The sequence below is a fragment of the Dermochelys coriacea genome, chromosome 7, assembly GCF_009764565.3.
Source record: "Dermochelys coriacea isolate rDerCor1 chromosome 7, rDerCor1.pri.v4, whole genome shotgun sequence".
Classification (NCBI taxonomy): domain Eukaryota; kingdom Metazoa; phylum Chordata; order Testudines; family Dermochelyidae; genus Dermochelys; species Dermochelys coriacea.
In genome coordinates this window covers 80,031,636-80,103,724 of record NC_050074.1, presented here as the reverse complement: position 1 = coordinate 80,103,724, position 72,089 = coordinate 80,031,636, and the positions used below count along the sequence as shown (strand labels likewise).

At 39.8% G+C, this 72,089-nt stretch overlaps 1 pseudogene; it reads right to left on the bottom strand.

Moving 5' to 3' along the window:
* Window positions 1-16,598: 16,598 nt before the first annotated feature.
* Window positions 16,599-33,783, bottom strand: LOC119859005 (annotated as a pseudogene).
* Window positions 33,784-72,089: the final 38,306 nt, after the last annotated feature.

Sequence of the window (72,089 nt, the reverse complement as noted above, 5' to 3'; positions counted from 1 at the left end):
CTGTTGACAGCATGGAATTTATTGTAAAACAATATCAGATGGGAACATCACAAAACAAAACCCTGAGGTTCCACAGCATTCTAAATAAGACAGAAGATAGAAACAATTAACCTTTTGAATATAAGTAGAAACTCAGGTATTACATTTCAGAAATGTTGCTGAAAACCCAGAATGTTTGGTTATCTTAAGAAATGAATAAGCACAGCTTCATTCAATTGATCATTTATGTTCAGAAAAGAAGTAGGATTCAGCTTGCTGGGAATCTGAATTGCTTTTCAACAACATGGTGCATTTCAGCTCAGCCAGAAAAAATTCTCACAATTGTCTCCTCATGGATTTCTCCTCCCCAAGGGCAACCTCAATAACCCTTGTCTGATTCTCTCAGATCGAGAAACTTACTGTAATTAGTACTTGTGCTATGTGCGACTTTTTCAGAGGCTGTAGAAAATAACCTGCACTACGTTGACACTGTGAAGCACAACGTATACACTATGTAACTAACATGCTTAAAATTTTTGCAGCATATGAATCTTCTCTTAAGCCATAAATCCATTCTGAAACTATAAGGAATTTAATTTCTATTTCTCATCAAAACTGGTGTATTTAATATTCTGAAGTTTTATCTGATGAGGCTAACAAACTAAGTTAGCAGGTTTGATATGTTGCATATACCTGATATCAAGCTACTTAATATTTTCTTTCCAACAATATTGTCATTAAACAACATAAAATACCCAGTTATTAGAAAACTTGTACCCAAGAATGATGTACACAAAGCCTTATGTCCACCCAAACAGTATTTATGGGCCAGTTTCCTCACTTAATTAAATGAATTTCAGCTGAGTTACTCAGAATTTACACCAATGCTATGGAGAGTAAAATGTCTCCAGTAAGTTAGGGCTACTTCTCTGAGTTCTTAGTATGTTTAAATACCACAGGATATCAATTTGTTACATTGATTGTTCCCTAAAAAGTGTATTATGCATGAGATTGACTTTAGCAAGAAGGGTTCACATATAAAATAAGTGACTATTCACGTAGATGGCTTATCCTTGAATAATTGTTTAATAATTTAACTCACTTAACTTTTGTAATCATGCAACTCATAATTTACTTCAGAATTAATGCATTTAGAATTTCTTCTTGCCTCTGGCATGCTTCAGAAGTGATGCCCTTGCATGATAGAAGAGGGTGTTTTACTATCACATCAGTTTGGGGACACATTTACAACCAAGGGAAATCAGTCTTCAGTTATAGAGAATATATCATTGTAACCATTCTGCCTAGGGATGTTCTCGTAAGGGTAGATTTTAAAATGCATTGACTAAGAAATTATCCTGGCCTGATTGTGCCAAGCATTAATTCTCCTCAAACATGAAAAACTAGAATTCATATTTTAAACCTGTGCAATTGCATCTATAACTGCTCAGTAGTTCATGCAGATAATGGTTACCTCCTTTAGTATATTAGTAATACAAATAATTACACTGAAACTGTTGACAAAAGAAATGGAAATAAGATTAAGAAACTAGAATGGTTTTTAATGAAATACAAAACTGGTTTAGAAACATGGAGATAATTATATTAAACTAATTGAACTAAAAACTATTTTTTCACAGAGTTTGGTATACAATTATCTTAAAATACAAGCATGTACACTGGTAAATGAGCAAGAGTCAGAAAATACAAAATGTGAAAGTAAAAGCTGAACATGTAACCTTAACTCCGCCCTCTTGTTTCTTTATGTTATGTCATTTATTGATGTGCTATTCTCAATAATTATTTATTGCATTGCACAGTTTATTATTTTATTTATAATTTGTTTTGAGTTAGTACTCAGAGCCCTAAGTGGAATCTGGACTCCGTTGTTCTGGTCTCTCTACTAGAGCACACGATGGCACAGTTCCTCTCCCAAAGACTTTACAAAAGAATACAAGAGGAGTACTTGTGGCACCTTAGAGACTAACAAATTTATTTGAGCATAAGCTTTCATGAGCTACAGCTCACTTCATCGGAATGCATCCGATGAAGTGAGCTGTAGCTCATGAAAGCTTATGCTCAAATAAATTTGTTAGTCTCTAAGGTGCCACAAGTACTCCTTTTCTTTTTGCGAATGCAGACTAACATGGCTGCTACTCTGAAACCAAAAGAATACAATACAAAATACAAGAAGTGGGTATAATAAATAATAGGACAGAAGTGGATCAGAGGATGAGCATAACCAAAATAATCTGCATTTAGAGTGAAATTCACATGTAATGTGGGAGGGACACTGTAAGACCTTTCACTACACTTACAACTCATACGAGCGCTGCACGGGAACAGGACAGTGTGAAAGGGCATTTTGGGAGAAAATCCATGTTTAAACAGACAGCCCCTCCAGCAGCCACTGCAACTGCTATGGAGGGGCTGACAGTAGAAACCTCTATCCCTGAGCTATGGAGGTGTGTTTCATTTCCCTCAGTTGCTCCACAGTCTTTCTGCATAAAGCCCAAATATTCTGGCACTGTTCATTATGCAGATGGAGTGCATTTCAGCCCTATGGCCCCAATACAGCATAGCACTTAATCACATGCTCAACTTTCATTGAAACTTCTCATATACTTAAAGTTAGACACATGCTTAAGTGCTCTGCTGACTAATGATGGATTGTTGAATTGGGGCCTGTGTGTATGGAAATGTGTAACTGAATTAGAATACAATTTATTATTTCTCAAATAATATATTATTGTACCTTTTCTATAAACTTAGATTCATATATTAATTTGCTTTATAGAAATCTCATCTCCCATTCCTTGCTCTGGATGGTCACCCCATAAATTGAGACAATATAAAATAACTACTCCCCAAAAGTTTGGGAAAGGAGATGGGTATTGGACTGTGCACAGAAGGCACGCAAATCCAGGTTTTGCCTAACTAAAGGGGAGCAAGTACCCAATGTAGTACACCAGTGCACTAGCTGCCTCTCGCTTATATTGAAAGAGTTCCCGTTCAAGGCTCATCATTAACCTCAGCTGCAGCAGTACTATATGGGGAAATAGGACAGAGGCACTCTGGTACCCAGGTCCCAGACCACATAGAGCTTTATGGGCCAATATTAACAACTTCAATTCCAAAGAAGGCCATCAAGTAACTTATAAGATTTGCAGATGGCACCATACTGGAAGGGGTTGCTACTGATTTGGAGGACAGCAGTAGAATTCAAAATGACCTTGATAATTGGAGAATTGGTCTGAAATCAACATCATGAAATTCAAGACAGGCAAGTGCAATGCACTACACTTAAGACGGTAAAATCAAATGCACAACTATAAATTAGGGAATAATTGGCTAGACATTAGTACTGCAGAAGAGAATCTAGGTGTTACAGTGGATCACAAACTGAATACAGGGCAACAATGTGATGCAGTTGTGAAAATGGCTGATATCATTCTGGGATGCATTATGGAATGTCATATGTAGGGCACGAGAAGTAATTGTCCCTCTACTCAGTACTGGGGAGGCCTCAGCTGGAATATTCTGTCCAGTTTGGGATGGCACAATCTAGGAAAGAGGTGGACAGATTGGAGAGTCTCCAGAGGAGAGCAACAACGATAGAAGGTTTAGAAAACAATACCTATGAGAAAAGGTTAAAAAAACTGGGAATGTTTAGTCTTGAGAAAAGAAGACTGGGGGGGGGGATCTGATAATAGTCTTCAAATATGTTAAAATCTGTAACAAAGAGGATGTTGATCAACTGTTCTGTTATGTCTGCTGAAGGGAGGACAAGTAGTATTCTGCAGCAAGGGAGATTTAGGTTGTTTATCAGGAAAATTCTATGGGGATGATGGATGCCACTGATGTAGGTGCCTTCAATAGATTTAAGAACCTCACTTTGAGCAGCCATTTTGGAAAACTTTGTCCAAGTTTTTAAATGGCTACCGATAGTCATATTTACTCATTTGTTACAAGCAGATGATGTTTTCTTCAGAATAAGAGAAATAGTATTATATCTTGAATTTCAGAGAAATAGCCTAATGCAGATTACTTGCATTATCAGAACTTTCAACAAAACAGGAGAATTGGGCCTTGATTCAGCAATACACTTAAACACATATATAACAGCTTTGCTGAGTAAAGATTTAAATTTCCAAGCATATGCTTTCCCAAGAATTCTGACAGGTTATTCATTGTGAACAAGCCTTAAAAAAATCAGAGCTGGTGGAAGATTATTAAAATTCACAATTTTGACAAAAAAATTCAACCACATTTTAATGAAAATGTTATCCCAGTTTTGGACCAGATGTAATTCAAAGGTTCAATCCAATTCACATAACCACCCAGAAATGCAGCCATTATTCTGAGGAGTTGCATATTTTGTTGTAGACTGTTCAAATGTGGTAAAAAAATTGGAAACTTAATTTGACACAACCAACTTCAGAATCCATTGATTTTATCGATTCCCATATGACCACAACTTACAAAACAGTTGTCAGACTAAAGCAAACAGAGATAAAATCATTAGTCTTGCCCATCTTATTTGTTCTCACATGTTCAGCTTTCTGTTTTAAAAATCTCTCAAGTACTGTACCAAGTAATTGGAATTTAAATGATTTGCAAGTTCCTTCCCCATTTCACATTTAGGCAAGTTATTGACCAGCTGTCACTTCATGTTCTTAGTCTTGACAGATTTGCTGAATTGGTCACAGATTTTCAAAGACAACTATTTTTAGGCTGTGTTTCTCACACAGAAAGATAATAAGCTGAAACACAGCAGTCATTTTGAAAGAACCAGAAAGATAAGCAACGAGCAGCTTCAATGGGAATCACAGCAGACTATCCCTATCTATCTCACTATTCTTAGTACATAACATTTCAAACTCTAGCATATTACAGATATAGTGGAAAAGGGTCTTTAAATGGTTTAAAACTTTGAATATTTTGTGAGGGGAAAAAATCAGAGAACATTGTGTTCTAATTTGTGTAACATGTTTAAATGATATTTTCTTCCACAGCATCTCGGTTTAAAAAAAAGGTAAGACCCTGCAGGAGAGGGTGGTATCAGCCGAACATCTGTATGTCACACTCCTGGTTCCCTGTAAAATAATAACTGAAAGATCCCCATTTTTATGTATGGATTTCTCCAAAATGTTCATATTATATGTACGAGAAAACTGATCAATAGAAAATAGGAAAGCAAGAGGAGAGAGAGCTATTCAAATAGTGGCTAAGGAACAATTTTTTGAAAAATCCATATCAGTATTAAAATCCCCTTGTGCCTGGAAGATGACTAACTTGGCTTCTTTTAAAACTTCTTGGTTTCATCATTTGTATAAAACAAAATCTCAGGCACAGATCATCTACAACTTCATGGAATTAAAAAAACACACACAAAAGAATCTCTCTCCTATATTATATATAAATTCTCATTCAAGCAGTTCAGATCTACATCTTCTAGGTAGCATCCCTTTTCTGACATTAGAGAAGATAGGAATTCTGTTCTCTAAATAATCCTTTTTTTCCTTGCTTCATCAGCTTTAATATATTACTCTTACCAGAGCCAAGATCAGAGGAGATTTGATGTACACTCAACTAGGCTCCTGTTTCAAACTGGAGCATTTAATTAAAACTTTTGTCTGAATCCAACAGAAACAGCTTGCATAAGCCTCACTGGTGGAAAGTCTTCCAGGAGCACCAAACTCTTCTGACCACACTTTACTCCCCAAAGCAGTATCCTGTTTGACGTCTTTAGCACCATTCCAAACCTTAAGGGGACAGAGCCCAGGAATATATAGCTCTGGCATTCCATCCAGTTCTTACCCAACAAATAAAAAGGTCACATTGACATTAATACTTTAGCATACATATTCTAACTTATGAGTGCTACAAAGACAATATATTCCCTTTCATTTCATTTATTAGAAACATAAAAGGGTTTTCTACTCATTTGGATTGGGGATAAAATATTTTCGTAAATTAAGCAGGGATCCTTACTCATGGGATCATTACTATCTATACACTTGATGGAAAAGTCCTATACAATCTAACAGGGAAGAAACATATAAGATTCCAAGGAAAGATACTCTAAAAATATAAAGCATTTAATGGAGAATATCTGTTCTATAGGATGTCTCAAAGCCTATAAAATTCTTTGATAGGAATATAGTTATCTTTTAATTTTGTAAAACACACAGTAAGGTTACCTTTTCCCATTAAATTCTATAGGATTTTCCCCATAAGTGAGTCCTTTCAAACAAATCTCAAATAAATAGATTTTAGTTAAATAAATTATTTCCTAGAGTATCACCTTTTCTAGGCGATTCATTATTATAATTTCCTCAGAGAACTATGGAGAACTACGTTTTTTCATATCAGATTTCATCTTTATTTTAATAATTGCAATTGTACCTGAAAATTATCCAGAGGTTCTTCAATGTTAATTATAGCACTAAAGACAGCTAGAGTAAAATTTTCTGGTGTTCCTAAATGACTTAAGAGCCTAAGTCCCATTTTCAAAAGGGACTTAGGCTCCCAGGCGCTTTTGAACATTTACCCCTAATCTAAAGTGCTGCCATTAATTGTGATGGCCTCCACAAAAGATTCTATAAATTCTTGGCACATTTTAACAATATTCTTATTTAGATGATAGCATAACAAAATGGAGAAAATTTATTTTTAGTCCATCAATACTCCCAGCTGCTGTCTCCCTTATCCAATCAAGCCATGAAGAATGCATGACAAAGTGGTTGACAGAGACTGGGATATGAAGAACTGGTTTACTGAAGCTCAGAGAGTGATTTCAGCCTGGCTCCCTATGAGGTCAGGCTGCTAGCATGGATCAGCTTGCAAGCCTTAGGCCTTGATTCAGGAAATCACTTAAGCATGTGCTTGAGTGCCCTCCCTGAAAGAGATGCTGTCCTTAATTGAGGCCATCTTCACATTCTGAGGCCATCTAACTGTTTGTGCCAACTGAATGCTCACTAAACATTGCAGTGGGGTCTTCTAAGTCTAGGTCTTTGTGTTCAGAAGGATTTGCTGGTCTTAATATGAATCTTTTCTCTGCATTAGAGAGGAGAAGTTAATGGTTATTGATAACAATTTTTCCTTTCATGTATTTCATGCACACCTATCAGAGTCTTTTTAAAAATAATATTTATGCATGTCTGTTTAAAACAATATTTCAACAAGCTATTTCCAAATCAATAAGAGTTTGAATACATAGGAAGGTTTCTGTTTGGTATTTTGTAGAATAATGGATACTCCACATCATGAAAACCCAAGATGTTTTTACCTATTTGCAATACTTCTGGATAGCTAAGGACAGTGTTCTGAAGGATATTTTGATCTTACATTATTGTGGTGTGAAGGCTTTAGGACTTGATGCTAACACTTGTGTTATGGAATGGCCAGAAATGCTATAAATATGGATTGTAGCTTAATGCATTTATCTTCAGGATTCACCTTTTTCACCATCTTCGTTTCAAACTCCTCCGGCATGTTTATTTTTAGACGGATTTCCAATTATCACCAGCCATGGCAGCTTCTTCTCTTCAGCATTTTTTTGGTAAAGCTCAGAAAAAATTATGTCTGGCCATTCAGTTTGATAAACTGCTAATCTGTTTGGATTGGTAAACACCGTGTGGGAGGGGGGAACTGCAGCTACTCTGGATTGAAGAGTGGATCTGGTTGATTCGTTATCAAAGCTTAAACCTCTGACTGGCAATCAACTAATGAGAGATTTTTGTGTCTAGGTTTCATATCCCTAAAGATCTTTATTTTCAATTTATCTCCATTGCCAAGAAAAAGGAACTTCTTGTGCAGTGCCAAGGAGACCATAGCTGTTAGGATTACCCCACAAGGTAAAAGCTGCCGGACTGCAAAAACCCAGTGTAAGCTGGGGTTCCCAGCCTCAGATCAACTTTAAGGAGCCAATAAAGTATACTAGAGCATATATACTCTAGCTTTATGATGTAAAATGATCAGTTATTCAGGTTACATTGTAAGTTAAAAGGGCAGCAGCTTAAGATGTTCAATAAAGGTTAGAGAAAAGTGATTTTAGAATTGTTTTTTCTAATACAGTAGGAAAAGCCCAGACAAGAGGCTTGAAAACTTTAACAACAGACTTTTAAAAAGGCAGTCTGAGTTTTTACAAGGGCTTACCTTGTCTACAACTGAAAGGAATAGTGACTCCCACTCTCAGGGCTGAATTGCCTTGCTGTATTGTAACTTGCAATAAAAGAAAAAGGAGTGCTTCAAATATGAGAATGTTACTCATTCAAATGGATATTGATTTGTAATCATTTTCCTTTCATGTATTTTCTTATTTGAGTAAACTTGGACTTTAGGCAGAAGTTATTATATATCATTCAGCATTCAATCATATTACTTCACATATAGAATAATGGATAGACATTCTTGACTATGAATATTGGTCAACTGGTCCATCTAAAAATAATTATTTTGTTCCGTGGTATATAATCAATAGGTCTGATAAAGAGAAGATTTCCTTGAGAAATGCTAAAGTCACAAGAGTCTCAGGAAACATCCCAGTGTAGGGGAATGAGTCAGCAAATCATTAATTTAAAGAAGAACGGATACTGCAGGGTTTTGTTTTGTTTGTTTTGTTTTTTGTTTCCCAAATGTCAAATATATCTGGCCTAAATTCATATTCTTTAAATGTACTTTGGATCACTATCTTGCACCAATATCTCAAAATAATCAGCTCAGCATAGACCATGTTTGAGATAACTGTGTAAATCCTCCTGAGTATTTTCTAGCTTCTTCCAAATATAACTAGAGTTATTTGCACAACAAGACCATGTTCCATATAACTAGTACTAAAAGGCAGAAATATTATTGATACTAGGTTTTAATATAGTTACTATAGTAATAACTTTGTGAAGGCTTGCAATTTCATGCTTCCCAGATGGTATTTGCACAATGTCTCAGCAGCCAGGAAAAGCTACAACTACAGCCTGCCACTAGCAGATGTCTTCTTTATACAATTATGGTACATGGCAGGAAGCACAGGTTTCTGAGCCAGTACACTTTTCAATATATAGGTTTAACTTTTGTACAGTTTCAATAGTTTGTATTAGATATTTTTGAGAGGCTAAGATCTTATCTTTATAATGCAAGATTTCTTTGGTATGTGTCATACTGACTAATACATACTTTCAAGATGGTTCAGAGGGTATCTTTCCTTCATCCTTCTCATAGTTCCTTTGTGAACATAGTTAATCATTTGTCTCTGTATGAGAAGAAACTAATAATGATGCAGGAAATGCCACTGCTTATAGGTAGGGCTTCTCTTTTTCAGGGGTTAATTTCATTTTTATGAGTTTATTTTATAGCAATTTTTGAGTTATATGTAGATGTCCAAAAATTGGTGTTTTTCCCGACTCTTTGCATATACTGTAATGAGTAATATATGTTATATATATATACTGTAATAAGTAACCTGTTTATAATTTTCCCTAGTGTGCTTTAAGGTGGTACTGTTTTAAATAGCACTATGTTAAAGCTCAGTAGGGAACCTTTGGTGTACACCAGCAGAGTCTACCTGGACTAATTAATGAACAACATGGTTTAGAAATCACATCCCCATAGTCCACATTACTGGTCTGTATAGACAAGTCCTTAGATACACTTAACTTTTTCTGGTGTTTTTCCCAGTGTTTATAAACATGTGTTTCTAAACTGTCTCGTGGTCCACCAGCGGATTACCCTGATGGGTCACCTGCAACCGGCGGAACAGGTGGCCCACCACTGGTTTAGAGCGTCTTCTTTAAAGCACTACAGCATCACAGCATTTTCAGTATTCATCTTCCCTTGGGCACCCAAATAAAATGGCCTGATTATCAGAGATGTTAAGTGCCTTCATTTAGACTGTACATAGAAATGGAGATCTATACAGAACAGGGTAAATTTAAAAGGCTTTATATTAACAAGGGTTTTCCACTACACACACTGCTCTCAGCAGCACACTCACAGAAAGAGAGAGAAACCATGTAACAGAGTCCCTTACTGTGTCTCAAAAGGGACAGTGTGCCAGTTATCTAAGTGTGTGTAAATACAACACACTGAGCACCCACAATTCCCACTCTTCAAATAAAGCCAGTTAGGTTCATAAAAATGGATTTAGCATCTTAACTTCAGTTTCCTAGGTTTGGAAATGTTGATCCATAGAAATAACTATATATAGCAAATATAAACTGTGTTTTCCTCAAGCCATAAACATGAACTAGTTATCAATAAACACCTCACCCCAAATAAAGGATCAGGTACAAAGAAGGGTTATTTTGATAGTTCACTGAAAAACTGTTGTCGGCCCAGACCCTCAACTGTGCATCTTGGTGCCCCTTCCCTTGTGCAAAACTGTTCTACAGCTTCCTAATTCAACCCACTGTTGGATTTCCCACATATGGGTCTTCAGTTGGTGTTGAAGCACCATCGTGGCCCTTACAACATCCTCCCCTTCCTTGCAGGCAGTGCATTGGGCGTGATTACTTCAGTAATCCCAGGCTGTTGTAACAGGCCCTTGGAGCCATAGCCAGCCAGCACAACATAAGCAGCCCTCATGCATCTAGGACCAGCCCGGCACTCGGTGGAAAAGGATCGGGGGTGGACTGCAAAGATGATATTAAGGCCATATCATTCAAGCATCCAGGCCACGTTATTCAAGTTCACCATTCTCTTTCAATGAGAAATCAGATATTGCAAAGGGACCTTGATCAAGCCAAACCACAAACGTTACTCATTGTCCAGGTTTTCTGATAGGAGCACTGACTAGTCTGCATGTCAACCAAGTTTTCACTTCCTTTGAAGCCAGAAAGAGGCAGCTTTACCCAAAGAAAGAAAGAAAATGAATGTTTGCTCCCTCCTTCACATGCTCAACACGTACAGAAAAGTACAGCATAATCCTATCTTGCTGAGCTTTGCTTGTACTGGACCAAAGCTTTTCCTTTTGTTCAGTAGGAAAACACCACATACTGATGTTCATACTCTGAAAAGAAAGCTAATCTCGATCATGTGGATTTCAAAATAAGATTGATTTTGCAAGAATGTAATCGTGCACGTAATCAGGGGTACTCTTGGGGAAGAAGATGAAGCTTTGCTCGTGGAAATCAAATTTAACAGTTCTTCAGAGGTCACCTACTAATTATAATTCCTAAAACTCAGTTTATTTTCATAAGAACATCACAGCTGCCCCAACCTGCCACTGCCTCAAGCCCCTGTGCTGAGATCCTGCATTCTGTGGTGCTTCTCTGAGTAGGTCCGGCTCTAGGCACCAGAAAAACAAGCAGGTGCTTGGGGCAGCACATTTCTACGGGCGACATTCCGGCGTCGGCCATGCCGCCCCAGAAATGTTTCCCCGCCGCCCCAGCTCGCCTCCGTCTGCTCCCCTGAGCACTCTGCTGCTGCTCCGCTTCTCCCCCCTCCCTCCCAGGCTTGCCGCACATGAAACAGCTGTTTTGTGCAGCAAGCCTGGGAGGGAGGAGAAGCCGAGCGACGGCGCACTCAGGGGAGGTGGTGGTGGTGCAGTGTAGGTGAGCTGGGGCGGGGAACGGTTCCTCTACCCCCCCAGCTCACCTCCGCTCCGCCTGCTCCCCTGAACATGCTGCCTTTCCCTCGCCTGAGAGGAGGGGGGGAGAAGCGGAGCGACGGCATGTTCAGGGGAGCAGGCGGAGTGGAGGTAAGCTAGGGCAGAGGGTTGTGGGGGGAGCCACAGAAAGCAATGGTGGGGGGAATGTGGCACGCCTGGGGGAGGAGGCGGGGCTGGGGATTTGGGGAAAGAGTGGAGTTGGGGCTGGAAGAGGGCCAAATTTTTTTTTGCTTGGGGCGGCAAAAATCCTAGAGCTGGCCCTGTCCCTGAGGCATCACAGGAGGAGCAGAAAAGATTTAAGGCAGCACCGATTAATCTAAAGCTATTTTTTTTGGTAGATAAATATATTTTGTATGTGCCCCAGGCATCTGGATTTGACATTTGTCTTCTGCTGATCAGTTCAAACAATGAAAAGAAACTGTCCCAGAATGGGCTGGGAGGGGAAAAAGTCATTTTAAGCTACTATTTTCCCCTTCCATTCTCCCTTCCTCTTTAATCAACAACTTGCATCAAAAGTGGCTCATAGGAACACATTAAATGAGGTACACATTTTTATATCCCCCCTTCCATCAGTCCAGTACTAAGTGCTTCAGTGCCATTAGGGCTTGATCCAGCTCTCATTAAAGTCAATGGAAAGACTTGAATTTCAATGGGAGTTGGATAACACTGTCCCTATTGGATAACACTGTCCCTCAGCAGAAGGTTTTCACTTCATTACTGGGGCAACCTTTCAGCTGAAGATTGCAAAGCATTACATAATTTTCTCTCTTCCTGTTCCTTTTTAAGACTGATTCTAATGCTTGACTCATATTGCCATTTAAGATACTGTGGCTGAAGCTGATGAACTGTGCCTCACAGAAGTCTGCTACCAGGATATGAACCCTGTGGAGGAGATTCTGTACTGCGCCACTAAGCACAGAATTCACAGCCCCAGTGAAGCAGGGACTAATGGTAGTTTTACGCCACCTTTGTGCCTTCCTGATCCTCAGCTGTTCCAAACATTGGAGAAACCCCAGTGTAACTTAGATTTCCTCCCAAGACTGTCTAAGTTACGGCAACCTCCCCAGGATGCTCTGTGGGCTTCAGGGCTGTCCAGAATCTCTGCAATACTGAATGCTGTAACCCCACCCTGACATGCCCCTCTCACCCCCAGCCCCACCCCCTATGCCTGGGCTTGCAAGGGAATTCTCAGGAGGCAGCCTTGTGGCTACCTTCCACTGTGTTTGCACCAGGGAAATGCTGGATATAGAGCTTTTAGAGACCCTTTACGTTACTCCAGCAGTTTTACACACCATAAAGGGACTGAAGCAGGGGTGAGAATCTCACCCTAAATCTCTGGCTGAAGCAGGGGTGAGGATCTCGCCCTAGATCTCCAACTTCTATTTGATTATTTTTAATCACTTATGATTTTTTAAAAATTATAAAGCACAGTGCAACAAGCCAAATGCAATATAATTTTCTTTTGGGATTTTATAATCTAAGGCAACACTACGAATCCTTTCATAGCTCAGAGATAATGCATTACGTTACATTCAGCCAAACAGTAAAGTGCCTCATGAAATATGACAGCACTGCATAGATGCAAACAAGTCTTCGCTGCACTGAGCCTTTCTATTGATGAAGTTTCTTTGGGGGGGGAAAAGAGTTCTCCCAATTAATGACATTCTTCATCTATACAATTTATACCCAGATAGTAATTCAATGTATACTCTTTAATTTCCTGATGCTACTACTGCATCTGCATGGGAGGACTGTGTATGGAGCCCCATTGCCTTCAGTGCAGATCCTGTTCCAGGACTCTGGACTAAGCTCCTACTGTAACTGGGTGTTCTGTACTGGCCTCATTTGCCATCTTGTGTGTTATTTATTTGCAGCTATTTTTATTTTACTATTGTATTTAGGTGACCATGCCTTACATTTCTCTGTATTTACAATATTACAACAGCACCATTCCATATCAGACATATTTCAAATGGGACAGAATATACTCTACCTTGAATTTTGACCCTATTTATACCACATTATTACAGAAATTTTATTTTCTCCTTTCACATAGAACCATCTGAGGTTTTCGAGATCAGTGTTCCCATTTGGGTAACATGTTGGTTGGAATGGCCTGTTCTAGAAGAGCAGCCTTTTGGGATCTGCACATCTTTGATAAGGGATTTATTGTATTATTGTTTTACTCTACTTAGGGCTGCAGCTGCTCATAGTATTTGAACTTGAATATTTCTTCTCTATTTCTTTTAACAGTTACTCACATTCACATGTGGAAGCTTTTCTTCAGATATCTTCAGAGGCTGATGGATTAACAAAATATTACACAATCTGTACTAGATTCATAATTATGGGTACAGATGTTCTAAGTCATACTCCATGGCAACTAGGGGGGCAGCTATTACCAGAAAAGGTCTTCAATCTCAGGGAAGGTCATTGAGGTACTTTTATCCATCCTCTTCTGGAGGTCTACTAGAACAAAGCTGCTTTACATTTATTTAGGTATTCACAAGGAGCCATTGACAAGTGAAAACTACCTCAGAGAGATTAATATCCACATCTCATCTTGCCCAAAGCCACTTTTGGAACTGCCTCGGGTCACTCTAGGCCCACTGGTGGAACAGAGACTGTGGGCCTAGAGTCACCCTAGAGTTAAGGCAATCCAGGTCTTAGACATGATTCAAGGCTTCTGTAGTTTCACTTCCATAGCTCCACCGCTATACTGTGGCCACACACTCCACTTGGAGTATTGGTTGTCACAGCTTGTCCCAGTCCCCTTCTACAAGGACACCAGTCTGTTCTGAGTGGACCCAACCACTGGATCCCATGTGGTTCTAAGATTCATAAGTCAGGATGGAACTGGACCACTGTTCCTAGCTCTGGATCTTTAAGGCACACTCCCACATCTACTGCCTTTCCCTTGGAACATGAGGTTCTATAGCTCAGCTGCCTTGAACTCTGAAACCTGTGCCTCAGTGCCCCTGAGGCCCCATTTCCTTATACTTTCTCCCTCAGAGTACCACCTCTCCGTGGGTGAAAGGAACACAGGCTTAGAAAAGGAACTTCTTAACTATAGTCAGAAGGGAAGAGATTGACTAGGGCTGTGACAGGTTACAATACAGCATGGAGCCCCTGAAACAAAATGGCATTCAAGATTGCACTCACAATTCAGTACAGATATATCCCTCTTTGTTAGAGTGGTGACACACCCATTTTCTCCCCCAGGAACAGGATAACAGGAGAAGCATCTCTCCCCTCCAGAAGATAGGTCTGCTTGAGTGGGTGAGCCAGGCTTGCTGGTCAATTGTCCTCTTGCCACACCCACAGTCCTCTGCTTTGCCCAGAGCAGTGTGTCTTGGAGTTAACAACCCATTGAGATGAAGAGGAGTTAGCACCTTTCAGCTATCATTACAGCCTTATAACACTATTCAATTCTTTGTGTAGATTACCTTAATTTATCATAAAATTTAGTTGCTAGATTTTTGGGGTGTTTTAACTAACAACGTTTGATGCTAAGAAATATAAATAAATACAGTTTACCTTTAACAAATTTCTTCATCTAAAATATTTCTTTTTTGTTTGTTTGATTGTTGCTTTTTTAAAGAACTGTAAGATGTATTTAAAACATATATGTTGGCTGCTTCAAGACTTCAAGTCTATACAGACTTGTAGGGATCTGCGTGTGTCTCTCCCCTTCTGACAGGGTGGGAGGCCACGCCTCCTGGCTACAAGACTCCTGAAAACCTGAAATTGCTCTCCAGAGAAAGTTACATTTGGAATTTGACCAGGTCTCTCACTCAAAGCTCCTGCATCTCTCTCCACATCAAATATGAACCTGCAATTGCTTGTTGGCATTCTCTTTCAGCAATCCCAGTCCCAGATTCTGCTTCTAAACTATGCTTTACTGGAGTTTGGAAGCTCATCAACTACTATGTCCTGTAAGTTATGGAATCAGCACCCAGACCTGATTTCAGCAGGAAAAAGCAAGGGCAACAGAGAAGAAAGGAGAACTGGACACCACGCTGTTCATAAATCTTCAGACTTCTTAGCTAGTCTATGTATACATTTTTATGTTCTGAAGTCTTTTTATTATATAAAGTGCTTTGTATAAAACAATAATGTTGAATTATTTTCATTGCATAAAAACGTATGTCTAATACTGGATGCAAATACTTCAGGACATATGTACTTATGTATCAAAACTTCATGAGCTGAACTGTATCTTTTCCATCAGTTGACCCAAAATTCTCAGTCCAAAAAGTATGCATAAGGTCCCAGACCAAATTTTCTTCCATTTGTAGTGCTTGAAAGCTCAGCACAGACTGATTTTAATCTTAGAAGGATTATATAGCCTGATTGCACCAAGCATCCAAGTTCTATAACTGACTTTGAGCAGCTGAGTAGCATGCCTAGAGTGCAAGAGGAATGTGAACGACAGACCATAGGTTAGATTTGATTTGGCTTTGCAAGAGGAGAGGGAGTGTGGTACAAAGAGAGAATGGGGACCTTCAGCATAGCCATACCAACAAAAAAAAAGGCACATCAATTCACCTATAAAATTTCCCTGCTTAAATTCACCAGCATGCAAAAAGATCTTTGTGAAAACATCTCAGCATGTCTAAAATATACCTTGTTGAAAAGATTCACTCAAAGTTCTCTCTCAAAAGAACTTACCAATACCCTTTTACCTATTAGCTTTGATAGTGACATTTTTCTCTGTCCACATTCAATTTTTATTCAGTCCCTTACTTGGGCAAAAAAATACTCCTGACTTTAATGGAAATTTGCCTGAGCAACGACCTCTAGATTCGTCATTGTATTAATACAAATAAATCTTTAATATTCATTGATTCTATTAACTTTTTTCTACTGATTAAGAAATTAATCAATCAGAATACAGAGATCACTTCTTAAAACCAATGGCATATATTAGCTGAATGTTTTTTATCACGCTATTATGTCATTTTATATTGGACAAAGGTATTCTAATGAATATATATTCTTGTTTGTTTGTTTGTTTTCCAATAAGAATTTTATTGTAACACAGAGCAAACAGAATGTTCTTGCATTTAGAAGAATATATTTGGTCTCTTGGTGGTGAAATGTGGTTTGTGCTGACGACGCAGAATTCTGTGTGGCAGAGAGAACTTGATTTTCGAATCATGGAATTGCTTGACTGCAGGTCTACGGCACTTGCTAGCAGCAATCTCCTCAACCTTCATGACCTGAATAGAGTGAGCATGGGCATGATGGCGGGCACCTGCACTTGTCAGGTTCCTATATTCCCTGTACATGTTGTGGGTTCCACTACGAGAATCATAGTGTAGCCAGATACCAAAGTTTTTCACCTGCAAAGGGGACTTTTCAAATACCTGTCCACAGTACACAATTTATCCAGAAGACGACTTCTTCTTCTTCAGCGGAGACACAACGTACCGGGACTTGGCAACAACATGATTAGGAGCAAAGATACGCATCCGGTAGAGGATTGTTGTTGGACATTTAGGAATAGGAAGGCATCGCCCAACAACTTTATATTCCCTCAGGGTACCCGACACCTTATAGGTGTTTATATTTTCAGGAAAAAGGAAATAACCTTCTAGAAAATTTTGGCGGTTGGTACTTGATTCCAAGATTTGGAGCTGGTTGTCCCATACATTTTTATTCTGACCTCCCCACTGTTTTCAGTGGGGAGTTCTGCTTAAAATAGATGGCAAAAGATACCCTTTAGCCTTCTAGTTTGCTTGCTTTTAAAGAAAATCAAACAAATAATTTGTAATTAAACCAAATTGATAGCTTTTTACAACCGTGCTTTAAAGTAAATCAATTACATTTTTATACTGATGTGTGACCCATGAGATACATGTGTAATTATTCTGTGTACAAAACAGAAAAAATTGGACAATCTATGTTGACCCGCTGAATGCATAAATCTGTTTTATATTTTCATTATACGAAGCCTCCTTTTAAATTGACAAAATAAAATTAAGTTGCAGTTTGTACATCCCATTTCTGTGCAATTAAAAGATAAACCATACAATACTATATTTTTTAGTCTGCTTTGCAAGTGCACTGTGACTTGATGGGCAATCATAGATTAACTGGCTATTACAGTGATCTATGGCTTCAGTAGTTATTCATCAGTGACTTTCATTACACAAAAAGTAGCGAGATAATCTGTTGCAAATGTATTTTTTCTCAACTGGTCCCTATACATTTGAATATGCTTTTTATGTATGAAGCTTTAGGTTGAAAATATATACAGTTGTGAAATGTTTTTACCACTGAAATAACTATTAATCTACATTTTGGCATGACTGACTTACTCATAATAAATGAGACAAACTGGCAGTCTGTTATTGTCCCAGGGTGAGGGCACTGCGGAGCAATGCCTTTCAGGGAAGCACCATAATCCCCCAGTACCTGGGGGAAACACATTTTCTGTGATATCCCTTGGGAAGTGTACCCTGCACTCCCTTCTGTAGAGAGACAGCTGCATTGGCCAGTGTGTGGTCCTTTTGTGGAGCTGGCATTAACAGACAGCAGTTGTCATGTTCAAGTGAAAGTCCAAGACTGCATTTGTTACTAGCCCTTCATTTATGTCTTCCCCTACCTCTGCATTAGCAACTCACAATCCAGTCCTATCTATTTAAGTTTATTTCTCATTAATGAAGGTTATTGGAGCATGGCCTATTAGTAGAATAGGTGCCCAGATGGCTACAAAAAAAGCATTTTCAGATCAGTTGTGTTGCACGGCTAAAAATTATTTGTTGCACGCTAAAAATTATTATTCTGTTGGAGTGCAACAGTCAAACAATAAATGTTCATTGTAGAGTGCCACTGACTGAACACAGTTCTCAAAGAGCAGATAGACACAAAAGTTATGGGATCCAATTGGCATGTACATGCCTAGACGCCAACTTTAAGAATTGATTCCAAATGCCTTAGGCACCTGGCTCCTTGTTGCTCACAATTCTAATAGAGCGGGCAGGTGCTGAAATGTCTTTAATGTAGCCTAGAGTCAGGCTGCTGCAGAAATGGTTGGTTTGGTTCCTTAAGGATGTAGTTTTTACGTATTAGCTTTTGATCATTACTTGTTGTTTTGGGGGATCCTTTTTCTTTACTGGCATATAAATTACATTTGAGAACAACATTCTTCACGAATCCCTCATGACCACTGGCTACTATGCCATTTTATTTTTAAAAGGGATGGTCCCAAAAGCCCATGCCTGTCTTTGTCAAGAATTGATGAAATACCATAAGCACCACTGAAAGCCTGATATATAGATCACTTGCACATCCATTTTTCTTGGTGAATTATTAAGCTATTAAACTACGGCTATCTCAGTTTTACACCATCCACTTTCACTGTGTGCAAAGAATGAATAGCTTCAGTAAATTCCATTATACTAAAGAACAATGAAAATAGCGTATCTCTGACTTTAGGACAATGAAAGCAACATTGGGACTCTGATTGTTTTGTTGTGATTAGTTTGTTGTGATTAGTTACTCTCATTTTTCTAGATGACTGATTTTCCTCAGGAGGCATATACAATAGCTGAATTTCAGGACACTGTTACATTTTATAATTATTTGTATGACTGTACCGTCCAGAGCTTTCAACTCAGATGTGATCCCATTGTGCTGGGGTTCTATATAGCTATAACAAGAGATAAGACAATCCCAACTCCAAAGAGTTCACAGTCTAAATTGCTGACAAAGGATCGGCAAAAACAAGTGTTATTTTTCCCTTTTTATAGATGGGGCATTGAGACAGATCCTGCGCCACATTGTCTGAGCGACTTGCCCAAGATCACACAGGAAGTGTGTGGCAGAACCAGGCATTGGAACCCCCATCTTCTGAACGTCTTATGCACTAGATCATTATAGATTTATGAAAATATGGGCCAATTCCCTCTATTAGTATTAAACCCTACAAATAGTTCATTCTTTCAGTTTTTTGAAGTCACTTATTTGGGTGCCTAAATATGATTTTAGGAGTCTAACTATAGACACCTGGAAAATTTGGAAAATTTTAGCCTCTGCATTTTTATACCACTGCTATCAACACACCTAAGAGTATAGGGAGCTGAATAGCTCAGGAGACGACTAATGAGACATGGAGCTTTCACATTGGTTTCTATTTCAATTCCACCCCAGATGCTGAGGCTAATAACTGTTACCATCCAATAGTTGTTTCTCTTCCTTGCTATTCAGATATCTACATTACAAAGCCACCAACACAGCTGACTCCCTTATTAGTAATCACAGCAGAAGTGAAGACAGAAGGGTTGTTGTCATTCTTAGAAAACCTCAGTGGGTGCTAGCAGTTCCTACACTCTGACCACAAGGTCTGGGATTTTTCATTTTAGCTTTTCTCAATAATTCTCACAAACACACACACACACACACACCCAAGAAAACACTTGGTAAAACTAATCAAGCTTCATTCCTACAGGCTGGAAATGAAGAAACAGAATGTGGTTCTGTCGTTTTTATTTTGAAATATCTGGGAAATACTCTGATACTATGCAGGGGGGAGGTGATGATAAAAATACAGACTTTAAGGCCAGAAGGGACCATCATGATCATCTAGTCTGACCTTCTGCACATTGCAGGCCACAGAACCTCCCCACCCCACTCCTGCAATAAACCCATAACCTCTGGTTGAGTTAAAGACTTCAAGTTACAGAGAATCCATCATTTGCACTAGTTTAAATCTGCATGTGCACCATGTTGCAGAGGATGGTGATAAAACCCTAAGGTCTCTGCCAATCTTCCTTCCTCACCCCAAATATGGTGATCAGTTAGACCCTGAACATGTGGGCAAGACCAAGCAGTGAGACAGCTGGGAAAGAATTCTCTGTAGTAACTCAGAGCCCTCCCCATCTAGTGTCCCATCACCAGCAATTGCTGCTAGCAGTCGCTGATTGGTTACGTGCCATTGTGGATGGTCTCATCATATTATCCCCTCCATTAACTTATCAAGCTCAGTCTTGAAGCCAGTTAGGTTTTTTGCACCCACTGCTCCCCTTGGAAGGCTGTTCCAGAACTTCACTCCTCTGATGGTTAGAAACCTTCATCTAATTTCAAGCCTATACTTATTGATGGCTGTGTCAACATTGCTGCTTAGCTTAAATAACTCCTTCCCATCCCTGGTATTAATCCCTTTGATGTATCTGTAGAGAGCAATCATATCTCCCCTCAGACTTCTTTTGGTTAGGCCAAAAAAGGTAAGCTTTGAGTCTCCTCTCACAAGGTAGGCTTTACATTCCTTTGATCATCCTAGGAGCTCTTCTCTGTATCTGTTCCTGTTTGAATTCATCTTTCTTTAAACATGGGTCTCACCAGTGCCTTGTATAATGGTACTACCCTATCTCTGCTGGAAATACCTCGCCTAGGACTGCATTAGCCTTTTTCATGGCTGCAGCACATTGGCAGCTTATAGTCATAATGTGATCAACCAATACACCAGGTGTTCCTCGTTCACTGTCTCTTCCAACCGATGTGCCCCCAGCTTATAGCAAAAATTCTTGTTAGTCCCTAAATGCATGACCTTGCACTGTTAAATTTCATCCCATTTCTATTACTACAGTTTTCAAGATCATCCTTGTATCTTGATTTTCTTAGGATATTCTGGTCCTGCTCCGTATTGGCAATATCTCCCAACTTTGTGTCATCTGCAAATTTTATTAACTCCCACTTTTTGTGCCAAGACCATTAACAAAAATGTTAAGTAAGGTTGGTCCCAAGACAGATCCCTGAGGAGTTCCACTAGTAACCTCCCTCAAGCCTTTCAGTATGACCCGCTGTAGTCTCCCCAGTTTCTTTTCCATCTTTTAATTCTCGTATTAATCCCCATCTTCTCCAACTTGACTAATAATTTCCCATGTGGAACTGTATCAAATGCCTTACTGAAATCTCAAGTAGATTAGTTCTACTGCATTTCCTTTGTCTAAAAAATCAGTTCTCTTCTCAAAGAAGGAGATCAGGTTGGTCTAACACTATCGACCTTTTGTAAAACTATGTTGTATTTTATCCCAATTACCATTTACCTCTATGTCCTTAACGACTTTCTCTTCAAATTTTCTTCCAAGACCTTGCATACAATTGAGGTCAGATTAACAGGCCTGTAGTTTCCTGGATCACTCCCCCACCCCCTTCTTAAAAATAGGTACTATATTAGAAATTCTTCAGTCATAGGGTATGACCTCTGAGTTTACAGATTCATTAAAAATCCTTGCTATTGGGTTTGCAGTTTCATGTGCCAATTCCTTTATTATTCTTGGATGGAGATTATCCAGGCCCCCCATTAGTCCCATTGAGTTGTTTGAATTTGACTTCCATCTTGGATGTGGTCATTTCTACCTCCATATCCTCATTCCCATTAGCCATCCTGCCACTACCTCTAGGTGCCTCATTACCCTTATTAAAAATTGAGGCAAAGTATTTCTTTAGGTGTTGGGTCATGTCTAGACTATCTTTAATCTACACCCCATCCTCAGTGTTAAGTGGTTCCACTTCTTTTTTGTTTGTTTTCTTTTTATTTATACAGCTATAGAACCTTTTACTATTGGTTTTCATCTCCTTTGCAAAGTCCAATTCTGCATGGCTTTTGGCAGTTCTCACTTTGTCCCTATACTTTCTGACCTCCAAGCAGTAGCATTCCTTGCTGATTCATCCCATCTTCCATTCCTTGTAGGCTTTCTGCTTTCTCTTAATCACCTGTTTGAGATGCCTGCTCATCCAGGTTGGTCTGCAACCCTTCCCTACATTTTTTCCCCCGCTTGGGATGCAGGCTTAGGATACTTTCTGCAACTTTGACTTAACGTAATTCCAAGCCTCCTACACTTCAGATCTTGAATTCTTCAGTCTAGTCCACTTCCCCAATAAATTCACTTAATTATTTAAAGTTAGCCCTTTTGAAATCAAGACCCTACTTGCTGATCTATTTTTGTTTATCCTTCCATTTAGTTTAAACTGAATTAGCTCTCCCCAGGTCTCTTCCAGGGTCAGCAAAACTTTTTATCTCACTCGGAAAAAGGTTATCTCCTATAACCAGTTCTTCTATGAGGTCTTCACTACTCACGAATACCAAATGTAAAATGGCATCGCCTCTTGTTGGCCTGGAGGCTATTTGGTAAAGAAATCTGTCAGCTGTTATATCCAGGAAAATCTTGGCTCTACAATTATTAGTAGCACTTGTCCTCCAATCTATATCTGAGAAATCACACAATTTCCGGTAACATTTATTTAATTTAAAACATTAAAAAGGTCTCTTTCCAGATCTAGATCAGATCATGGGGGTCTGTAGCATACTGCAAACACTATCCCATGGGAACTGCTGATAGCTTTCTTCCCCAAAGTGATTTTGGCCCAAACAGACTTTTTATCAATCCCATCCTTCTAATTTCTTTACAGTCTACCTCATTATTAATATATAATGCTACTCCACCACCTTTACCCATAGACAGAATTAGGTCCCAGTGCAGAAGCATGAAGTGCAGAGGGGAGTTTCCTTGTATCCTCCCTTCTCAAATTGTGCATCCATGTATGGCTGGTCACACCACTTCCCTAAGTGTTTAACAAACCAAATAGAAAGACAGATGGTTATGGCTGAACTGCCAAGTTTTAAACAAAAATGTGCGAGTCTTACTAAAAATGTGCCCGATGTCCAAACAAACATCAGCGAGCAAATGAGCAAACATTTTGTCCTTCAGTTTCTTTCTTTATATATGTCCATGAAGTTACTTGTTCGCATGTTCACTGAATTCCCAGCATGAACTGTGCCAGTGAGTTGGAGCAGCAGTGAAAGCTTTTTTTAAAACAATATTGTAGCGTTTCCTACATTTCTCTTTTTATTGTCCCTCTCAGTGTACAGAATAAGTACTGGATATCAAAACCTTTGATGTTAGCACATTAAAATATTTCTTACCGAAACAAAAGCAGCTTAAAGAAGGGGACAGAAACACCAATATTTCAACTCTTAGGCCTATTCTGTCTATTACAGAGATAACAACTGACAAAGAAGGTCTAACGGCTGAAACATTAGTATGCCTCTACCTCTTTGCAATTGTCTTTTGTTTCTGAGTGTAGGACATTTAACTATTCTAACTGCTGAATGGCAGCATAGTGCATCTTGTAAAGATTGACACTACAGCTGGTGGGGAGAAAAATATCCAAGGGAGCTTTGTCTCAGTACAGATACATCAGCTTTTAACACTTATGAATTCCCATACTGGTCTGTATGATTTGGTCGATGTACAGCAGAAAACTATTATGTTGTAAATGCATTTTTTTAATGTCATATTCCCACTAAGATATTTGGGTGACTGATAAACACTTTGTGAATGTATCATGGATTGGTATCTTTCCACTCATGATTTTCTTCAAATATTCTAGAATATCAAATAGGTTTGCAAACTATGAGATTGATTCACACCTCCAAGAAAAGTAAACCAAATTTTGTATTCAGTGGCATCATTCAACCAGCTCTCACTAAAATCCTGTGGAAAGATGAGTAGCATTCTGATTGTTTTAGCTGAAGTTGATAAACTACATCACTGACACCAAGTTTAAGTGCACTGGCACATCTTCTACCATCTGTAAGCAAGATTCTATTATTCCTAACACAAGAAGTTAGTATATATAGGGAGCAGCAGAATGTGAGCAGACATTCCCTGAGATGAAGGGCATGCAGCGTACTGCTGCAACCTTCCACAAGAGAAGGCCAGCTTTCAACTCTGGCTCCACCAAGTCAGCACTAGAGCTGGTTATTTGTGTGTGTGTTTAGCTTTGTTTTGTTATATTTTTTCACTGAAATTTTTTAAAAAACAAATGCTTGGTTCATTTTGAAAATTTTCTTAAGGGTTTATTTATTTGTTTATTATTTTCACCCATTCTCTCTTCTTACTCCCCACACCTTTATTTACAATGGAAAAAAGTGCAAGTGGAAAGTGAAAAAACAAAAGAAAGATAAAATGAAAATTTGTATTTTGATTTTTGTCAAACCCATCAAAACATTCTTGGAAAAACTGTAATTAAAATATTTTCATTTTTCTTGAAATCTTTTGCCAAAATAAAAAATTAATTTTTGGTCATCGTTATCAACACATTTCCTGCTGATAGGCCTGCTCCTTTCTGGTCAGCCCAAACACGTTTGGGGCCACCTCAGACAACTCTGGACCCAAAGCATTTGGGGGATTGAGGGTCATGTGAATGACAACTCACAGTCCAGGTAACCAATACTTGGGGCCCACCACCATTTTTTCTCATGGTGGATACCAGGCAGGGAATCTGGCCAAAGGTTGCTGGATAAGAGACTAAGGGTGAGACCATACCCTCCACTCCAGTCCCTTTACACTAGGTAAAAGCCCCAGATCTAGCCAGGGGAGGATTCACCCAGTGCAGGAATTGAGGAAAACAGCCACAGATTGCCTTCTGAGGACATCCCCTGCTAGCTCTAGAGTCAGGGGTGTAACAGCTGTGGGAAGAAAGTGTATGTCAGGGTGGGGCTGCAGCATGCAGACTACAGGGATTTCAGGCAGTACTGCAGCCCATCATGCTAACTGGGGAGGCTGCCGTAACTTAGGGATCACCTACATGAGGAAATTTACTGGCAGTATTATAGTGCTATAACCAACAAATTAAACTGGAAAAAGACAAGCCCTTAGACACAGTATTTGAACTGTTTGCAAGGGATCCGAGAGCAACCCAGGATCACACAGACACAAAGATGGCTGCAAGTTCTGTGCATCTTTGAGAGGAACCACATAGAACTTCATCCCCTAATACTTCCACCATTACCTAATCATTGCTACTCGTAATCTGAAAAATTGCTTTTGATCTGCATCCACAGAGATTATTAGCTTCAAAAGATTTTGTGAGCACACAGTGAAAACAAGCTGTTGCTTCCCAAGCAGAAAATTCTTTTTCACGATTACTGTCTCATATTTACAGTAATTAGTCATCATCAGAGTCTTGCCTGAATTAGTAGAGTAAAGATCTTTTATTTCCAATACTCATGCAAGACACTCTCTCTCTCTCTCTCACACACACACACACACACACACACACACTCTCTCTCTGAATTCTTCCTGCTACATGAATGAATATATTTATCAGAAAATAGTCATTCAATACCTGAAATACAGGTGATGCTGTGGAGGCTTCTGTTTGGGTTTTTTTCTGCCCATTGGCCATAATAGAATACTTCCCAGTTACCACCTACAACAGTCCTGAAACAAAAGTGGTAATGTAACTTCTCACTAATCCACCTGTTAATAAATATGCCTTGAGGAAACTGAAGGGAAATTAATGGCAGTATACTCTGAAATGCTGAGCTTCCCTGTTTTCCAATGAACTGAGTTCTCAACCTCCTGTAGGATTCAGGTCCCAAGACTTAACCAATATTCCTTATTAACTAAAGCTGGTCAGGAATTCTCTGTCATAATGATTGTCCAGTGGAAAATGCAGTTCTCACAAGATCCAATTTTTTTCTGGGAAAACTTCAATTTTGCAGAAAAAACTCCAGTTTTCATTTGGAGAATTGACATGACATATTTTGTTTCGGGGAGGTTTACCCTGAATCATTATGTTTTGTTTTATTGAATTGACCCAAGATATTTAATTTTGAATCAGTTGAAAAAATTAAACTTTCATTTTCCTAATGCTTCACCTTATCAAAGTAGAAGTTTGGGATCCCATTGTTGACCCAGGCTTCATGGGAGTTCACATATCACACAATGCAGTGCATACCCTGCTGACCAAATGCCCCCATAATGCAAGAGAAATGCACTTTAATGTGATCTGACTCATTAAGAAGCCTTTTGAGTGAATTCAACAAAATAAAACATTTTGATTTCAGGAATGTCAATTTTTTTCATTTCAATTGAAAGTATCGAGACAAAATGTTTTGACATTTCCTAATCAAAATTTTTGGGAATTTACATCCTGCAAAAAGTTTCAAAATTTCAACTATTCATCCTATTTCAGGATGAAAAGAAATTGTTCAAATGTCACTCAGCTCTACTATTAACATGAACAACTTTATTTTATCTACTCTCATTTGACAACCACAGCAGATAGCCACCTAAGAAAACATAATACTGGCATGGTACCTGTCACTTATTTGAAGATAAGCCCATCATGGGGTGTATTATTTTATTTCCTAATTTTTTTGTCCTTTTATTATGAGTGTGTATCTGATACAACATACTGCATTCTATATCACTCCATGGTTAGAACAAGGGACTGACAGTCAGAATTCACTGTGCAGCTTTGGAGATATCACTCCGTCTTTTGTCCCTCAGTGTACTCATCTAATAGATAGATAGAATTCTGCTTACACATAAAAACATATCACAAGGTCATTGAAAGGCACCGTGGTGCTGTGGTTAAAATATTAGACAGACGCAAAAGACACATTTTCATTTCAGAGCTCAGCCACTGACTTTCTGGGTGACCTTAGGCAAACCACTTAATCGATCAGAGCTTTAGTCCCCCATCTTTAAAAAAGGATAATAGTACTTATTTTTCCCTGTCTTGTCTGTTTAGTCAGCAATCCAGCCAATACTTATGCATGGGTTTGCCTTTAAGTCAATGAGAATACTCATGCGTGCAATTAAGTACAAGTATAAGGGTTTGCATTTTAAACAGTAAAATCTTTGGGATAGGAACTCATTCTTACTACGTATTTGCACAGTGCTTAGCCCAGCTGGACACTGATCTCATTTGGATGCTCTAGATGCCACTGCAATACAGATAAGGAATAATAATTATGTTTGTAAAGCACTTTGAGTTTTTTTGGATAAAGGTCCAATATCAGTGAAACAAATTATAAAAATTGCCTGCCATGGGAGAACTTCTAAACATATGTACTTTTGAAATGTGTATCACAAAAATACTCTATGATATGGGAAAATCAACTTCCAGAAGATAGTTCTTCTCTAATAAATACTTTTCATAAACTGTTATTTGACTAGAAAATGCAATAGTTATGATAATCCTAGGACTAGCAGAACCATAAATTGCACAGAAATGATTCATTCCTGAGAAAACATGAAGTTACAATAAGAAGGCAAAATGATTTAGACAAATGTTATGCACTATATTAAGAGATGCATATACTGTATAACCAAATTGAAGTATTAAGGACTCTAATGTTTTGATTTTTAAAAGATGCACAATAATCATCTGTCAATTTTCCCCAAAAAATATCCTTTACTGTGTCTGACTGAATAGATAAACACAACATATATTTCATCTGTCCCTTGAACTTCAGTGCAAGTGTCTGGGATCTGGAGAAATTCTATTCACGTTTCATTCCAAAAACATTTCAAGCTCCATTTCCTGCAAAATGCTGATACTTACCATTACCTGAACTAATTGAGAATCATTATATGCTGCTCTAACTAACATCTCCCTGTGATCTCTAAACCTCCTCTAATGTCTTGATGAAAAACAGCACATAGGGAATGTGATTGGTGTATAGAACAAACTACCAATATACAGATAAGACCAAGGAGAGAGTTTAAATTTATTATTACAAAACAGTGTGATTGGACCTTTATGACTTTTAAAAAAAAGTATATTGATTATGAATATATAAAAGTTGCTAATTAACATTGTTCCGTACATTTATATTTTAGATATAGGCTAGTTTATTTGTTATTACTCTCTTTGATCATTTATAATTTTCATTTTTCATAGTCGTTATGAGATAGTGCAGTGAATTTAATAAACAGAAAAACTCTTAGGTTAAAACCCATTAAGTGAATAAAACCACAATGTGTTTTAAGAATGAAAGGATTATTAAGCAAATACAGCTACAAAGGAAGTTTATAAAAATAGCTATTACATTTAAATAAAAATTCCATTTAGATATTGAACAATATCATGCAAGAATCGCAATATTTAAGGAGAAAAATTTGTATTTTCTGCTTCAATTATATTCTTGTTGCTAGGAAACAGGTTTATGCTATCTTTTTAGACTTTTAAATAAAATGGTTTTGGAACATGAAAGAAACAGACAGCATAAGAACTCTTCAGAAACTGAATTTCTGAAAATTTCAGTAGTGTAAAAATTAGAGTAATTTTAAATGTAAAACACATCAAAGCAATTCTTGGGAAATTTCTGATTTATATTACAACAAATAATTTTACTTATATATTCCCTTTCCCTCCTGCCAATTTGCTTGAATATCTTACAGCAGAATAAAAACAAATAAAATATCATTCTCTTGAAACACAAATACGGAACTGGTCTAATTTTAAAGAGGGGAGGAAAGGGAAGCTGATAAGTATAGCTCCCATACTAGCCAATTTAAACAATTTTATGGAGAGTAAACAATGGACAGCTAATAGGTGTGGTTTGTTTTTAATGAAAAGGGATAAAATACATTGTATTTCAAAGATGGTACAATTTCCACATAGTAGCATACACCACAGCAAAAGCAGGTTCCTCTGTCCACCACAGGCAGAATGGTGGATTCCTAAAGCCGTGAATGGCACATGAGTTCAGATTATCATTTAAAGAAGACTCAAGGTGCAGGATTTAAATCTATCCAGAGCCAACAAAATTAAGGAGTTTAAAAACCAATAGAGTCAAATCAAATGAATCAGTGGTTGCATAGGCAGACAACACAAATAATTTAGGATGTGCATAATGTCTCTATTCCAAAGCCCACTGAAGTCAACTGAAGGCGTTCCACTGCAGTAAGCTTTGGATCAACCCAATATGATCATAATAGCTCAAACCATGCTACTTCACTCTGAATAAGCTTCATGTGAGGAAGTAGCACTACTAAAAGCACCGCAAAAAGTGTATTACAACAAATGAACCTAGTGGGCAAAAGAGCATGTCTTGACGTTTAAAGAGAAAAGTGAAGGCACAGGAACATAAATAAATAAATAAAAATCACTTTTGAACCACATCCAATACATGGGAGAGATCCAAAGAAAGGACATGCTCAGAAGTGCCGCTAACATTCATAACCTAACTCACCGCATCAGAATAAATCCTCTCACTGAGTGGGCATTAGGAGGAGTGAGTTTCCTCATATACAACAGCCAGACTTTGCATTTCCAGATGGAGGATGAAGCAAGTTCAGTGCATCCAGAGAACAATATTATTAAAAGCATTTTTCCAGAACAGAGACTGAAACTGTGGGGCCCAGAAACAAAACTTACATAGTTGTCAGTGTCATCAGAACATTGATGGTATTGTTGCACTTTTTTGACCCGAGAAGCTAGACAAAATTTAGGGCTCTATGGCATTCCAGTTGGGAGTACAAATTGGTAGAAATTGGTGGTAGTCAGGTATTTCTTTGGTGCAATTTTGTTTATTTACAAAGAATGTACAAAGTCATATGTCTCAACATAGAGGAAATCAAATAGCAGGAAACAACTTCTTTTGCTCACAGTGCTCACAGCACTTTTTTCAGCCTGCATCGCTGACACAAAAACCTCTCCCCAGGCCTCTTCCAGGGTCACCAACATTCTTTTAGCTGCTCCCCCAGGCTGCGTCTCTTAGGGTATTTCTATACTTAAAACACTAAAGAGGGTTCTCCCGTCACTGTAGTTAATCCACCTCCCTGAGAGGTATTAGCTAGGATGAAGGAAAAATTATTCTGTCAATTTAACACTGTCTACGCTGAGGCTTTGTCTACACTATGCACCTTTTAGTGACATGGCTGTGCCACTACAGCCGTGCTGCTAAAAAGTGCGCAGTGTAGCTGCTGTTTGTTGGCAGGAGAGAGGTCTCCCACTGACAAAAATCTTCCACCCCCGAGTGGCAGTAGCTTTCTGGGTAGGAGAGTGCTACTGCCAACAAAGTACTGTTCGCACCGGCACTTTTCGTTGTCAAAACTTTTGTCTTTCAGTGTGTGTGTGTTTTTAACACCTCTGAACAACAAAAGTTTTGTCGTTCAGTTGCATTGTAGACAGAGCTGGGGGTTAGGAAGGCATAGCTACATCTCTCAGGGATATGGATTTTTGGTTGTTGCTCTGGTGACTGAGACATTCCTGGTGAGACTGGGGCGGCTTCCAGGAATTCAGTCAGTAATAACGAATAGTTGCTTCATTACCAAGGAATCTGAAATATGATGTCCCTCAACAACTGATCCTGTCTCCCACGTTGTAAATGTATATACAAAACTGAATTAGATAATTTCTAACTCAGGGTAAAATAATGTTATGAGCTGGACAAAACCTTGTGATGGGTTGAGTTAAAACCCCAATTAGATTGGAAGGTGTGAACTCAGCGGTCAATTAACATAACAAAGCATAAGCCCCATTTAAGACAGCAGGTGTGTATGAACCCACCCAGGAACTTTTGGAAAAACATGGCATGTGTGTGTAAGAGAAGTGAGATCTCACAAAACTGAGGTCAGATCAGAACAGATGGAGTGAGGTGGGTCTACAAAATTTACATTGGCGTAGTTGCATCTGTCAGGGGTGTGAAAAATGCGGGAACCCTGGTCAGAACCTATTCAGAATATTGCTGGAGTCTAAGTGCGCCTACATTTGAATAACCACCACCTTCTAATCACCTTGGAAGGTTTGTGACTAGACAGTAGTAGGCAAACATTCCTGCATGTAAAAAAGTTTAGATATATTCTAATCTGTGACCTGTTTATTGGTTTTCACTGGAACCATACACTTGATTCAATAGCTTTTTCATTCTGAGTTTTATAGTTCTGTTTGGTCATAGTCCTGTTTTAATCCAACTTGAACAGCCTTTAAAAATGGCTATGTCATCACACTACTACTAGATAATACTTAGTCCTGCCATGAGTGCAGAGGACTGGACTAGATAACCTCTCAAGGTCCCTTCCAGTCCTATAATTCTATAATATTCTATCAAAAATAAGCAAATACTTTTCTAGTTCATATAGGCTTAACCATAATGTTTCTCCAATGTAAAATAATCAGACACTACCACAATTATCCAAAAAAGTCTTTATCTGCTCCAGACTGGACTATTGCAATAAGCTCTACATGGAGCTAACCCTGGAAAGACACTGCAAATCTTCAGCTAATGAAATGCCCACCTTGTAAGTAGAGATGATTGGTAATGGGAAGGTTTCCTGGGTAGACACGTTGCATAGGTCTGAGTAGCATGGCTGTCTCAGGCAAGCTGGAGCTATGAGAATCATCTTGCCAAGATCTTGTTTGAGCTTCAGGATGATTCTGGGATTCAGAGGCACTGGTGGGTATGCTTACAGGAGGTCCTTATCCCATAAAAACGGAAAAGTGTTGGATATTGATCCTGTCAGGAAGGAACCACTGACATGAACAGAAGATTGCACACAACTCAAGGATGTTGTTGTGTAACCTGGCCTTGTGTGTAGTCCACAAACCCTAAGCTGAAGATTGCCCAGATGTGCTCCCCACTTCATGGCTGAAGAGTCTCTTATGAAAGTTGTGGAAGGGAGCAGTAGAAGGAAGGGCATTTCCCTATACACATTGTCTTGGCTCATCCACGAGCTCAGAGATGATAATACCCTGTCCAGGATGCATGCTGATTATCTAGATGGTGACTTAGAGAGATTGACTGACCATAACCATGCCTGCAAAGCTCTGAGGTGCAGCCTGCCATAAGGGGTCATGTATGTACATGTGGACATGTGACCTAGGAGTCTGAGGCAATTCCTCACAGTGGTCTGTGGATGATCCTTGAGGGATGTATAGAGGTTCCGTAGGGTCTGAAACTGGAAAGATGCAGAAATACTTCAGCAGAGATCTAGTTCAGAACCACACCTATGAACTCTGCCCTTGCAGAGGCAATAAAGTTGACTTTTTAGGTCCAGGACATTGAACAGACAGTGTTCCATGGACTGTGGCATGCACCTGTTCCTGGAGTGACCCCCAAACCAATAAATCCCAGTAAAGATACATATGGACATCTCTCTGGCAGACGTAAGCTACCCCCACTGTCATGCCACAATGGTAAAGACCCTCGGCGCTGATGATAGGCTGAATGTCAGAACAGTGAATTGATAATTATAATTTCCTATCATGAACCTCAGGGACTTCCTGTGGCCAGGATGGATCACCACAAAGAGGTAAAAATCCTGTACGTTGAGGGCAGCATACCAGTCTCCCAGATCTAGGGAAGGGATAATCATATACAGGGACACTACACAGAACTTTATCTACTTTATATATTTGTTGAGGTTCTGCAGGTCTAGGATCGGTCTGAGACCTCCCCTGTTTTGGATATTAGACAACAGTGGGAATGAACCTCCCTGCCCCAATGCAGAAGGGGACCTCTTCTATGGCTCCCAAGGAATGTAGAGTCTGCACTTCTTGCCTTAATACAGACTTGTGAAGAGTGACTGGGTAGGGTGGGCAGAAGTGAGTAATAGAAAGAAAATGGAAGGTATAGCCCAATCCCACCATGGTAGCACCCACTCGGACAGCCAGGCATGTAGAAAATGGAATAATCTGTCCTAGAGAGGAGGGGGAAGGACCATTGAAATCCACGTCTCATAGCATGCTGTCTTCAACATAAGAGTCAAACCAACTGCTTTGAGCCTCGGGAGTCTAGACAAAGAGACCTCGGAATTAGAAGGCATCAACCTTCTCCTCTGAGACTTCTGCTTTCTCTTAGATCGGTCTGCCTGACAAAGGGATAATACTGCTGTCTAGGCTTGTAATGAGGACAATATTTTGTCCTCTCTGTATCTGGATTTTAGAGGCCCAAGGACCTCAACACCACTAGAGATCTTCAGCGTCTACAATGACTCACCTGTTTTAGGCACAGCCCTTGAAGGGAAGGTCCTCAATTGTCAGTTCCACAAGGATCCTCGAGAGCTGCAACCAGGAAAAATGGTGTATAGTGACTGCATAATCATAGCCCTGGCTGCAGAATCTGCCAGATCCAAGGAGCCCTGCAGAGCTGATCAAGAGACAAGGCAGCCCTTAGCAACAAGGGACTGAAATTGTTCTCTGGAACCCTCTGGCAGCTTATTCCCAAACTGAGAGATTGCTTCTCAGTCAGAATAGTCATACCTCACCAACAGTGTGTAGTGACTGGCAATACAGAGCTATGAATATGCTGTAGAACAAGTCTTTACCTTAAGGTCCAGCTTCTTAGCATCTTTTTCTTTAGTTGTCGTCTTAGCCCAACCCTCGTGCGTTCTCTCATTCACTGTGGCTACACCTAGGATTAGGATGTAAGGAAAACTGCTCAAACCCATGGGACAGAACCTGGTATTTACATTCAGTTTGCTTGGCCACAGGTGGAATGGAGAAAGGGGTTTGCCACAGAACTTTGGCTGGTTGCATAATATCCTTGTGTATAGGCACAGCTACTTTTCCTGCTGAAGTGGGTTAGAGAACATCAGTTTGTGGGTATTCTCCTCCACTAGTTCCACTTGATTCATAGAGAGGCTGCTATTCTCCTGAGCTGCTCTTGGTACACCATAAAGTCATCCAGTATGGTAGAAGATTCTTCCAGTGCCAGGACCTCATCAGGTGATGAGGTGGAAGTTTGAAGGGGAGGCAAAGGGGAGAGCTCCCGAGTCTGGTCCTGCAATACCGGGGTGGGCTGATGCTCCAAAGCAGGATGAGGCAAGTCCTGTACTTGAGAGACCAAAGGCTGATCAGTAGCAACCATCATCACAGTATCTTTATACAAGCAAGAGAAGATTTCCTCCTCGTGGATCTACCTGTACAAGATATTGGCAAGGTAGATCTGGATTCCGGGGGCATCCCCTATGGCATCCAATAGGGCCAATGAAGGGGTTGGTACAGTCTGGCCCAAGTATCCCCATCTCTGGCCATTCTCTTCTCAGACCTATGATGAGGAATTTGGGAATGGGACTGAAAGGAAGATCGAGACTCTTGGTATCGTGAAACCTGAGAACCCATCTCGGAGTCCAAGGAACTATCTGAATATTCTGAGAGCCAGGGGAGTGCAGTGCCCGGAGGGATCCTCTGCAATTCTGATCCAGATCCATGCCAGGAATGCATTACTGGAGGATTCATTGACACCTTCTTAGCTGCTGGTAACGTGCAGCACAGAGGACCTAGTACCCGTACTGGGGAAGTTGAAGGAGGGAGTACCAAGCCTGAAGTTGCTGGCCCCAGAATGGAACTGCCTGGTGACAATGATCTGAGCACCAGCAGCAGTGCTGGATGGGAGTCTTTGCCCTGAAGCAAGGCAATAGTGGCACCAATAAGCATAACATGCTCCTTGTTGCAGCATGAGCCTCTGCCGTTATCGGTATTGATATGGGCGGTTGTCATGCCAGGATCAGGGAAATTTGCTGTATCTCAGCTGAGGACATAGCCCATCTCAAAGGTCCCTGAGAGGGCACTGGAGTCTACAGCTCTAGTCCATCGGTATGAGCTGATACCAGGGAGTGGCAGGCTGAAGGGTGTGCTCTACCACTGGTACTGGAATGATCTTCTGTGGAAGAGTCCTGCACCTTGGACTTCAAAGAGACCAGTGACAACTTCTTCTTAAATTTCTGGGCTCAAGTGACTTCTCTCTGCAGGCATGGCTGATGCCGGGGTGGGAGGGCACTACAGGAAGGAGTTTTTACAGAGCTTCCCTTGGACGACCATTGGGATTCCAACCCTGGTCTAAGGACAGTCTCCATCAGGACGCCAGATGATCCTCCGTCAGCTTCTCCATCTTGTCCTTTAAACTGTGAGAAATAGAGTGCCTGTATCTAACGTGGCCCTCACCCAAGCACTTGAAACAGCATAAATGAGGGTCATTGGCAGGCACAGGCTTTCTGCAGTCCACTCTCGGTTGATACCTGGGGGCCTTGGCATGGACTCCACAGTACTGCCTGACTGAAAAAAAATTACCCAAAACCTAAATCTGAAATAAAATAAGAAATACAGAATCAAATGAAAAAGTCTTAAGAGTCAAGTGGGGGAGAGAGTGCATCACTAGGTAGAAACTCAGTAGAGAAGTTTTTGTTCACAGGGAACACAAAACACTCCAACCATGGACGGTAAGGAGCTGAAGTAAGGTTGGGGGGTGGGGGTGAAGGAGGAGGTCCCGATTTTTGGGTCTTTTTCTTATATAGGCTCCTATTACCCCCACCCCCATCCCGATTTTTCATACTTGCTGTCTGGTCACCCTAGGGGGAGTTATGCCCTTTATACTCTTGCTTCCAAACACAAGGAGGTTGGATAGAGGCAGGACCTATTGGTACTGCTAAGGAAACTCTCCAGCACCAGTGCACAGGATACACATACACCTACAGTGTAATGGATATACACAAGCACTCAAAGAAGCTCTCTTGTGCAGGGGCGGCCTTCTTTATTATTTACCTGGACAGTGCCTAGCATAATGCAGTAGAGTTCTGATCCTTAACTGAGGTTCACAGGTGTTAATGTAATACAAATAATAGTACCTAGTGGTCCCCATTCCCAGCAACACTTCTTTCCCTGCCATTAGGAGGTTCAATGGGAGGGGAGGACTTGGAGGATGTTCCCATTTCATTTACCTCCTCCTCCTCAACTAAGGCTGCAGACCTAGCCCATCCTTCAGTGTCTCTCTCAATATAATAATTTGCATTTGGTCAGAAAGGGAGGAGGCTGATCAAAAGTGAAGCAGAGTATTTCCCCTCCCAGAGAGTAGCATGCAAACTGGTTAGTTCAGGACAGCATTAATTTGAGACAGAAGTACTTTTCCAGCACATGACATCATATTAACTACAGGGCCTGCTCATATACAGCTTCCATCATTTGTGTGAGTGTTTTATATAAACAAACACTTGCTAAGGGTATGTCTTCACTACCTGCTGGATCAGCGGGCAGCGATTGATCCAGGAGGGATCGATTTATCGCATCTAGTCTAGACATGATAAATCGACCCCCAAGCGCTCTCCCATCAACTCCTGTACTCCAGCGCCGCGAGAGGCGCAGGCAGAGTCGACAGAGGAGCAGCAACAGTCAACTCACCGCGGTGAAGACATCACGGAGAGTCGATCTAAGTACATCGACTTCAGCTACGTTATTCACATAGCTGAAGTTGTGTAACTGAGATCAATCCCCCCCCCTCGCCCAGTGTAGACCAGGGCTAAGTGAACCACTAAAAAGGACATACTTTTAAATTGAAAAGTTACAAAACACGTAGAGCGATAGCATGTGTTGTATTTAACTCATCTCTCTATTGCCTGCCTGTGAGGAATGATGTGGCAAGGGAATTCGCACTGAATTTTAAATTCTGAATGCTAAGACACTGGTGAGAATAGATGTGTCACTGTTCTATAGACTATTGTATTGTCACGCACAGAGGAAACACAGTATAGATAGGCAAGTATGGTTACAAGTGAGGTAAGTGCTTTATTAATAATAATACATAAGTGACACACAGGTGGCGAGCATTACTTACTATTGGTATTTATATTACAGTACTGCCTAGATATCCCAACCAAGTGAATGACACTATTGTGCAAGAAACTTTACAAAAACATATACTAAGAGAGACTCTGCCCTAAAGAGCTTACAACTGCATTCCCTCTCCCAAACCCCCTTTATATTGTTGAAGGAGAGGAAAAGGCTAAAGTACTACCCAGAGTTTTTTCCCAGCTCTAAATCCACCTCCTGCTCTTGATCCCTCCACAATCTGCTTTTCTTTCCAAAATGTGGCTGCTCCTCCTTGAACTCAGTGCCTCAACCTTAGACAATGTTGTTCAGCTCCCACAACTCAAACCACCAACTGTCCACCAGTGCCCTTATCTCTTCTTCCTCCAATCCTGCCTGATTGCTCCAAGTCCCTGTACCGATTGCTAGATCCTCTAAATCCTCCAGTAGAATTGAGTGATTTATTTATTTGGCAAAAGTACATTTACAGAAAAGCGCACCTCTCAGGGCCCCGCAGCCATTTGTAAATTTGGGTCAAATTCAGCAAATACTTTCAGCTGAACTTTTTTTCCTATGGGCTGGAATAGCAGTTGCAGCACAATCATGACAGTGGTGCAAGGACTGAGGCGAGTGGATTCACATAAACCTGGATCCTGCTGCACCTCTGCCACTTTGGGCTTTCATGTAGAGTTGGCATGGAGAATCTTTACAGAAATCAAAGGGAATGCATGCAGGCAACACTGTGCAGACACTTCTCCAGCAGACACCTGCCCAGCGCCTCGGTGCCTAGTGCTTTTCAGAGGCTCTCTGCACTGTCGATAAATTTCACTGTAGATGATTAAGTAGTAGCATAACTTTCATATATTGCTGTATTTACCTGCAGGCAGGTCACTGATCTCTGTATGTCATCTAGATTTTGTCCCATATTTACCTTAAAACACATAAATATGGCATTGGGAGAAAGTGTTTACCTTCTATGTTGATTTTTCACCCCCAAATATTTTCTGCTCACTTTTACAGAGGTCTCTCACTTTTGCGAAAATTAAGCCATGTGATTAAACAAGCCACATTTCTCTTTGACCTTCAGTTTACCTCCTCTTGGGATACAATTTACAGTTTCACTCAATGAAAAAGAGAGAGTTTGGAAAGGGGAGGGAGGGATTTGTTTTCAAAACTGCTAAACAAATTTTTGCCTGCAGCAAATATGCATAAATCTACTTCAGACAAACCTTAAGTCTTTTACCTGCTTGCAAATTTAGTGGGAGAAAAGCATTTTCTAAAGCCCCATCCAAAACAAATGTCTACTATTTTTGTGTTTAACTTTCAGCTGCAGAGGAATGAGATCTATGAGAAACAAGAACTGCACTTTGAAATTAAGTACTAGAGAGTTGTGGGGTTTTTTTAAACATAATGCTTGAGAAGGAAAGCAGAGCAACCTTTATACCCTTCTTTATGCAACTGTCTATCAGATGAAGCTGCTTTTTGGGGGGGGGGAGCAAAATGCTATGCTACATTTATCAGTCAGCATAAAGCTAAACTGGTCTTTAAAGAGGATAGGTGATAGAGGGGTTTTTTGTTTGTTTCACTCAATCCTCTTTAGCTTGCATTTAATCATATTACAGAACAGCCTTTTGTGAACACTGTCGTGCATCCTTGAAACCTGTCATTTGTTTTCATTGTTCTTTAGACAAGTATGGATGAGGGAGTAACTGCCTGGCCTTATCACAGAAAAGATGTATATGATCTAAAATAGTTCCAGTAGGACCTTTGTGGTGTGAGTCACAATGGCCACACCAATCTTGTTGGCTCCTATGTAAGGAAGATCTATTTTTCTGTTTAAATGTAGCACTGCGGTGAACACAAGCAGATTGGACTAGCTTATTTTACCCATTATGAGATAAATATTCTGCTACTCACATTTTACTCAATCTAAAGTCGTGCTATGCATTTATGTGATGAGATTCTGTCAAAGAATCTAAATCTGCTGAAGTTTGGTAAATCAGATATTCCAGGCAGAATAACTTTGACTTCAGTCAAGCCTGATAATCCATTGATTGGCAATGGTGTTACATGTGTTTGTCAGGGTAGAGAACTTGGGACGAACAATGGGCTTGATCTAAAGCTCATTGACTTTGATGGGTTCTGGCTCCAGCCCTATCTGGTAAGGTCTTCAGTTCTGTCGGATAACTTTTCATGGGGGGACATCCTCCGCAAATCAAAAATCCTAAGAATGTAAATGTTACAGTATGGTTGTGCTTCTGCTCGGGGTGAAGCTGAAGTTAATTCTGAACAACCACCACTGGAGGATGGCTTGGGGCACTGATTGTTCAAAGCCAAATTCTGATTGGCTACTTAGTTTGGTTTAGTTATGCAGAATTCCCAGCAGTCATAGTTGGAAAAAATATCCCTATGTCCGTTGTCAAATAAATGGGGTGATGGGAGCAAGCGAGAGAAGTTCTCTCTCTGGCCCCTCCCCTGCCATCCTACACAATGGTTGTAGACAGTCAGAGCTAGTCATCACCCTTAGGCCTCTCTCCTTCTGCCAGACTTTTTCTTCCTCACAAGCTCCTCCGTGTGCTCCTCTGTCCTCGTCCAATCCCCCCTCTCCTCTATTTCTTTCCCATCACAATACAGGTTAATGGAAAAGCAGCCAGATTGTTTCCAGCTGTTCCTCAACACTGCAACCTGGCTGCAGGATGACATAGCAAATTTAATTTGAAGCGCAGCTGCTAGTGCTTATCCTACAGAGGTGCTTCAAAAAGGAAGTTTCTGCTCCTGTGCAGTTTTGGACCTGGTGCTCAGAAGCACCTGGAAGCACCCAGGCTGCTTGTCAATTCAACTTTACACTGGTGGAGTAAAGATCCAACAGCTACAACTTAAAGGGAATTGCAGTCTGTGTCCAAATTTTGCAGCTTGGTCCCATTTCTAGTTACCACCATTGTCTGGAAAGAAAAATATATGAAGCCCTTCGAGAGATCCAAACATAAAACCAGGTATTGCAGCTGCTTTTGAATGTTCCCAGAGGCATGTGAGTGAGGGAAATGGACCACTGTTTCCTATTGTGTGGGCTTCTACAGTCTAGTTCTGGAAGAGACTATCTCAGAAGTGGTGTTGCCAAAGCTAACTCAACAAGCTACTATGAAATGGTTTGGCCGCTTGTTCAAATTTCAGCAATAAACTTTATGGATTTTTCCTCTGCTTCTTTGAGAACCTGGCTTAATTTGAGCTATAAACTGTCATCGTAGCAATGGCAAAGACAAATTTTCCACTTGGGAAGGAACAATATGGCTGTATAACAGGCTTTGGAAGCTAGTATGCTCTAGCAGGGCTGCAGATTAACAGCAATAATTTCTGCAGCTTTCTGATTCACAGTTACTCTAGTGGGATGATTTTGAGACTGCTTCAGTTTATTTTGGTAAGGAAATTGTCTAGATTTTTGAGACTAAGCTCCTTTCTGCTGTGGTGGTGCTAATGCTAAGTGCTTGTAGTGCCTCCAAGGACTGATGGTAGACATATACTTGAAGTAGACGCTGTGAAACTTTTACGGAGGAAAGCAACAGCAGCAATTCCTCCTTCTCTAACTACACCTCTCTATTTTTCAGAAAGCTTTTTATTTGCTGTCTTTCAGCTGCAGGTCTCTTTTCAGAAGCAGCACAAGTCACTATGTACTAAGTAACTTTTCTCCCTTGAATTATGAATATTTTGCAAGAAACACAAACCTCATGGCATGGCTCCTCGATGCTCTAAGAGTGACCCAAACACTGCTAATGTTGCACTCCTGCTACAGAAAATGCAGGCTGATTCTGATCTGACAGAAGCTGGGGCTGTTTGTTTATGTGGGAAATAGAGGCAAGGAGTATTAAAACATATGTGATATGGAGAGAGGTGGGGCTTTTCTTCTTTGATTTCTGAAACAAGCTGAACTTTGGTCTTTTCCAGTGGTCTTTTCCTACCATCTCTTTCTTGCTACTTCCTTTGCTTTGCAGACTAGCACAATGTCATCACATGCACTAGTGTCAGTCTGTGTTTGCTCTGTACTGCTTGCCTGTCATCATCACCAGCATCATCTAAAGCAAGACATTCCTCAAGGTCAGCAGCAGCCTTCCCTCTAGCTCTCTTCCTAAATAGTGTTTCCTTCTATGTCTATCTCTATCACTGTGCTTGTAGCTGTTGGAATATTTCAAGGAACTTGCAGAGAGAGTAAGAGTGAGCAGAATCATGATTTATGGGTGATAAGGGATTGGATGCTGATGTATGTTACTTTCACCATAGAAAGAGCCATTGCTTGGTTTGGGGTCTACCTAATTCTCTCAAAACAATATCAGTTATAAAAATAGAACACAGCAAACCCCAAAGGCCACTATCACTTAATATAGTCTAAAAGAGAGTGAAAGTGCATACAAGCACTGAATTGGGTTGGTTCCACTGGTCCTCTTGCATTCGTGAACAGTAGCAATCAGTTGTACATACAGTTAAACTCAATAGTATCCAGTAGATGAAAAGAACCTGCCAGCAGCAGTACCTTAATAACAGGGCACAGAGCAGCCCTGCTTGTGAGGAGGTGCTCTCAGACAGACACAGACATTATGCATATTAGAGTTTTTGCCTAGCACCAGGTTGGAAAATTACTGCTACTTCTAATTTTGCATTATCCTCTTATTGTAAGAGCAAAACAAAAATAAAAAACCGCTTTGTTTTATCTGTTCTACTGCAAGGAATCACGCACAGCCACAAAATTGGGTTCTATTTATCCAGATCTTGCAATAGACAGCATCCAGCAGCTTTGCAGCCACTGGTACTTTGTGAGAAAGGGAGTGGTTTTATCAAATACATTGGCAGGCACTGACACAATAATTAAAATTTACCTGTTTGAGGAAAAAAAACCCACTAGACTGAAATAATGAAACACATTATTTGAAGAGCAGCAGAGGAGGGAAAAGGCAGGTTCCGTCTGCAGGGGAACCAGATGGGGCTTTGTGCCCTGTGGCTGTGCTGAAGGGCCAGGGTCAGCAGAGGGCTGTGTCCAGCAAGTGGACAGTACTCCTCAGAGGAGCCTTCAGGTCTCCACTCACAGAATTCCTCCTCTCGTTGGAGGCTGGCAGGTTAACTGGTAGGGCAGCTGTAGCAGTGGGGAAGCAAGACAGAAAGAGAGTCCTGGCCGGACAGCACATATCACCTGTAAAGGGCCTGTCTACTTCTCCTGCCAGACAGAACCCTCTGCAAACCCCAGCCCTTCAGTACGGCCCAATCAGGTCCTTATGTCCCCCCCTGGGGGGAGGGGCCCCACACTTTAAAAACCTTTGGTCTGGGCCAGCAATTCTCAAACTATGAGATGGGCTGTTTTTGTTTTTTTAAGGACTCTGGCTGGGGCTCCTGCAGAAGGGCCATGCACACCCAGGAGGCAATGATAAAGGGGACGACCAGAGGCCTGCCACCCGGGCTCAAGCTCTCCTTTCACCCCACCCCCAATCCTTTACCTGGAGGAGTGAGGCTCCAGCTGTTAGCAGCAGCAGTGCAGAAGCAAGTGTGGCAATGGGGCACTAAGTCTGCTGTGAAAAGTGCTGCTTCTGGCGCAGAACTGCCTTAAGAGCTGGGTGACTATATATGTACTTGCAAGGGCATAAACGACTATGGACACAAAGAGTGGGGGGCCAATCAAATAAGTTTGAGAACCACTGGTCTAGGCAATTTCCTAAAGGATTTTGTTCTCCGGAGATACAATGCTAGCGCCTGGTATCCATACACGAAATGAAGTCTCCTATTCTCACTAGTGGCAAGTGGAAAAGAGACAAGCTTTCTGATTCACGTGAAAGTCTGGCATTGCTTTGGGAGTTAATTTGGGGTGCAGTCTCAGTGAAACCTTATCCTTAAGGAATGTAGTGCATGGTCAACCAGCCATAAGGGCTTCTAGTTCCCCTACCCTTTTGCTGAAAGGATGGCCACTAGAAAGGCAACCTTGAAGATAAAAGGGTCAGCAAGCATGTTGCTAAAGGGTCAAAAGGGAATCAGTTTTGAGAGGACCAAGTTAAGATTCTATGTTGGAATGTTCTTACTGGAGGAAAGGTTCTGAGTAGACCCTAGGGAAGATGTACAGTTCCTGGATGGGTGGAAATGGAGTGGTTGCCAGTTGGACGGTGACTGGTGCTGTTAGCCACCAACTGTACATACAGGAAGCAGACCTGAGGTCCTCAAGGCAAATGGATGGTCTAAAAATAGAGGGAATGTGATCCTTCTACTTGGCAAAGTAGCACTTTCTGGTAGATTCCTTCCTGCTATTGTTATAGACCTCTTGAATGGCTTCCACACGTCTATTTTAGATTTGACACCCATCCAAATACTATGCCATGAGATGGAAGGAGTCTGGATTGGGATGTCTGAACTCACCCATGTCCTTGGTCATGCTGATGCTTGCGGGATGCTGATGAGTGCATGAGTTAACATCTGGAGAAAGCTCAGGAATCACAGCCATCTGGGAGCAACGAGGACACTCACTGACTCATCCAGCTGGACCTTCTTTAGAACTCAAGGAAAGAGTGGAATGGGGGAAAGGCATTCCTTAAGTATCTTGACCATTAGATTATTAGAAGGGCATCTCTGCTGGAGTCCTCACCATGAGCCCCCCTGGAGAAAATACATCTTGCATTTCCTGTTCTCTTGAGTCAGACAGGTTCCACGACTGAGACCCTGATACTGGAATATGCATCTCTCTACAGAATTGTATAGCTTCCATTGGAGAAGCTCCTGCTGATCTGTCCACTAGTGTATCCCTGGAGGTGGACTGCTGATAAGGTAATTTAGTGACAAAGACACTGGTTCAAAAGATTGAACTCTTCTGAGCAAAGGGAGGTGGGTAGATTTCATTCCTGGTTGCTTGCTGATGTAAACAATGTTGCCACGTTGTCTGACATCACTTGAATATGTTGGGATTGTATATGCAGTAAGAATCTTTTGCGGACTTCTCTGTTCTAAAAGATTTTTGTGCATCAAGGACTCCCAAGGAGTACATGTCCCTTGTGCCGTATGATCATCCAGCTGGGTACCCCATCCTAACAGGCAGGCATCTGGTCAATAATTTTCCTTGTGTGGGGAGGAGTGAAGGGAACTCCCATGCACATATATGCCCTGCTCTCCAACCAAGACAGTCCCACGGTCTGACTAATTTGGCCATATGATATTGTTTTGCATGGATATTGTCCAAAGCCAAACCTGTAGACAGCAATGTCAAAGTCTCACCAAAAGTTTCATGTAGGTACAGGATTTCTTGTGACCTAGGAGGATTAGACAGAAATTAGCTGAAGTCTATGGGCTCTTTCTGCATTGATTGATCAGATTCTGACCTGAGAGAGGTAAGCCCTCGGCCTGACAGTCTGTTCCATGTTATCCTGCCTCTGGATTTTGGAAAAAAAAAAAAAAAAAAAAAAGGGCTTTTTGTCATTACAGGGTTATGGGGGGTGGGAGGGTTAACCTCAAAACTTCCTGCACAACATATTACCTTTGTCTGGTCAGCAAAAATATCATGTTCAGCATATCAGCAAATCTATATAAAAAGGAAAAGAAATGACAAAGCAACATATGCCAGGCAAAGCCTTGGCCTAATCATTATTTTCATCTAAACTCATTCACTATCTAATTCATTATCTTTATGCCCTTGGTTTGCAGCAGAAGGAGAGGAAGGGTGCAGGTTCAGACGAATGAAGACTGCTACCAAAAAGTCTTCCTAGCTCAGGTGCACAGGGTGCACATGTTAGGGGCCAGCAAATGAACTAAAGTTCTCAAACAGAAAAAGCTGAACATTTGTCATAAATGTCTCCCACACGATACAGGCCACATCTGCACTTGATTAAAAACAAGGCACTACTTAAGACATGTACTTCTTATAATACCAGAATGAGCTGCTCATTCGGAGAAGGATTAGAATTTATAACATTGCATACAAAAAGACAGTAGCTTCACTCTCAATTCTCTTCCACTCTAACAACTCCTCCTCACAATAAAGTCAAAGCCAAACCAAACTCTCCCCTACCCACCAAAATGTGCCAAATGATGTCACTGGATTCCACCCAATCTGTTGCTAAGGTCCCAGATATGTCATTGCAATCAGGGTACTTGAGCCCTAATTGTCATATTAAATCAGCCATCCAGCAGTTTCACAAAACTGACCCACTCAGTCAGAGCATTGCTAACTCTCTGATCACAGTCTAACTTGACTTTAACACTGATAGGCTGCAGTAAGAATGAATTTCCAACAGGACTCTTCTACTCTAAGTTTGTAAAGATACACTTTGGCCCAGTTTCCTGGTAGGTAAAAAAGGGTATCAGACAGGAAGCAGCTGGGGGAGGGAGTATCTTGGGTATACACATGAAGAGGCATTTGGCCATTCATGTTGGTGAGGGAGGTGGATGGGAATCTGCAGACATTATTGTGCATACGTACTGTGAAACCCAGGACCAGGCATAATGGTAATCACGCCACAGATATTTATACAAGCATTGTTCTTCATATTTTCTTCCATTTTCCCTAATTGTTGCAGTTCACCATTTGCTTTTAGATATTTTGTGAATAATTTACATACTTCTAACGTCAATATCTTAAGCTAATAGACCTTAAGATCTTTTCCATGTTCAATTAAAAACTGGCAAAGCTTCTTAATTATTCCTGTTTCTCTAGATAATTTGTTCATTTCAGTAAAGTTGCCCTAATACGTGCAAGAGCTGAAAGTTAGAACTAATTAACCTATTCCTGAAGTACCCTTATACCACTGTTATCAAAGCAGGTGTGCTTTTAATGTAGTGTGAAACATGGGCTTTGATTTCTTAAGTTTATTGACTTTTGCTCTGTGAACATATCACATGTTAGCACTAGGGTGGCTCAGATATGATTAGCTTGTGCTAATCACTGGATGATGATGCACAGCACTCTGTTTTTATCCACTTGGTAAACAGCCTAGATAGTTTGTAATCCCCTCTGGCACTCTCTTTTTAATGGAGGGGAAAATCCATTTTCCTCCCGTATAAAAATATTTTAAATGATGGGTATACCACCAAATTCCAGTGACTGGGATAAGGGCCCATTTCATACTGTAGAAGATTGTTTGCAGAAATAACAAATCTGTGTTAAACTAGTCACTGAAGCTAGTGGACTTGTGCTAGTGTAGCAGAGGAGAATTTGTCCCTACCACAGTTAGAATTAGCATTACATACCCAAGTAACATGATGGTGGATGATGCAGGTAACCTCACCAGATTAAAAACAAAGAAAAGAACCTGTAGCCTTTATGCTTCTTTTAATTATTAAAGTGAAATTTACTCCAAAAACTAAAAATAAGTTTGAAACCACATGGTGCAAATATTACTCTAGCTCCCAAATTAGATTCTGAGAACATGTCCCAGTGACTCACAGGATAGTGTCAAAACAATGCAGTTAACGCTTCCTATCAGTAAAAGAGAGAACCATGCTAATATGAAAATAGCAGTATCAGTTCTAATAATTCTCAGAATTTTAATGCTAAATGAATCTATGCACAAGTTCTATTGATCCATTCTGAAAATATAAATAGAATTTTAAAAAATAATCATGAATACTGGAATTGAAAGCTGAAGTCCTGATCCATAGGTCCAGTCAAGATTACCTCAATATACAACTGCCCTGTAGGTCCTGCACCACTTCCCCACTCTCCCGGACTGCTGGAGAAGGACTGGCCTCAGTGTTAGTAAGAGTAGCCTCAGAGCTGCTCTAATAGCTGGGGTTCAGAGTGTAGCACAACTCTAACCATGTCCCCTATCCTTGTGCATGTCTCCCCAATATATCCCTAAAGCACCAGGCAGGAAAACTCCCACACTGAGGAAATCTACCCAGTTAGAGTAGCTTTACAGTCATTTTGTGCTACCCTGGAGGTGCAAAGGGGCCACATTATGGGCCAGGGTCTAGCCTTGAGATCTTGAAATTTTTTAAACAATAGAAAAAAAATCTGTGTTATTCATCAAAGTAACCAGTCTTGATTAAAATTACTAAAAAGGATTTTCTAACATAGAAAGTATTTGCTGGTCTAACAGCCAGAATTATTTTTAAACCTGGAGATAAAAGGTTAAGATCTAGTCACTGGACTTTATTTTATGGAACTCTTTAGGGAGATGGAATTTTTTGTTTCTTTTTCTTTGATGGACACTGGTTATTTTTGACTCAGTTTATCAGCTGAATGTTATTGCTCTTGACAGGGAGGTATTATTAGGGGCACAGTACAAGCGGGAGCTATGTGAACTTTCATGTTACACAATGGCTCCTTGATTGAAAGTTATCCCAGTGTGGAGGACCAGTCCAAGGCCCTCCACGCCATTTAACCCCCCACATAGAGAGCATGGAGGCTGGGGAAAGGGCAGCAGGATGTGGGGTTATTCAAGAAATCATGGAATTGGTCTCTGTACTGGCCTGTGCGGCTAGCACAGAAAGTTAATTTGGGGTAGGCTAAGGCAGTGGCTATGAATCTGCATCCCATGGTCCCCATATCCTGTGCAGCCATCCTGGAGAGGTTAGTTGTAGCCATTAATCAAACCCAGCAGGTTCATGGGTGTGGGGGGAATTTCTCCTCCCAGCCCTTCTCCCAGAAAGAACCCTCATTAGAAGCATGTTAAACTAAAATTGTCTTTTCCAGGAATTTTCATGCATTTGATCCAGAACACAGTTTCATTATTTCCCATAGCAATGAGCTAATGTAACAAATTAAATGAATTTCCACACTTCGAGCATATATTAAAGTCCATCTTTTGTTTTCATGAAGCAGAAACAAGTGTTTTACTTGTGAGCCTGAGCAGACAATATTTCAGAAGGGGCAAGAATATTTTCCACACAGCTTTATAGTCCTTAATTTAGTGAGATGGCCTTACTGGTCTTACATCACATCACCAGGTGCCTCTGCTGATCCGCCAGATTCAACAATTGCTGCCAGTCCTATCCTGCACCATATACCACATGTTGCCTTAAAATGAGTCCTCATTGACTCCCTGCCTAGTTGCTGCATTCAGCCTTTAGTTGCTAGTGCTGTTAGTTCTGTGCCAGACTACACCATGTGTTTTTATGAAATTCTGCATCAGTGTTATTGCTGGTTGAATAAACAACCACCCATGATTCACTCATATTTTCACATATAAAATGCTATGTTCAGTTCACTATCATATATGGGATCATATTAGTTATTATTTGAAAGTATTCAAATAACTGCCTGGTATTGGTGAATATGCCCATGAATCCCAAACCTTTAACAAGTATAAACACAAGTATTTGGTGCTAGCACTGTGCTGTTCATTATTTGCTCTATGATATTTTGTGGCTAACATTGTGGTCATCTAATCAGAGAACAGAAACAATACCATATGACTTAAATGACCATCTGTGCAGATACAAATAACGAATAGCAAACAGGCAAAATAAAAAATGTACAATCTACAATTTGAAAATAGGTTATGCAAACTAATCAGTAATAAATATTCGTAACAAATATTTCAGCTACCTCTGTTCACTCCCTTGACACGATCTTTAATTTGTACTGTTTAATGGGATCCTGCCAATCCATCCAAAAACAGTGACATAAAAGTAGTGTAACAAAGATTAAAGGCCCAATTTTGAAGCTGCTGTGAACAAAGAAGTCCCATTAACCTCAGTGAAAGTTTTGTGAGGCAATACTTACTTTTACTGAGTTCCTAGCAGGAGATGCTCAGTACCTCTAGTTCCAACCCTGAGTATTGATGTTATCATCCAATAAATACAATATCAAAGTGCAGATAGGAACTCCCCCAGTTTACACACAACGGTTCCAGGCACCCTCTCACAAAAAGGATCAACTTTTATTTTCCTGATACCAAGTTTAGGGCACAATACAGCCTGTGTTACTGTTCCTAACTTCTTAGGTTTCTTCTTTTATCTTCAGTCTCAGTATTTTGGTGACTGGAATCTGATGTGGAAAAAGCTGAAGTACTCAATGCTTTCTTTGCCTTGGTCTTCACAGACAAGGTCAGCCATCAGACTGCTGCTTGGGGCAGCACAGTATGGGGAGGAGGTGAGCAACCCTCAGTGGTGAAAGAACAGGTTAAGGACTATTTAGAAAAGCTGGACATGCACAAGTCCATGGGGCTGGATGAAATGCATCCAAGGGTGCTGAGGGAGTTGGCTGATGTGATTGCAGAGCCATTGGCCATTATCTTTGAAAACTCACAGCGATCGGGGAAGGTCCCAGACGATTGGAAAAAGGCAAATATAGTACACATCTTTAAAAAAGGGAAGAAGGAGAATCTGGGGAACTACAGACCAGTTAGCCTCATCTCTGTCCCCAGAAAAATCATGGAGCAAGTCCTCAAGGAATCCGTTTTGAAGCACTTGGAAGAGAGGAAGGTGATCAGGAACAGTCGACATGGACTCACCAAAGGCAAGTCATTCCTAACCAATCTAATTGCCTTCTGTGATGAGATAACTGGCTCTGTGGATATTGGGAAAGATGTGGACGTGTTATACCTTGATTTTAGCAAAGCTTTTTGATACAGTCTCCCACAGTATTCTTGCCAGCAAGTTAAAGAAGTATGGATTGATGAATGGGCTATAAGGTGGATAGAAAGCTGGCTAGATTGTTGGGCTCAACGGGTAGTGATAAACGGCTCAATGCCTAGTTAGCAGCCGATATCAGGCGGAGTGCCTCAGGGGTTGGTCCTAGGGCCAGTTTTGTTCAACATCTTCATTAATGATCTGGATGATGGGATAGATTGCATCCTCAGCAAGTTTGCAGATGACACTAAGCTGTGGGGAGAGGTAGATAAGATGGAGAGTAGAGATAAGGTCCAGAGTGACCTGGACAAATTAGAGGATTGGGCCAAAAGAAATCTGATGAGGTTCAACAAGGACAAATGCACAGTCCTGCACTTAGGAAGGAAGAATTCCATGCACTGATGCAGGCTGGGGACCGACTGATTAAGCAGCAGTTCTGCAGAAAAGGACCTGGGGATTATAGACGAGAAGCTGGATATGAGTCAACAGGGTGCCCTTGTTGCCAAGAAGGCTAATGGCATATTGGGCTGCATTAGTAGGAGCATTCCCAGCAGATCGAGGGAAGTGATTATTCCCCTTTACTCAGCACTGGTGACGCCACATCTGGAGTATTGCATCCAGTTTTGGGCCCCCACCTCACTACAGAAAGGATGTGGACAAATTGGAGAGAGTCCAGTGGAGGGGAAACAAAAATGATTCGGGGGCTGGGGCACATGACTTATGGGGAGAGGCTGAGGGAACTTGGCTTATTTAGTCTGCAGAAGAAAAGAGTGAAGGAGGAGTTGATAGCAGCCTTCAGTTACCTGAATGTCGGGTTCCAAAGAGGATAAAGCTAGGCTGTCCTCAGTTGTGGCAGATGACAGAACAAGGAGAAATGGTCTCAAGTTGCAGTGGGGGAGGTCTAGGTTGGATATTAGGAAAAACTATTTCACTAGGAGGATGGTGAAGCACAGGAATGGGTTACCTAGTGAGGTGGTGGAATCTCCATCCTTAGAGGTTTTTAAGCCCTGGCTTGACAAAGCCCTGGCTGGCATGATTTAGTTAGGGTTGGTCCTGCTTTGAGCAGGGGGTTGGATTAGATGACCAGCTGAGGTCTCTTCCAACCCTGATTTTCTATGATTCTATGTTTAAGTTACACCTTTTTTAAAGAGACAAATAACTACAACTTAAGGCACCCTAAAGGCATCAATCCTTATGCAAGTTTGTTTTCATTAACCTAAAACAACTTATTATGCAGTGCCTTTGAATGGTATTGGGAGATTCACATTTAAACTATGCTCCCAAAGCTCTCTCAGGACCGCCATAATTATAAAAATATGCTAGATAAAAGTCTGGGTGCTTATCTGAACTATTTTGTTTTGGTCATTAGGCAGAAGTCTGAAGAGCAGGATCTCTCAAACATGCCAATATTTCTGGTTTCAGCTGGGTTAGTCTGTCTCATAATTTTGATATTTCTAGTTCTTTACTTTACTCAAGTAGCGGGGAAATCAGTGAAACTTTTCTGAAACACAAAATTTTGTATTTAGTTTGAGGTCTGGGATAGTTCTTATTGTTTGAATCATCCACAGTCACTATGTTGTGAAGGTTTCTAGGAAACATTCTCTTGAATATCATTTTACCGAATTTCTGTTCAGTTTATTCAACAATCTATGGATTCACTGAGCAAAAAAAACTTCCTTAGAAGCTCCATACTATTCCTGAAGAGGAACAAGCTTTTCAAGGATCATTCATCTTTATGTTGTTGCCATTAGTATGTATATTCTTACTGGACAACGTCATGGAGAACAGTAAGTGGAATGAACACTGGGCCAAATTCTGCTCTCCATTATACCCAGTCAAAGAATGTAAACAAAACACTGTCCTGATATAAACCTAGAGTATAGCGTAGTTACACCAAAGGTGAATTTGAACCATTGTCTTAGTATGGTGCAAAGGAGGAGAGTAGGAGGCCAGAATCTAGCCCTTTAGGCTTTTAAATGGAATAAGTAAGATCATATTAAAAAGTGTGTAAACAATATGAAAAATGCTGAATTTATTTCTTTAAAATCTAAATTTCCTTACATGCAGGATTCTCCTACTCATCGAATGGCTCTCGAACCCAATCTCACTTACCTGCATTTCATCTAATTCATTTCAAAGCAAGAACGGCAAATTGTACCTTCATATATACCCATGCTACTTCATTATAAAGATTGAATTTTGTGAGCTAATTGCCATGTGATAAAAATTCCTGCATATAAGAAAATGCATGATATTTAAAAATTAAATATAGAGTTTTTCAAATTGTTCACACTTTTTAAGGTGACTGTGTCAGAAGCCCAATTGGACTGGTACATTTGGTTCTTCATTAAAAAAATATCTAACAGTGATAATTCTCTGGCCCTGTATCTGTTCTCCCAAGACCTACTTCTGTGATTCAATAAAATGAAAATGAGATTGGAAAGCTCTCTATGCTCCTTGAAATGTCTGTACAAATTGCTGATACTAACCGCAGTATTGATTTTTACTACTTATTCATGCAAAATTCCGATTGATGTCAACAGGAGTTTTGTTTGAATGAACCATTCAGAGTTGGGACTCCTCATAGGCCTCAATCAACCAAAGCTCTTAAGCATGTGTTGAAGTGCTTTGCTGAATTGGGGCTATAAAGAATATGGACTGTCTAAAACAACTAAAAATCACATACTTGAACATTCTGCTACTATATATATCCTTTTAAAGTGATACTGAACACACACTTTTAGAACTGGACAGTACAAAATCCATCCCTTCTGCCTACCACAGCCTTCTATCCATAGCTTCAGCAAGCTGCCTCTAGTTCCCTATTGTCCTTCCCGCACTCAGAACAGCTCTTCTAAAGTCTTTTCTGCCATACATCAAAAGAGGAGGCTGCTAGCCCAGTTGGATACATTCTCTTTCCCACAGGCACATTGGCACAAGGACCAATGTCCCATAAAAACATCTGCCACAGCTTAGCCAAACTTCAGTGCCTGCACACCTCCACAGAAGGCTGGAGATGAGTCATCTCTGGAGGACCACCCCAACCCCCATGTCTTAAGAGGAAGTGGATTGATCCCCTTTTATCACTAGTAGGAGAGGTCTCTGCAATCTAGAACTGAAGTTCCTAAGGGGAAACATAAAGTAAGAGTATAGAAGTTGTACATATTATTATAAAGACTGGAATTTAACTTGGCAGGACTTTTCAGTAACTGAAAGTATAAGTAAAGGGCTTAACAGCTCTATTATATGGAGAGAATCTGCAGTTAAATATTTTGCTGTTTTGGTCTGAATTTGAAGAATTCATGATTCTCGACCACTAGCTTAGGTATCAGCTAAAACACAATCAGAGTGGCTAAGAGAGAAAGGGTAAATATGGGAAAATGGATCAAGAAGTGTAAAGATTTCTGAAATGATAGAAAACTGCCTAGGGTTTTGTTTGTTTAAAAGAAAAAAGCTTTCTGTAAAACAGACACTTTGTTTACCTGTTATATCTGCCTTGACAATCATTTGCTTTTTAAACAAACGTTTAAATTTTTTTCTTTGAGTATTAGGATTATAGAGCCTATAGTTGTGGGTTTCTTACTTTCTGTAAAGTTTTAATGAGATTTAGGGTAGCCATATTTTACTATAAACATTCCAACTCAGGACAGGAAGATGCGGATAAGAAGCTTCTTTGTGTTAGGCTTTTTTGGTATTGGCAAATCTGAAAAAAAGGGAGCCAATATTTTTCAACAGAATTGGGAAAATATGGTCTTGTCATTTTATTAATGTGAGGAAAATTTTCTAAAGCATGTGTTTGATTTAGGAGTAACAGTCATATAGTAAGCCAATGGGAGTTTTGTTCCCAAATCCTGCAAGTGTTTTTCAAAATCCTACCCATACTTGACAGCATCACGGCCAAATCCTGCTCATTTTAACTCACACATATAGACTTTGTGAAATAATTGAACTGTTTGATTAAAATAAACAAAGCCCTCCCTCCTAGAGTCGGCCTTAAGGTTTGAGAATGGAAAGAAATAGCTTTGCTCCATCCACCAACATCTGGGTACTAAATCTGACCTCTTAGCAGTGATTGCCAGTCAGTAGCACAGGTGAGGCAAACCCCATGCTATTGTGCTCTGACTTGCTGCTAGCTGCTGCATTTGGCTAGGATTGAGCCATCTCCAACCACTGGGTCCAGATCCTAAAGATCCATTATTAACCCTCTCTTGCACACTCATGTTGTACCCCAATAGTACAACAGTCTTGTATCATCTTTCCAGTGTGGTGGAGCTACAGATCCATACTAACCTTGTGGCTGTTTTGCAGACTCTCCTCCCACACAAAAAGATTGGTTCTTCAGTAAAAAGTGGGCACAATGCAATGACATTATAACATGCTGTATGATATTATGAGGACACTGGATTTTCTATAATAAGCAGCATTGTTTACTGCCAACCAGAATAGCGTTAAGCTGTCTGTATTTCCATATTTATTAGTATGTAACTAAAATGGATGCACCCATGTGTGTATGGAGATTGGTTCCAACAGGTGAATGCAAGAAAGTACAATTACATGAGGTCAAGGGGTAGTACCTTGGGAGGAATAGCACCATGTATTTGAATACAACATCTGTGCATGCACATCTGTGGTGGGAGAGTACAGTAGCTGTCTAATTTGCAGGAGTACATTTAATGAGAATCTAGAGAGATTTTGAGAATGTGAAGGTGAGTTGCATTGGACAGAAACTGCTTGCTAGACGATATGGAAGAACAGTGATTTTGTAATTTTTTAAGCTCTATTGATCTATAGTTACTCATATTGCTCGTTTACAGCAAATAGATTTCTGTATACTTCCTATATAGTACAAGACCCACGACCATAGTAAAACATCTCTTAGATTGTCTAACTGTCAATCCTGCTGAATCCGTGCATATAAGTGTAAGCTTTTGCTATGGTGCAACCTGGGAAAGGGCTGCACAAGTTTATCAAGTATTTTGTCAGTTCTACTAAGCTCTTATGCAACTTTCTTCACTGTACTAGTGAACAGGATTACCATATATGTGCTGGCCAAGTGTCAAGCATGCAGTGATTCAATGTACTCCCTCTTCTGTAATGTTAAATATCATGTGTTAAAGCTGTAGGAGTGATTGGTATTTTTGTTTTTAAAAAGAGCTGCATACATTAAAATAAATCATTCATTTGTGGTCTTATCTCTTCTCTCCCACTGCATGGTTTTCAGTGTGTGTGGCGTTATGCAAGAGGTCAGACAAGATAGTTATAATGATTCCTTCTGGCCTTAAAATCTGTGCATATATGAATATCCTATGACAATGGTGCTAATGTGCTGATAGCTATTTGTGTTCTTTTAGTTAACAAGGTTTCAATATGAAAAACTACCTTTATTCTGAAAGTACCTGTGCAACAGCCATGTTTAGTAGCAATAATATTAAGCAGCAGTGTAAGTGAAAATAGACGTTTGAGAGATCTATAACCATAGATTTCTCTTTTATTAAAACTGATTATGTATAAAATGTAAATGTAAAAAATTCAAAATATTAGTTCCATATGTAAAAATAGATTTTGATCCTTTTTATAGCTCTCTTGGGTTGGTAAAAATGTTCCATTGGAATTCTAGTGAGAACTCTGGACATCTGCCCAATGAAACATGGAATATAAAACAGATGAATACTTATTTTCTAACAATAAGGCAAAAGTGGGATATCAAGCATATTATTAATTTTAGAGATCTTGTTGCCTTATGGCTTATTAATCTGAAGACTGAACTGGCACTTTAAATGATCCTTACCATGGGGACCATTCATTTCCATTCCAATATATATATATATATATATATATATATATTGCTCATCATAAAGAGAGTTTTCCTAATTTCCCAATACTCTTACACAAGAGAAGTTATTTAGATTAGGGATGACTTTAGACTATAAAAAATTGAACACTACCAGGTTGAGCCACTATGAATCATTAGATAAAAGCAAGTTTAAGGATCTGAAATATAAAGTGTATAAATTTCTGCAAAATGACCAAACTAATCTATCTGTGCAGAATTTAGGTACTATGGAGACAGGTGCTACCAAAAACAAAAAAACCCAACAACAACAGCCTCTCAAGCTTGGGCAGTATTTTTTGCTGACTGCTAGAGACCACAAGATACTTCACACTCATACTAGTTTTTATGCTTCTGCAAACCTGTTCAAAATAAATCAGTCTTCTGCAAACACACTGTAAAACCAGTTCCGATTTAATGCTGAACTTACAAGCCTTTTAAAACATTAAGTAAATTGAGTTTGATTCCAACCAAAGCCAAACCTTTGGCAGGTTCAGATGTACCCAGTGGATATGCTACCTTATCAAATAGGATTCTGATTAAGTAGATGCAGCATAGTATCAAATGGAGCTGAGCCAGGCCAGTCATGTTATTTTCTATATTATTTGTTAACAAATCTTTAATTGTTAAAGAAGCATCTGAGCCACAAAATTTAGCTCTAAATTTAAATTCAAAGGTGCCAAAATTAGGGGAGAGTTTGGATCCAGAATCTTGATTCAGGCCCATACTTAATTAGATAATGTGAAGAGGACTTTCATAGACTTTTAAAGCAGAGGTATTTCTCTGCTCCTCAGAACTCTGTCTGCTTAGTGACATCTCTTCTATTTCAGGGATGTATCTATCACTCCAACTTAGAACCCAGTTCAGGAAAGCATCCGTACTCAGGAAAGCACTTAATATGCTTTACTTTAAACATATGCTTAAATCCTATTTAATTCAATGGGAACATAAAGAACATTTCTCAAAAGTGCTTAGGGTCCATGTCCACCCCCATTAAATTTGATGGCAAAATTTGATTTCTGTGGGAGCAGGATCAAGGACTAAGTAGCAAATGGAAAACTACATGCAAGTCATGTAACAAAAATGGATGCAATAAAACCATCAAAGCTAAAACCACTCAACTCTTGTAAGACAGTAATTGGCATTTAAGACATTCAAGGCTTTTGCTGTTTTGTCATCAGTTGATGACACACACTTTTAGACTCATTTACTTTTAACTGATCGATATCTTGTACAAAAACTAATTAAGTCTGCATCATTCCATATGTATCTTCAATGAGCTGCCCATTATGTTGTAGTCTGTAGGTCTTTCTGTACTAGATCTATTAACTTGCTTCCCTTTACTTACCCACAATTAGAACAGGAGTACTTGTGGCACCTTAGAGACTACCAAATTTGAGTCTCTATGGTGCCTCAAGTACTCCTGTTCTTTTTGCAGATGCAGACTAACAAGGCTGCTACTCTGAAACTTACCCCACAATTGTTATTCTTCTGTTAAGGAGTTATGAGTAAAAGAAATAAATACGAGTAAATAGGTTGTCTTCAGTTATCTAGGCAAGTATTATCGTAGCCCCACTGCTCCAAGTGACTAAATTAAGAAATAAAAATAGGCTTTGATTTATCATTCCCCTTATCCACAAGAAGCTAAGAACCAAATTTGGCTGTTACATAGCAACCCTGGTTGTCTCAGTGTTGGGGCTGTGGTCTCATTGTCTCAGGTAAATCAAAATGAGACATCAGCACTCCTATGGCCATCTCCTGCTTGTGTTGTATTGGTATATTGTGCCCATGTTCCTAATTTTTTAGTCTGTGGTTCTCAGTGTCTCTCTCTCTCTCACTGGGTTTCACAGTATATGTTTAATGTAAATTAAAACACCATTGCCACCAACAGTCAGACTGCATTGCAACAGAGACAAGCTTATTTCAAGGAGAGGGGGAGAAGGGAATATAGCAAAAGAACCTACTTCCTCCCTCCCACCTCAAAATCCAGTCACCATTTCCCCCAAATCAACTCTCCTTCCTGCTACCCCACCCAAACCCTATACTTTATCATTTAAAAGGAGAGTAAGTCTGAAATGGAATAAAGGGATGCAGAGACAGCACACATCTGCCACTGTCAATCAGAGGGAAGGGACTCAGGGTGTCCTGCAAACCCACTCTCATTCAGGGATCCCTGTGCCTTGAGACCTGTCATACCCTTGTACTAAGTCCAATGGGAGAGGAACTGTCATGTACTACCCATACCATTGAAACCACTGCCCACATCAACGGAGAGGAGCTAGAATCCTATGTACTATCAGCAAGCAGTTTAATGAGTTCTATGAATTTGCATAAAACATCATGAATTTCATACAAATTTAAAATCTACTTTAGTTTGGGGTTTTTTGCCAGCGAAAGTTAGAAGAGATGTCTTCTGCTGCACAGGGTGACTGTATTCATTGATATGTTTTATTCCTGATCCCCCTTCAAACCAGTTGAGAATAATATGATGAAGTTGGAAACCAACGACATTTAAATCACTCTTCTAGGGCATCAAGTCCTGGTGTGGGCTTTGCTGCATATATCTGTACCAGCTTATAGTAATAGCCCTCTGGAGCTGGAAAATATTCTACAGAGGAATCTTCCCCTTCCTTTCTCCCCCATATTCATATCTGAAGTATAGTGAATCACATCCTTTAAAACAACCAGTGTGATTGTGTGCATGTATACATCCCTACACTCACTCACACATACCGACCAAGACAAAACTCAAGCAAAAAATCCCTGTGGGAAACTGTTAAATTATCAGTGCGTGAACACTAAGTTATTAGAAAGATTGTAGTAGGAAAATATGGAGTGATTGTCTTGATTTCCTCCAAGAATAGGAACTACTTCATATCAGCCCATAAATAAACCACAATAATTTTCATTATGCCAGTTTATAGTTCTCTGTATGGAAAAATAAAGTCCACTATATTTCAAGAAAATAGTGTATTGAAATAAATATTTATATAGAAAATGGATGTCTTGGGTGTCTTTTCATTATGTTGATGTTTACAGGTCTTGCAAAAATCAGATTTAGACAGGTAACCTTGTTTCCATCCAAAAAAAAAAAATCACAGTATTAAAACATCCATGTCATTTATTGTTATGCATCAGCATTCACCACATACTATTATGGGAATCTATAAAAGGTCTGATCATCATGTTATTGCTATAAATCATGGTACATCAACTAAACAGAGGTTCTTAATCTTATAGAACTGTGTCCTGGTAGTTACTGGATTTATCTTTAAACAATGATTTAGCAAAAGTTATAATAAAAACTTAGTGGACATGCTATAAATTACCCTGAGAAACTGTAGAATAGAACACCTGTGAAACGTGCCAAGTGCTAGATCCAGCCTCAGTGAGATCAGTCAAATTCTGGGTATAAACAGCAACAGGTACTGGAGCTGTTATTCTGTTCAAACACTCATTTTGCACCAGTGTAAAACCACGTATTTCTGACTTATATGTGTGTGTGAGAGGAAAGCCAAGTTCTGCTCCTCTACAGACATGGTGCCAATTTTCTACACCTGGTGTAAATACACCAATTTATACCAGAAGATGGTCTGGCCAAAGGTGTTCAGAGAATTAAGGTTTTCAATAACCTTAGGTTTCCATATAGCTCCTGTCACTGTGATATCTGGGGTCCAACCATCATAGTAAATTAATGTTAGTCTTTCACTTTTGATCTGATTACATTACATAAACCTACCACACAATTTGTTATACTTTGGCGTAATTGGTATATAAAAGACTTAGAACAATGGGAAAAGAATCCAGAGGGTGTATTTGCAAGACAAAGTATAAGGAAGCTTGCAGAGCACCTTGAAACACTATGCCTTACAATAGCTAGTACAAATAATTAAATCTCTAACACCCATTTGAATCAACTTATAAATTTTTAGTATAGTTAAAATTAAATGTTTATGGCGTTCACTGCTCTACTACTAATTAAAAGTGAAAATAATACAAAATGTAATAAATAATTAAGCTTATTAATTGACACTAAGAATCAACATTCATTACAAATTGTAAGCTAGGACTGTTACTATGAGGATTTTCCTACACCTATTCTATTATGCTCTTATGCAGCTTTAGATCTTAATGCAGCAGATTAGTGACTAATTTAATTCATATGGTATAAATAATAGAGTACCTCTTCCTCAAACACTAACATTTAATGAACATTGATCATGAAAAATAATTCAAATATGGTATCATCATCATCAAGGGAGTCTTGGATGCTCAGCACCTCTCAAGATCAGACAATTTGAAGAGCTGTGGCCTCACCATTATAAAAAGCCAGGCAGTCTTCCCACATCCCCAATTCATTTTATTGTTTAAAGGAAATGGGATTGTTGTTTTTGTGGGGAAAAAAATTGCATATGAAAGTGGAGCCGAGCAGGATATACATATTCTCTTCAAAAATCTGGACTGTCTGTTTTACAAAGGTTCAAATGCAATTTGGAAACATTGGAAGGCACAATTCAGGTAACATTATTTTTTGTGAATCTGTTCATACATCCCTAACACTGCCTGGTGCCCTGAACCTTTTCAAATGACTTCATACAAATACCAAGCTATCCATCAGTCCACAGATACTTCAGATAGTATTTTAGCTACAACCCTTAATTTGTCAAGGTTCAAAAAGCAAATCCTTGACACAAATACAACTGGGAGACCTTTAAAAATGATCATAGAAGATGTATTTTATTCTTTTCGGCAGACCTTTTGTGCCAGTTATTAAAATAATGTGTTTACATTTCCGATGTAAATAGCAGGTTTCAGAGTAGCAGCAGCACATGTTAGTCTGTATCTGCAAAAAGAACAGGAGTACTTGTGGCACTTCAGAGACTAACAAATTTATTTGAGCATAAGCTTTCATGAGCTACAGCTGACTTCATCGGATGCATGCAATGGAAAATACAGTGGAGAGATTTTATATACACAGAGAACATGAAACAATGGGTGTTACCATACACACTGTAATAAAAGTGATCAGGTCTTTATTCAAGCCTAGGAGTGGATGGGTTATTACACAAAGTAAAACTATTTCCCCATGTTTATTTTCCAACGCTACTGTTCCTCACACATTCTTGTCAACTGCTGGAAATGGCCCACCTTGATCATCACTAGAAAAGATTTTTTTTTCTCTCCTGCTGGTAATAGCTCACTTTATCTGATCACTCTCATTACAGTGTGTATGGAAATACCCATTGTTTCATGTTCTCTGTGTATATAAGATCTCCCCACTGTATTTTCCACCAAATGCATCCGATGAAGTGAGCTGTAGCTCACGAAAGCTTATGCTCAAATAAATTTGTTAGTCTCTAAGGTGCCACAAGTACTCCTTTTCTTCATGTAAATAGCATCAGTCAGATTGCATTCCACAAAATGACATGTGTGACATTACCCGAAATGTATGTGTCACTGAGTGAAGTGCCAGCTGGAATGTTAAAAATATTTTCATTAAAACACCAAGAAAATGTAATGGAAAAGAAATTATAATTGAAAATAGCCTCATGTGAAATAGATAATTCTGTACGCTCACTACACTGTTCTTTAAAAGCTAACTAGCTCAGAGAAGTATTGTCAAAAAGTAGAATCTCCTTTCAATACTCTTAGGCTAAAATCAATTAAGAGGAGCTTCATCTAGTACCATTATGGTAGGTGACAACACCTCTGTCCATTCTTTATTGTAACAGATATATCTGTACCTATCTTTTTTATTTACGGATTAGCAATTTTGGAATAACTGTTCACACCTAGAAGACGGCCTTGTTAAATGTTAAAATGACTTTTCTATATGCCTTCCAAGTTATGTAAAACTGTTGAGCCGTAATCACACAAACCCAGCTGGATTGTCTCAAGGAAAAAGGCCCTTATCCAGTCACATTGTGTTCTAATCATGAAATCCGGAGTCATGGCAGGGTATTTCCCCCCCTCCTCTCTGCATTGGCAGGGAGACAGCTTTTTCAAAGAAAGCGTCTAGGTGAACAAATCCTTTTTGGTGGAAATGCTACACTCTGCACAGCTGTGCAGTTGGACTGCTGAATCCCCTTGGGGTGACCAGATGTCCCGATAAAATTGGGACTGTCCTGATATTTAGTTGTTTGTCCCATGTCCCGACCGTACATCAGTCGGGACACCATTTGTCCCGATATTTAGCTTTGGGAGCACTCCAGGTTTTGGTGTTTTTTTTTTTTTGCTTGGGGCAGCTAAAAACCTAGAGCCGTCCCTGGTGGGGGGGTTGAGCATTGTGGCTGCCCCCCTCATATGTCCCAATATTTTGTTCTTGTCATCTGGTCACCCTATTGTTATTAGTATAGCAGTATCCAGAGCCCCAACCAGGCAAAGGCGCCATTGTGATTGTCACTATACAAGCAAATACAAGAGAGAATCCTGATCGTGAGCTCACCCCAGCTTTTTCCTCCTCCTACTTAGAAGGACTGATGATTACAGCGGCACAAAAAATTCTGGACAGTTAATTTGCTGAACCATACAGTTTCAGGTCGACCAAAACTTTGAAAAAAAATTTGTTTCAAGTTTGTCAAATATTCTTAACGGAACCAAAGACATCAGTAATGTCAAAATGAAACATTTTCTTTAGACTTTCAGGCATTTTGACAAAAGCAAGCAAAGGATTCCAAAAATGCTCAGAGGTGTAGTGGGCACATTAATTTTTGAATGTCAGGACTTATATGTTAAAAATGTGTTTTTGTGGAATTATTTTGAGTATAATATTTGCATTTAATATAAAAATATAGGATGGCATATTGGACCCTCTTCATTTAAAAATATATTTCATTTATAACGATAATGAGTTTCTGAAAACCTGTAGAGCATACAACACTCCCAAAAGCATGAAGTTTGCAGTATGTTTAATGTCTGTACTTTTAGAGCACATAAGTGCTTAACAAGTCCTCCCTGACCTCAACAAGAAATCTAAATTAAACAGAGGGTTTGGGTGCACTGAAATAGGGCCCCTGGCTACAATTCAGATTCAACCCCCTAAAACAGGACCCCTTTCAGAACGAATTGCTTTGGGTGTCAACAAGTTTGCTAGAAAGGCATCCTAAACTTTAATCTGCTGATTTGTATGGATTTTCACTACAGTGATCACTCAGTCTATGGTGGAATAATTACTTTACTAATTATTCTAACAGTTATTCTGCTAGTCAACAGAAATGGAATTACTAAACTAATTCCACCTACATCAGAGGAGTGATTGGACATAAATGCACATACAGGTAAAACAAACACTTAATCAAAAATATAGTGTTCACAATAATTATACTTACACTTTTGAATAAAGAGAATATTTACAGCTTAGTTCATTGTAAATATTGTTCGATTCCACAAAAAGAATGAACTAGAAAATGTAACACTAACTTTGCAAAATGCAGTTTATATTTAATCTACATAGTGGGTCAATATACTCCTACAGCACACTAAGAACGCCCCTGTGGGCAGTAGCTTAATGTACTCTGGAATTGAACTAAACCCACGTGGTTACTCAGTACACTATAAAAGTGTCTGCCTAGGGAGTTAGCCCAGAGTAACTAGTGAACTAGCCTAACTAACTGTGCACTAACTTCCTCATGTAGACAAGCCCTTATTCTCACAAAATTAAATGTTGACAAACATTGTTACTTTTTGTTGCGTCATTAGCTGAAATTCACACAGCATTTATTTGCAGATGCGTGAATTGTAACCACACTTTAGAAGATCAAAAGTGGCCGGACCAAAATATTTCTTCTGTCTGTAATAGTGCATTATGAAAACAAATAATATATAAACTATTTCTTTTCAGATGTGGGTAACACTGAACCTGAGAGACATCACAAAGTATTTGTACTAGTTTGAGTTAATGTGCTGCCCTCAGAGCACCTTGTTTAAACAACTGTTTTGCAATATTTTTTTTAAAAAAATAATTAAATGCTGAATATTTGGACTTTCCTTACCACTGCACCTCAGTATTTTTGATGCATTGAAGGTATACAAACAGTTCTTTTGCCCCTTCCACATCTTTTATGTTATCTTACAACGCCACATAGAATTAACTCAGAGGACCCTAACACATGAGAAATATCAATACATCAACTGTTCTCTTCATGGGACATCATCAAGTGAGCCATGTGTTATCGCACAATGACAAATGGAACTGAATTCTGGAATAAACACACTGGGAAATATCTACATGCAAAAACAGTTCTGCCAATTAGAATGAAGTATTTCTTAAACTCTTTACTTTTACAAAAGAGTGAAATTAAACTAAGACATGAAACAGAGCTGGCTACTATCTAATACTCCATTTGTTCAGTAGATGCACAAATTCACCACACTAACCTGTATATACTATTAACACTTCCAGAAATGGCTCATGACCTAAAATAAATTGGGTTTTTTGAATCAAGGGAAATAGCACGTGGAGTGTTGAAATTCCTCAAAGCGCAAGTTACAATTTAGAACATTTAACAAAGCAAGAGATGGATGATAAGAGAACATGGACATGTGTATGAAATGTTAGGAGAAACTGCCCATCAGACTTCAGGAGATTTTGTTTCTGTGTAAGTTTTATATGAAGAGTTGGCTGGCATTGTCTAAATGAAGTTAGTTGCCAAGGTGTTTTCCCCACCAATAGCTAGTGTTAGATTTTGAAATTTACACAAGTGTGAGCCTGATAGACAACTACACTAAAAACAAGTGGAGATTGGCAGATGAACTTAAGAGATGGAAAAATAACATCCTGACATGAAAGAAAATGCAACTCAAAGGGCATGGTAAAAATTCTAACTATTCACAGGCAGGCTGTATGACAAGACACTTTTAAAAATTATTTTTAATTCTGTGTACATGGTCTAGGACTTACTGATTTAAATGTTAAAAATAGTCTCAATTAACCAGAGTTAATTTAAGATATTAGTTTGCCATTTCTGTGTGTTCAAACCTTTGTCTCCATACAAAATACCGGCACAAAAAGCACCAATCTGGATAATTCCTAAAATGTTGGCTTTGAAAAAATACAGATACTCCTAATTGTCTAATTCACAAATAGAAAATTAGCCCATGGAAGTCTCTTTAGAAATTACCATTATATCAGAGACTTTTGAGAAATACATTTTGCTGCTTTTGGGGCTGACTGAACAAATAGTAACAGATATATTCCAGGGATTACTGTCAAAAATTAAGCCATTTATAAAATAAAATGCTGCAAAGCATTAAGTTACCAGTCTATCAATAAGCACTAATAAAGCTGCTGAGATACTTTATTCACTCTCTAAAGAAAACATACTGGGGAAATAGAAGGCATAGTAAATTGCCATTGCAGCATTATTGCGGGTAGCCTTCTATTTCATTAAATTATATGGACTATCAAACCCCCAAGGAATCCAGAATTATTATAGCACAGTGGTTGCTACATTACACTAATGGTGAGAATTCCCTTTCTGAACATCCATTTTCATTAGCTTATAGTGTCCTCAGATAGACAACAAAGAAAATACCACAGTTGTTCATGGTTGCCCATCCAAGTTTGACAGCCACCATCTTGGCCAACACTGGAGATTGAACTGGGGAAAAGCAGGAGTTTCTACAGCTTGAGCTAGAAAACCACACTCCACAGCTGGCATTTGTAACATTCACATCCTCTGGTGATTTAGGTACAGAGGAGGACGTATAATACACCCTCAACAGTGAGCAACACTAGCAGAAAGGCCAGATTCTCACCTGCTGTGCTGCATTTTTTTTTTGTTTAGTGTTGCTGCTTTGCTGACAGGGCTTGCCAGCATATTTTGTTACAGTGTATGCTGGACCAAAACCAACAACAACAAAATTAAGTATGGCAAGGAGGTGCCTGTTCTTTTTTCTTTGCCAGAGACATATGTGGTTAATTTTGAAGCATCCATTAATTTAAATACGTTCATTAGTAGATTTTCCTCAAGCTCAAGGAGGAGGAGGGGGAAAGCATGTAGTAATGTGCATAACCTGGATGGGATAATTAACTTTTGATCAGATGTTCATTTTATTAATATTTACCTAGGCATTCCAGGATACAAATAATCTTTACTAATGGTTCAGATCGTCAGTCATACTTTGAAAAAGAAGGAAGTAATTTACTGTGAATAAAAGAAGCGGATTTCAATATTTTAATTCCTAACTAGCAGCTAGCATTTGGAGCTAATATGAAGGGAAAGTTATCTCTAGGGATCTCCATAAACAGGTGAGAAATGGTAGTGGGTGGTGACAGTTCTGTCTAATTTTGAAACAGGAGATGGAACCATTCCCACTCCCTTCTCCCCCCCCCCCCCGGTTTTTAAAATATAAGCAGAAAAAATACATTTAATAGCAAAACCAAGTGTGTCAGCCACACACCGAGTTACTTTTGTAATTACACCCCTCCACTGATGTCTAGCCCAAAAAGTTGTTGGATGCTTAACACTTTTCAAGATCAGGCCACTTGTTTAGGTGCCTAAATATTGATTAGTAAACATTCATTATTCAGTACCATCTAAAAGCTACTATCAGTTTCGGTCCCATTGGGCTAGATGCTGTACAGACATACACTAAATGACATTTCTTACCTCAAATAGCTTACTGTCTAAGAGAAGACATAATTGTTGTTTGAGACAAACCAGGAGCAGGGTGCGGTAAGAGATACAAAGATGGGTAGAATTCGCAGTCAGTCAGTTGTAATGATCACACAGTTCTCCATCTGTCTACCAGTAATGGGTATACTTCACTGAATGCTTTATGGATGAAATGAGTTTTGAGGAATCAGTTAGAAGAGAACAAGGTAACAGCTTTAAAGATTTTGATTAGGAGCTTTACAGTTCATCTGAGACAGCATGGGAGAGAGAGAACACAAAAGTGCTTGCCAGAGACTGAACTTCAGCAACCCTTAAACAAACAACAACAACAACAACAACAACAAACCCTTGGCCAAAGAAACCAATTGTTTGCTTTAAAAGAAAACAAGAGTCTGATTCTCTTCTCAGGTAAGGGCTTAAACACTAGTTTAAGTCAGAAGTAACTGCCCTACAATTGCAATGCTGCAAAACTTGGCATAAGCGGAGAATGAGGCCCTTACAGTCTGGAAGCTATGCTTATGCACAGATTACCTGAAAAATTAGAGTCCAGATCAGTCACAATTTTTGTAAACAGTAAATCGGTGTCACTTAACAAAGCTGGTACGTCTTTGGTGATCAAGGCCTTCCAGAATTCACAATCATGGAGACACCAGGCCCAACTCCATATTTTTCAAGCGTCTCCATAACTTGTTCAGAGTCAGAGAATATTGTCTCCCCTTAATAGTTTAGTATCAGGACAGCAGTGCATGTTGCAATTTTCTTGACTTCCCTCACTGTATAATTTGGGACTGAATACCCCAGTGTTATCTCAATTAAGATTTGAGGCCCTCATTTTAGGCTTTCAGTAAGCTCTCTGTCTCTGTTCTACATGCAGCAGGAATAGGAAGAGAGTCATCTTGACCCAATAATCCTTTAAGGAAGTTTAGTACAAAATCCACCATAGAGGGGGTTTTTTGAGAGCTCTCTGGGATTCCATTTACAGAGTTGCTTTCAAACTGTTTGAGATACTTCCCCCAACCCCGCCACTTTCTTTTTTCCATATATAAGGTCATTACCAGAGCCTTCAGTAGAGTAAATTCTGCTCTCTTCTACTGCCCTTCTTGATGCAAGGTCAGGATGGATTTCTGCACTGGGGAGAGGTCAGCTTTTAATGCCACAGTTTGGCCAGCTGAGTACGATTTCAATTTTTGAGTTCTTTACAAATCAGCAGTATGCTACTAACAGCCTAGTTATTCTTTATGGGCAATTGCAGATCTTTGCCTTGTCTCAGACATTTCCCCTAAAAAAAAGTGCTGAAACCAGAGCCCAATATAATTTTGGGCAATACGTTTTGAGCTTTGGCAGATTGAAATCCCCACACCCAAAAATGCAAATCAGGGCCCCAAAATTCCACAGCATCACATTTGCCCAGTAGGCAGATTTTATACAAATGCTAATGCTTTTTTTTCCCCTTGTGCATATTAATACACATAAAAAGAACAGGAAAAGGAAGTTAATATTGTTGGACTACAGCAAGATTAAAACAAGTAGCAATGAATTTGAATCATTAAATACATTCACCTCAGGAAGAAAAATTTAGAGGGTCTCAGTATGGTTAAACTGTTAAAATTACGAGCTATCATTTTAAATTGTAAGGGGCATTCAGGTCCTGCTTGCAGGCTGAGGAGTTACAGGGGGAAACTGAGTTCTGGATCTGTTTGAGCAGTCTGCAAAGAGCAAGCCTACAGCAAGGTGGGTTGAATTATGCCTCTCTGTTCGAGGTAGCAGCTTGCTATGTCTCTCCTATTTTGTGGTTATTGTATGTTATGGTTCTGGATACTAGGAACAAAGTAGTGTAACACTGCAACCTTCTAAAAAGAGCATGTTTTGCTTTTTTCCCCCCCCCCAATAATTCATCTGAGCGTATATCATGAACGTAACCATTGGAGATCATCAAACCACAGAGTTCAAGGTTTTGTAAATCTCAACCTCTGAAGTTGTTTGGGGGATTGGAAAGCTGATTTTATGTCCAAACACATTTATATTTATCATTTAACTCTAACCCTTTGTCTTCTTTCAAGAGTTATTCAATTAAAAGACAAGCATATTTCTCTAGCTTTAAAGGAGTCTTAGGCTGGGCACACACAAATTCCAACACTCAAAATCATCAGTCACTTTTGACAACGTAGGGCAGACATATATAAGTTTCAAACTATACTCATTAGAAATCTTACAAAAATCATGTCTGTCATTCTAAAAAGCCAAATTTCTGCATTTATGTTACTCAATAAGGTAAAAGTTTTCCTGGTTATATAACAGCCACAATGCATGAAAATAGTCTATTTTATTTGTATTTTTTTGTTTTCTAATGTGGCAATTTTAGACTACATGTAGTCTCAGCAATCCTATCAGTTCACAACAAAGCATGATTCATTAACGGGTTCCTATCCGTCTGTAAAATACTAAGGCAATTAAACATGAGTTGGTGTTTCTCAACAGAAGTTTTTCCAGCTAAAAATAAAATACAAGATAGATAGTGACTGGCATCATTTGTATCAACAATTCCACTGGAATGATAATTAAGCAGCTTTCACATGCAAATATACATACATTTAAATGATATCAGAAGGATTATAATAAGCAGCTTAATCCAGTTCTTTTCCTGAGCTCAATCTTTTCATTCACTCAGAACTCTTATCAGAAGATAATTCTGAAGATGATTCTTCGGAATTTTGCAGAAATGTCAGGAACACAATTTAAAAAAGAAAAAAGGAGTACTTGTGGCACCTTAGAGACTAACAAATTTATTAGAGCATAAGCTTTCGTGAGCTACGGCTCACTTCATCGGATGCATTTGGTGCATTTTTTTTTCCCCGATGCATCCAATGAAGTGAGCCGTAGCTCACGAAAGCTTATGCTCTAATAAATTTGTTAGTCTCTAAGGTGCCACAAGTACTCCTTTTCTTTTTGCGAATACAGACTAACACGGCTGCTACTCTGAAATTTAATTTAAAGGATTCTAAACTGTGAGAGAAGAATTACTATACAATAAAGATATAGCAAATAGATACTAAGACATATAGTGGATGAAATTATGCCAATATTTTGCTGATAAACAATTAAAGTTGTCCCTATAATCAGCTTTCAGAAACATGCTGTAATAAATATAAAAAGGGAATGATAACAACTTTCCTATATACAGTACTATAAAATACCTCCTGGCCAGAGTCACAAAATCCTTTTACACAGAGCCAGCTCCAGATACCAGCTTTCCAAGCAGGTGCTCGGGGCGGCATTCAGAATGGGTCAACAGTCCATGTCCCGCAGTGGCAGCTTTGCCGCTCTTCTGGGCGTGGTGGCAATTCGGCGGGAGCTCCGCCACTCTTGCGGCAGCGGCAATTCGGCAGCGATTGCTTGGGGCGGCAAAATTGGTAGACCCACCCCTGATTTTACCTGTAAAGGATTAAGAAGCTCAGGTAACCTGGCTGGCACCTGACCAAAAGGACCAATAAGGGGGCAAGATACTTTCAAATCTTGGGGTGGGGGGCGGTTTTAGTTTGTCTGTTCTGTGTGCTTGCTGGACACAGATCAAGGAAGCAAGCAATCCAATTCCATTAGAATTAGTAAGTACTAGCAAAGTGTTGCTGGCACAAAATGCCTGAGGCAGGCAACAGCTGGATTCGTTGCCCAGTGTGTGTCGCCCAATAATCACAACGGGGTGGAGAAGTAGAAAAGTTTATTTGAAGCTTCAAGCGGTACAGGGAGACAACAATCTCAAATCCTGCACACCAGTGCAAGCAGTTACACATATTTTATAATTCATTCTTTAGCATGCTTATCCAATAGCAAGCTGTCCTACGTATCCATATAGCCAATCCAGTATACCGGCCAGTTCCCCTTTTTCCTCTTATCTATTCCCCCATATATGGAGTTGTTTGTTCAGCACTGTCTAACATTCCTGTCTGCTTGACCTAATCTTGCTCCAGCCAGTCTGTGCCTGCAATACACTGTTGCAAATTTCTCAGCCTGAAGGCTGTGAGTATCTCCAGGCAAAAAAGGGAAGGGGGGGCATCTGGTCCTAGAGCGAGGGGGCTTCATCCACACTCGTGGTCTTCCATCCCCTTGAGTTACCTAGTGGCCATGCCCAGTGTCCCCAACAAAGGGAATGTGTTATCTTGCTTTTGTTTTGGCTTGTGATTTTCTCTGTGCTGAGAGGAAGGTGTATTCCTGGTTTTCTTTTTATAACTTTAAAGTTTGGTCCAGAGGGAAATCCTGTGTTTTTGAATCTGATTGCCCTGTAAGATTATCTTCCATTCTAATTTTACAGAGGTGCTTCTTTTACCTCTTTTCTTTATAATAAAGTTCTGGTTTTTTTAGAATGTGATTGGGGTTTTTTTTAAGTGTACTAAAAAAACCCCCAAAGGTTGGTCTGTGCTCATCTTGTTTATTCTCAAGCCTCCCCAGGAAAGAGGGTGTGGGGGCTTGGGGGGATAAGGGGGGGAAGGAGTAGGAACTCCAAGTGGTCCTTTCCCTGAGTTTGTCTAAATCACTTAGCGGTGGCAGCATTACCTAATCCAAGGTACAAGGGAGAATGTGTGCCTTGGGGAGTTTTTAACCTAAACTGATAGAAATAAACTTTGGGGGTCCCCACATCTGTACCCTAGAATTCAGAGTGGGGAGAGAACCCTGACACATGCTTATTAAACCTAAAGAGATGCAGAAAGTTGTAATGTATTACAAGGGTTTAGTTAACATTTATTTCAGTCCAGAATTTTTCATGAACCTGAAGTTTGGAAAAAAAATTGAATCATAATACATCTAGATTTGTGCAACCGCTGTTAAACTTACAGCAGAATCTACATTAGTTGCAGAGTTCCGCTGTGATATATCATCCTCTAAAGCAGTGGTTCCCAAACTTGTTCCGCCTCTTGTGCAGGGAAAGCCCCAGGCGGACCGGGCCGCTTTGTTTACCTGCCGCACCCGCAAGTTCAGCCGATCGCAGCTCCCGCTGGCCTCGATTCGCTGCTCCAGGCCAATGGGAGCTGCTGGAAGTGGCAGCCAGTACATCCCTCAGCCCACACTGCTTCCAGCAGTTCCCATTACCGCTGCATGATCTTCCTCACAGACACATGACAGAAGTCCATAACTGAAGGGAACCATTCAGTCCACCTTAAGTTGTGTCAAGGACCCCAAAGTTTCCCTATGCTTCTGTAAGTTGTGGGGAGCTGAAACCCACAGATCTGAGTCAGAGGAAGCATGGACTGAAATAGTGGCAGCCCCGTTGCATGCTCCCCCAATCCTGCAGAAGTCCTTCCTCATGAAGCTTAGTCCATGGTTGAGCGTAGATAAGACTGAGTGGCCTTCATAGTACACTCACCTCCAAGCCCTGTGAGACTAAGTGGCACAAGTTACTGCAGAGGAAGGAAGGATTCTAGGGGCAGCATGAGACAGGGGAACTTCTGACAACAAGGTTCCTTCTAAAGCTGTAGGAGCCAGGGAGGAGGTAGTGGGTGACACTTTAATAAACAAGAGCACTTTGCTTGTACCCCTGTGAGGTCATGGTGAAGGAAACTGCAAGTATAGGTAACCAACCATCCCCATCTCCTGAGTCTCTTTGGGGAAAGGGGAAGAGGTAATCACCCCCTTGGCAATTCTATCTCACCCCCATGGGAATAAATCATGTAGGAGGTCAAATGTGTATCTTATCTGTCACATGACAGAGGGTTTGTCTAGACCAGTGTTTCTCAACCTTTTTGATACAAGGGACTGGCCTGCTGCCTTCCTAAACTGTGTCAGGGAGATCTCAGGGACTAGTGCCAGTCCATGGACTGGTTGTTGAGAAACACTGGTCTAGACAAACAATTAGCAATAAGCTGCGTTGTAAGCCTACAAAGCTCCAGTGTGCCATGCCCCAACTATCCCTGTGAACCCTGCTGCTGTGCATTACAAATAGGAAATGTCTAACGTGCAGCAGTATAGGGATAGTTACTGCATGGCATGCTGGAGCTTTTAAGATCTACATGGCAGTTTGCTGCACACTCACGGTTTGTCTAGACATGCCCAGAGATTAGTATTACTTGGTAGATTAAAAATAACTGATCTTTTACTTCCTCCCATTGCCACCTTCCCACCATTCTTTTCCACAAACTCTGGGATTTCCCCTCTTCTTGCCTTAGAATCATCAGAAGATATCTGAAGCTTGTTGTTAAGTGGTGAAACTGAA